General features: G+C 41.7%; 1 protein-coding gene across 1 annotated transcript; it reads left to right on the forward strand.

The window, feature by feature from the left end:
- Positions 1–29,216: 29,216 nt before the first annotated feature.
- Positions 29,217–55,074, forward strand: LOC142101135 (histo-blood group ABO system transferase-like). The gene is made up of 7 exons (XM_075185357.1): positions 29,217–29,314; positions 41,677–41,752; positions 43,214–43,270; positions 45,756–45,821; positions 48,005–48,040; positions 50,662–50,796; positions 51,716–55,074. The coding sequence occupies exons 1-7, from the start codon at positions 29,299–29,301 to the stop codon at positions 52,398–52,400; spliced, it is 1,071 nt and encodes a 356-aa protein (XP_075041458.1). The 5' UTR covers positions 29,217–29,298; the 3' UTR covers positions 52,401–55,074.
- The last annotated feature ends 17,015 nt before the right edge of the window (positions 55,075–72,089 follow it).

Consider the following 72,089-nt stretch of genomic DNA (forward strand, 5'->3'; position numbering starts at 1 on the left):
CATTAAATTCATATTTGAGAGGAAGCCGCTGTCCAAAGAAGCGTTTGTGTATATTTCTGTACCGTGTAGCCAATCTCTGAGGTGTCTGAGTAGGGCGGAATGGTTGTAGTGAGTAATGTTCGGAAGATTAATCCCACCATTGGGCTTCGATTGCTGGAGCCTGACCAAACTAATCCTTGGTCTTTTGTAGTTCCATATAAAATTTCTGAAGAGTGAATTCAGAAGCTTGGTACCCTTTTGGTGAGGAGAAGCAGTAAGCACTGTGTAGGATGCATGAGTTTTGGAAAGGAGATCATTTTGTTCAAACTACCCCTCCCTAAGTAGGAGATCTGGAGATGACGTCACCTCTCTATCACCTTAGTTATAGAGGAGATAATATTGGAAATATTCAATTGGTATAAAGAGGAAGGATTCTTACTAATTTGGATACCTAAGTAGGTGATGCTTTTTATTGGCCAAGTGAAAGGAGTGCGGATGCCACCCTGATGGAAGAAGGAGATGAGCCCTAGCCTCATTTGGATTTGTAAAGAAGAGTGTTCATCTGTTGTCATCTACACAAAGTTTTGCAGGGTACAGGAGGGCGAGTCTTTAATTTTTTTTTTATCTACCAAATGTCGGCAGACCTTTGAGAATTTCTTTCTCTTCTGGGTCACAGAGGCAAAAAAGTCTTGGAAGATTAAAATACATTTATCATCGATTAATAGTACCTTTCTGTAAGCCACCAGTATTTTGTCTTTCGCCCTGAAGTCCAGAAATCTGACAATTGCCGGCCGAAGATGGTTAGCATTCTGCCACTCTGGGCCAAGTCTATGTGCTCTTTTGGTCTGTATCTAAATACACGCCTAGTGCCCTAGGCAAAGTAAGGCTTAGATAGTTCGAAAGATGTTGTCCTCTGACTGACTCCGATATTTCCACAAATCTTAAGGTATTTCTCCTGTTTCTGCTCTCAAGGTCCTCCATCCTTTCAGTCATTGACTGGAGGGACCTAGCTTGAGAGTCAATCATCACTTGAAGTGGATGAGAGGAACCTTCTAAGTCATTTGTGCTTGCTGCAGACTGGAAATTCTGGAGGTATTAGAGTGGATTGTGGCACGTGCGGAGTCTAAAGAGGTTTGAAGGTCCTCAAACATTTTATATATCTGTGGTATAATCAGTTTTGATACTGACTTTGCCATTGAGTTAGGGGCCAAGACCACAACATGTTCTTCCTGGTTCAACGCTTGAGAGTCTTGGTCATCATCTGCAGGTGGCTGTGAGGACAGTAAAGATTTGCTGGTAGTTTGTTTATATCTCCCTATTCTTGATGGAGTGTTATGCACCGAGGACTTGGAGGAAGAGGGCTTGTTGAGAAACTTGTCCAATACACTCTGGAAGTGATGAATTCGGAGATCACAGTCACCCAAGATAATCGTGGAGTTCTCACGATTAAGTTAATTTATTATAGAGATTTGGAAAGGAGTTAAATTATTATAGAGATCTGAGAATGGCTCTCCCTAGAAAAGACAGGCATTTATTTTTATCAAAGTGGTTCGTTATGGGGTATATCCCTAACACTTATCAATATTTAGGACCAAGCTCTGGGTCACCCCCTAGTGGAAGGAAAAATTATGATGTTAGGTACACAGTCACCCTTACCAAGGATGATCACAGTGGCTATTAGAATGTAATGCAATAATAAGCTACAAGTAGAGCTATGATAATTAAACCACAAATAGAACTAACAATTCATGTTGGTTTAATATAATAGAAAAAGTATTCAAGCTTATAAAAAATAGGTACTGTGAATAGAATAAAGTAATTGAAGGGAAACTCTAAAATTATGATTTTAGATACACAGTTAACCTTACCAAAAATGATTACAATGGATGCTGGGAAATGGTGCAGTAATGTCATGAAAACAGAACTATGATAATTAAGCCACAAATCAAACTAACAATACCTGTTGATTTAGTATTAAAGAAGAACAATACAAGCTTGTAACAATTAGGGTCTGTGAATTATATGCTCTCTCTAGAAGTACTCAGTAAGACTACAGGAAGTGTAATAATCATAAGTGGGCTGTAATAAACTGGGCAAAAATAGTATCCACAGGGCATCCAGACAGGGGATTAATCCCGGTGAGGAATACAGTCTAGTCCAGTTAAAGATTATATGAGACACTTACACAAGTGAAACACTTATATAGTATATGAGTAGAGACCTAAGCAGGCTGTTAGGTCAGAAGCACATCTTAAATGCCAAGGTCTCACAAAATTGAGATAAACTGCAGCAGTTATTTTGATAGGATACAGTAAGCATACAATATTATGTTACCAGTAGTTACTACTGGGTGGCAGCAAAATAAAATGTACGTCAAAATGCTGGATTGCAGATTGATCCGTTCGCCAATTAATAACAAAGTGCAAGCTGTTTCAAGCACTCAAGGAGAAACTTTACTTCCATAAAACAATGTAAAGAAAGGATATAAATATATATATATTCCCTCAACCAGGATAGAGTGATGGCTGGCAGATAAATGGTGTTCCCAATTGTAAGTGGCTGTTAATCATATGACATAGGTGCTCTAAAGGGAATCGTATGTGCTGGGTGAGTCCTACATCCCTTTCCCATTTGACCTCATAATATTTTGGAGAGGGAAGGACTGTGTGGAGGAAAATGCTATAAATTTGGGGAATCATGACTGTCAGACGCCGTCCCCACTGATCCCCTGTCATACGGGGAACGGACGTCTGACTTTCCTGTCAGCTGCCGCGGGACTCCGCTTCCGGGTACTTGGGCGCATGCGCCCTGTTCTTAGTCCCGTTGCTAGGGAACGGGACGCCGCTTCTCCTACCATTTCCGCCTCCTCCTCTCCGCCAATCACTACAGTCAGCCCTCTATTTAAACCTGTCTCTGGCGCCATTAGGGTGCCAGAGTAACAGGTTCACCACCAGTGTTCCTGGCTTCCTTATTCTCCATACTCCTGAGTATTCTGATTCCTGATTACCTGTTGTGACCCCGGCTTGGTGACCATTCTACTCTTCTGTGTGACCCATTCTGTACTGTGACTTCGGCTTGGCGACTATTCCTTTGGATTACCCTTTGTACCTGATATTCCTGATTGCTGTGACCCGGAACCGTCTGACCTCTCTACGCTACACTGGTAACTGGCTAATAGGACCGCGACCTGCGTGCTCTCTGCTGCGAAGTCCAAACCTCCTTGCGGGGTCCCTGGTGAACACCAGGGGTACGTTAGACTCCGCGCCTGTTTGACCAGTTGCGCCAATACCGGTTAGTGTCTAATTATCTTCAGCCTTCATAGGCCTACAGTGTGACAGTTTACTCTGGCCATGACTGACGGTACCGGAGAACCCTCATCCCGAGACCTCCTCATCCATTTAGAAGTACGGGTAGAACGCCAGGAGGCCAACCAAGCACAACTCTTGCAGTGTTTACAAGGAGTGATTTCCCGCTTGTATACCCTGAGCACTTCTCAGGCAGCAGCCCCAGTTCCTGATCCTGCTCCGGCCGCTGCACCACCAAGCGCAGTACTTGCTACCTCTAGAACACTACGGATTCCAACCCCAGAGAAATACGACGGTAATCCCAAAGGATGCCGTGGATTCCTGAATCAGTGTTCCATCCAGTTTGAACTTTCACCGGAAAACTTCGCATCTGAGAGAGCTAAGGTAGCCTATATTATTTCCCTCCTGACGGGACAAGCCCTAGCTTGGGCCTCGCCACTGTGGGAACGAAGAGATGGATCCCTCCTTCATTCTGATACTTTAATTGAGAACTTCCGGAGGGTATTTGATGAACCTGGTCGTGTGTCTTCGGCTGCATCCAGTTTGTTAGCTCTTCGCCAAGGTTCCTTAACTGCAGGTCAATACGCTGTTCAGTTTCGTACCTTAGCCTCAGAATTAGGCTGGAATGATGAAGCTCTCTCCGCTACCTATTGGCAAGGCCTGTCAGATCCTATCAAGGACGCACTGGCTTCGCAAGAGCTTCCATCCAAGCTTGACGACTTGGTCTCTCTGTGTGTCAAGGTAGACATTCGCCTTCAAGAGCGTTCTCAGGAGAGGGTCCAAGGTCGTCGCACTGTGCGTTTGGCTCCTCGTTTTCAATCCCCAGCTCTCCCGGCGGAAGAGCCGATGCAAATTGGACGCTCTCGCCTGTCACGGGATGAAAGAGAACGCAGAATCAAGAATCGTCTGTGTTTGTACTGTGGAGAATCCGGTCATCTGCTATCTTCCTGTCCTAAGAGGCCGGAAAACTTCACCGCCTAGGCAACACCAGGGAGGTTGTTCTAGGTTCATGTCTCTATTCTCCCTCTCCTTCCAAAGATAACAGTTTTCTGATGCCTGTCACCCTCACATTTTCGGACTCTTCCCTAAATTGTTCTGCTTTTGTGGATTCCGGATCTGCAGGAAACTTCATCTCTGCCACTCTGGTGTCGAAGCTTCACATACCCTGCACTCCATTGCCGCAACCTCTGGTTCTTACTGCAGTTGACGGTAACCGTGTCAGCAACGGTTCCATCACTGACACTACTGCTCCAGTTCAGTTGCAGGTAGGGGTTCTCCATCAAGAGTGGATTCAGTTCCTGGTTATCCCACAGTCCGTTAACTCCATCATTTAAGGGCTACCATGGCTCAGAAAACATTCAACACAATTCGATTGGGCTCACGCTCAAGTTACCTCCTGGGGCTCCTCATGCTTCAATCAATGTCTCTCGAAAATACTTCCTCCTAACCAACTTCCTTGTCTCTCTCTGGACTCCCACCTCAAACTACCAGAGCCGTATTTAGACTTCATTGATGTGTTTAGCAAGACCGCTGCAGAGACTCTCCCTCCACATCGAGCATGGGATTGTCCCATTGAGCTAATTCCCGGCAAAACTATTCCCAAAGGTAAAGTCTATCCTCTGGCTCTCCCTGAGACAAAGGCGATGTCTTTATATATATCAGACAACCTTCAAAGAGGATTCATCAGAAAGTCTACCTCGCCAGCAGGAGCTGGATTCTTTTTTGTAAAAAAAGAAGACGGCTCATTAACACCGTGCATAGACTACCGCCGTCTTAATGATATTACCATCAAGAACCGCTATCCGCTCCCATTGGTCACAGAACTGTTCGACCGGATTAGAGGAGCCAAAATCTTCTCTAAATTAGATCTCAGAGGGGCCTACAACTTAATCCGCATTCGAAAGGGCGATGAGTGGAAAACGGCATTTAACACCCGTGACGGGCACTATGAGTACTTAGTCATGCCGTTTGGACTTTGCAATGCCCCAGCAGTGTTTCAAGATTTTGTCAACGAGATCTTCAGGGATCTTCTGTATCAATTTGTGATTGTCTACCTGGACGATATTTTGATATTTTCATCTGACTTACATGTTCATCGTCTCCATGTCAAGACTGTTCTTTCTCGTCTCCGGAAACATTCCTTATATTGCAAACTGGAGAAATGCCTTTTTGAGCGTTCACAATTTCCATTTCTAGGTTACATAGTTTCAGGCACCAGCCTGCTGATGGATCTGCAGAAAGTGAAGGCCATTGTCAACTGGCCATTACCTATTGGTCTCAAAGCTACCCAACGCTTTATCGCCTTTGCCAATTATTACCGGCAGTTCATTAAAGGCTTTTCATCCATTATTTGTCCTATTACAGCTTTAACTCGAAAAGGTGCCTGCAGCAAACCATGGCCTGTCGAAGCCATATTGGCTTTCAAAACTCTTAAAGAATCATTTCTTTCGGCCCCTATACTCAAACAGCCAGACCAGGGGAGACCATTTTTTATTGAAGTGGACGCTTCTTCAGTCGGGATTGGAGCAATACTTTCCCAGAAATCTGCTTCAGGAACATTAGAGACTTGTGGATTCCTGTCTAAGAAATTCTCTAGCACTGAACTAAATTATGGATCGGTGACAAGGAATTATTAGCCATCAAGATTGCTCTTGAGGAGTGGCGTCATTTACTAGAGGGTGCCTTACATCCCGTCACGGTCATGACAGATCATAAAAATCTTACTTATCTCCAGGAGGCACAATGTCTTAACCCCCGTCAAGCTTGCTGGTCTCTTTTCTTTGCCAGGTTCAAACTCATTCTCACCTTTCGTCCCGGTTCCAAAAACTCCAAGGCCGATGCTCTCTCCAGGTCCTTTGATAATGATGGTATTCTCACTTGTTTAGACAACAAAATGATTCTAAACCCAATACAAACAGTGGCCATTACCAATTCTTCAGTGACCTCTCCCCCTCCAGGGCGTTCATTTGTGGAACCTCATCTCCGCTCTAAACTACTATCTTGGGCTCACGAGTCCAAATTTGCCGGCCATGCCGGTTACAAGAGAACCAAAGAATTCCTCTCCAGATATTATTGGTGGCCTAAACTGGCTTCAGATGTTCAAAAATTCGTATCTGCATGTTCGGTTTGTGCTCGCCACAAGGTGCCAAGACAGAGCCCTCCTGGTCTTCTCCTTCCTCTGACTAGTCCGGATTCTCCCTGGACCAGCATTACTATGGACTTCATCACCGACCTCCCTTTGAGCAATGGCTACAATACCATCTGGGTCGTGGTAGACCGCTTTTCAAAAATGTCACACTTCACTCCTTGTAAAGGTCTTCCTTCAGCCCCTAAGCTCGCAGATTTGTTTCTAAAGAACATCTTCCGTCTTAATGGATGTCCTCGAGAGATCATCTCTGACAGAGGAGTACAATTTGTCGCTAAGTTCTGGAGAGCTTTTTGTAATAAGATTGGAGTCAGTCTCAAATTTTCTTCCGGATATCACCCCCAGACTAACGGACAAACAGAACGAGTGAATCAAGACTTGGAGTGTTTCCTACGGTGTTTTGCTTCTGATCATCAAACAACATGCAATGATCTTCTATATTCGCCCACAACAATCTTCTATATTCCTCCTCTGGGCGTTCTCCATTTTTCATTATCTACGGCAGACATCCCACTCCTCCTCTCTTATCCGAAGCTCCTTCTTCTCTAATACCAGCGGCTGATACTCTCATCCATGACTTCTCTCAAATCTGGTCTCAAACCAAAGAAGCACTGTCTACTTCAGTACAGAGACAGAAGAGAGCGGCTGATCTTCATAGAAGAGTTGCTCCAGTCCTGAGGGTAGGAGACAGTGTATGGTTGTCTACGCGCAACCTTCGACTTCAGGTCCCATCCATGAAATTGGCTCCTAAGTTCATTGGTCCCTTTTCCATAGCACAAGTCATTAATCCTGTTTCCTTCAAACTTGCATTACCTCCGTCTCTTAGAATCCATAACACATTTCATATTTCATTGCTGAAACCACTGATTCTCAACGAATTCTTCAGAGAACCTGCTCCTCCTCCACCTATTAAAACATCTCTAGGGGAGGAATTAGAGATTGAGAGGATCCTGAAGAGACGTTTCTTCCAGCGCAAACCTCAGTATCTAATACACTGGAAAGGTTACGGTCCGGAGGAGAGATCGTGGGTCTTGGAAGCCGACCTTCATGCTCCTCGTCTCCTTGCAAAATTTCTGAGGAAAGTTAATCCTTCTCCGAGAGGGAGGAGGGGAGGGGGTACTGTCAGACGCCGTCCCCGCTAATCCCCTGTCAGACGGGGAACGGACGACTGACTTCCCTGTCAGCTGCCGCGGGACTCCGCTTACGGGTGCTCGGGCGCATGCGCCCTGTTCTCAGTCCCGTTACTAGGCAACGGGACGCCGCTTCTCCTACCAGTTCCGCATCCTCCTCTCCGCCAATCAATACAGTCAGCCCTCTATTTAAACCTGTCTCTGGCGCCATTAGGGTGCCAGAGTAACAGGTTCACCACCAGTGTTCCTGGCTTCCTTATTCTCCATACTCCTGAGTATTCTGATTCCTGATTACCTGTTGTGACCCTGGCTTGGCGACCATTCTACTCTTCTGTGTGACCCATTCTGTACTGTGACTTCGGCTTGGCGACTATTCCTTTGGATTACCCTTTGTACCTGATATTCCTGATTGCTGTGACCCGGAACCGTCTGACCTCTCTACGCTACACTGGTAACTGGCTAATAGGACCACGACCTGCATGCTCTCTGCTGCGAAGTCCAAACCTCCTTGCGGGGGTCCCTGGTGAACACCAGGGGTACGTTAGACTCGGCGCCTGTTTGACCAGTTGCGCCAATACCGGTTAGTGTCTAATTATCTTCAGCCTTCATAGGCCTACAGCGTGACAATGACCTTGTCTAAAGGGTGATATCTACAAATGTTTTTCAATGACGTGAGATCTCGGAACACATATGTTTGGGACAAGGTTCACAAGTAGTGGCGGATCTGGAAGAGCATCTGGGAAGGAGCTGTGCCAAGGTTGCCATTGACCCTTGAATTTGAAGTTAGCATAGATCCAACTTACAGTAGATGCCCCAGGGAGAAACAAGGGGCTGTGCCCGATGGGAGTTAAGAGAGATACTGAGGAGGTGAGTTTCAGTTTAAGAAGTAAAGGCCCCAGAGATTAATGGCAAATTTGACAGTATCGAGTAATTTGGTGGTGAGAGGTCACAGTTTAATAGGGAAGCCCCATAGGGAGGTCAGGTCACTCAAGTTGAGATAGGCAGATTCGATATCAAACCAGGAATCGGAACCAGTGGAAGCGTACGAGGCAACGATCTGAGAGAAATGTGATAAAAGGTAGTAGAGTTTCATGTCAGGGAGACCCCAGCCACCTCCAGAAATTGATCTCTTCGGAATGTTGGCCAAGATTATTCCAGATAAAGTGAGGACTTTCTGAATGTTTTTGAGAAGAAAGGGGGGAGTCATTACAGGTAGAATTTGAAAGAGGTAAAGATATTTGGGGAGGATATTCATTTTAACTGCTATGAGCCTGGCCAGCCAGGAGATGATAAGACGGCTTCAGGAGGTCAAATCAGCCTGTATTTTTGAGAAGAGTTGTGGGAAGTTTTTTTGAAATAGGAGATCATAGCGGGACATGAGGAAGACCCCTAGATATTTGAGCTTATTAGTATGCCACTTAAAGTTAAATTCACTCATGAGGAGCTTGGAATCCTGAGGGGAGACATAAAACAACTTGGCTACTGATTTTGAATAATTGATTTTGTAACCAGAGAGAACACTCTAGGGTGCAGGAATCTGTGGTTGGTATAATGAAAGCAAGACATCGCCCTCAAAAAGAGAGATCTTAGAATTTATGTTGCCCACTTACCAATCCTGAATATCAGGATTGGATCTGATCTGTGACGCAAGCGGCTTGATCACTAAGGCAAATATCAGGGGGGACAAGGGGCAGCCCTGTCTAGTGCCATTACAGATAGACACTGTGTTCGAGGAAGTACCACTATTTAAGATCTTAGCAGATTTAAGATCTTAGCAGAGGTTTCAGAGTACAACGCTAGGATGCTGGTTAGGATGTCATCCGTGATGCCAAAGGCTTGAGGGTAGCTCGCATGAAGCGCCAGGAGATCCTGATGTTCACTTTTTCAGCATCTAAGAAAGGTATGATAGTGGGGCATCTTCTGGATTTTACTAAATGAGTAGAGTCAATGGCACGTCTAGTGTTATCTCTTGCCTGGCATCACGGAATAAAGCCCACCTGGTCATAATGGATCAGGAAAGGGAGTTATAAGTTTAATCTATTGGCCAAGAACTTTGCATAATTTGCTCAATGTTCGTGAAATAGATAGGCCTGTACTAGCGCAGTTAGTGGGTCCTTACCATCCATAGGGATCACGATAATCCTGTTCTAGCATTTATGTAGGGAAAGAATCCCTTTTGAGAACTTTTTCGAATAAAGAGTACAGGTGGGGAACATGCGGCCGTAACCCCGTCAGTACCAGGTGATTTACCATTCTTATGTTCTTTTATTGTTTTCTCGATCACTTCAACCGAGATCTTCTCACTTAGTAATTCGGCAGCACTGCGGGACAGTTTAGGGAGCTGAGATTTAATGAGAAACTCAGAGATTAATTGGGCAAGCCAGTTTTATATTTAAAGGTGGTCACAGGGGTGGGACATAATTATTCTCATAACGGGGGTTCCAATGTGGTGAATTCGTTTTAGAAAATATTGATATGAATGTGCAATTATCCTGACAATGGCACTATCATCAAAACTGTACATACTAATAATTGTACATGCTTATGGTATTGTTCAAGCAAAAATCGGCACAGAAGTTATATTTGTACTGGTTTATTGTTGGAATTAATGTTATGGCATTGTGGAGCTGCAGTTGTAATTCCCGTAGCTTCTTCTCTTTTATGCCACTTTTCGCTAGGTAAGTACCTGTGGAGGTAGGATAGCCCAGGTCCCACATCTCCAGATCAATTCTTATGTTATTTCTAAAATTGATTTTGTCATTTTTTTTTTTTAACAGATATGTAGCAATTTAGTTGACACGATTACAATGTTGCCTAGGCAGTATGGCAGTTTCCAGTGACCATCGTCTTTTTTAAACTGAAATTGTATAGATTTATTAAAACATTCTTGGTGACATGTGGAGTTGGAATCAGATCTACCTACTTTGATATGTGCTTGATGTTAATCGATTGAATATTCTGCATCCTGTTTCCATGTTTTTACAACATGGAAAACCACAACGCTAAGCGTTTCCTCATTCCAGAGTTACATTGGATAACAAATGTCTAGATAACCTTACTGAAATTGCAGGTGTCTGTGTCGTAAAAGTAAAATAAAGATAAGTTATGTCAGATCTTTTTCACCCTTTAATGTGACTTTGCACCCAACAAAGTTCAAGTGAAACACAAATAGATTTTTTTTAGGAAAAAGAAATGAAAATTAAAAAAAAACTATAATACCCTGCATAAGTGTGCACACTCCTAAACTAATACTTTGTGGAAGCAACGTTTGCTTTAACAGAGCAGTGAGTATTTTTTTTAAATCAGTCTCACACACCAGGGGGTTAAATGTATCAAGCTGTGAGTTTCCGGTGGGTTTGAAAGTGGGGATGTTGCCTATAGCAACCAATCAGATTCTAGCTGTCATTTGTAGAATTTACTAAATAAATATATAATTATAATCTGATTGGTTGCTATAGGCAACATCTCCACTTTTCAAACCCGCCGGAATCTCGCAACTTGATACATTTACGCCCTGCAATTTCAATTCACTGTATTTCTGCAAAAGTGGAAATTTAGAATGTAAGTGAATGGAATTTTATAGTTTTACAATGAAGGCAGTGGGAGAAGTGACGGTATAGCTTACCACCGTATACTTCCCTACTTTAACCACTGGTCTGCATAGCATAAGCAAAAATTCTAACTACAGATGGAGCAGAGTTTGTTACAGTGAAAAGTGCGCTATATAACAATTAAGGCAACAGACATGGAATTTCCTTAACTGTGTATAGCTTGGGATATTTGAGTTAATTGTGAAACCTCCTTTTGCAACATAGTGCAAAGCTCACTACAATAACCTAGACTTTAGCTGCATGTGTCACCCACAGAGATCCTAAACATACACATTTGGGATTGCTCACCAACACGGATGCACAAGTACATGGCAACAGGCTCTAGGTGACAAATAAGCAACATTTTCAAAACTTTGCCACCAAATATTTATTTCACGTGTTTTACTATTCAGAATTTGTCCTTAAGGGCTCCCGTGATATCCCAAGCAAACTATGCAGCAATATGACTTGACCATTGTCCCAGCTCTTAACATTTCGCATAATTATTATCGTTTCTATAGCACCCCGTATGCAAATTTACAATCAGAATTACTAATCGCAATTAGGTGAAACCATTTATACATTCCAAAAGAACGACACAACTTTTCAGTTGGATGAAGCTCTAGCAGAGCTGGATTAAGGTGGGGTAGATGGGAGCCCCAGTGACATGTGACCTGGGACCTCCCCCCTCTGCTTGGGTGCCCCCCAGAAAAGGTACTGTCCTTTTGGAGTGGCATTTATGTATGCACGGGGCACGCTTGCGGTCAATTACACAGGTGCACAGCAAAATAGGGGCCTGCTCCAAGTAAGTTAGCACTCACACCTGCATTCCATCCCTGCCTGTCTCCATTTTTCCTTGCCTAAGTGTGCCTCTGCCAAGCTACCCATGTATGTCTGCCAACATGCCCATATGTGTGTCTCTGCCACCCCCTTCCCCTTTATGTGTGTGACTCTCTATTAACCCATGGGTGATTCTCTCTGCACCACAAACTGTTTGTGTGTATCTATTTTGAGTTATGGGTGCCTGTCCTTTTCTCCCCTCCTTTGTGCGCATGTTTCCCTCTGTCCCCCCTTATCCGTTCTGCACCACATCCTTTTACACCCATCTGCCCCCCATAACCCACTGTTGTCTTGCTCCACAACTTCTCCCCCCTTGTCTTTCACTTCTCTTTCACACCTTTCATTCCCCCTCTCCTGCATGAGGTAGGATGGCTGCCGATAAAAAGTGACTTGGACGAACAGGGGCACAACCATAGAAAAAACAATATGATACAGGGGTATACAGCGCAAAGGAGTACAGCAGCCTCCTATATACACTATTCCAATCCACTAGAATAGACTAAATAAATACCATGAAACAATAAATATATAAAGGAACGGCGCTAAACACTAGAGGTTAAAAGATACAGATGATAGTAAAAATAATTCTTCGTAATCATCATCAACATTTATTTATATAGCGCCAGCAAATTCCGTAGCGCTTTACAATTGGGAACAAACATTGATAAGACAATACTGGGTAATACATACAGACAGAGAGGTAAGAGAACCCTGCTCGAAAGCTTACAATCTATAGGACAATGGGAGTTTGAAACACAAGGGCATGTGCTACATCATATTGCACAATGGACCAGCCAGACTGCAAAGGTAAAAGTACTGAGTGGACTTTGTGTGTTGCAGTGTTGGTCAGAAGGTTGTTGTCTTGTGTTAGCAGTGTAGAGGATGGTAATAGGGTAATCTAGGGAAATTAAGATGATGGTTGAGGAATATCATAACCTTGTCTGAAGAGGTGGGTTTTCAGTGAACGCTTGAAGGTTTGAAGACTAGAGGAAAGTCTTACTGTGACTAATCAGGAACACAGTCAAATAAATCAAAATATCCTCTTTCTGTAATTTTCCCCGTGCAAAAAGTCATAAGATAAAAATAAGTTCCTCTTAGAAAAAGTTCCGATATTAGCCTGTACCGTCACAATAGTGACATATTCCTTGCATGGCAGCATATGATATGGATCCGGAGTTCATAAAAGAAAAGAGATAAGACATCATAACGCACACAGTGTATCTATATTATATGATAGACTGGCACCGTGATAAAGATTACGAGACCGTCTAATCTGGCACACCTGGATTTGACTAATCTTTTATGAACTCCGGATCCATATGATATACTGCCATCCAAGGAATAAGTCACTATTGTGACGGTACAGGCTAATATCGGAACTTTTTCTAAGAGGAACTTATTTTTATCTTATGACTTTTTGCACGGGGAAAATTACAGAACGAGGATATATTGATTTATTTGACTGTGTTCCTGATTAAGAAGAATTATTTTTACTATCATCTGTATCTATTTACCTCTAGTGTTTAGCGCCATTCCTTTATATATTTATTGTTTTAGGGGCACAACCATGACCAACGCCACATTATTGAACCTGAAGATAACATATAAGCATAATTTTCCTTTAATAAATCATATGGACTTTTTGTTCAGAAGGTTACGCCGGGGATAACACTGCTATTGTCAATGGTAAGCAGTACGAATGATTTTGCATGGGGAAACCCATTTAACATGAAATACCTATTCTTTTATCATCTCTTAATGGCTATAGCAAATGGAAATATTTTTTTTTAAAAATGCTTTACTCTTAGAAAAATCTTACATACACCCTACCGGTCAAAGGTTTTAGAACACCCCCATTTTTACAGTTTTTGTTCTTTAATGTATACAATTCAATGTCTCAATGTCCTCTGAAATTAAACAAAGCACAGTACAAATAAACAATTGAAGGCGAACATGTAATAATAGGATCATTGTATAGGGGAATTTTAAATGATGAAATATTCTGCATCCCTTTTCCTTGTTTTTATAACACTGTAAATCACATTGTTTCCTCATTTCAGAGTTTTTATAGAATGCATAATGTTGATGCTTTGTTCTACTGCACAATAAACCTCTTATATCACTTTAAACTTATCACTCTAATAATGAAATAAACACACGGACACAGGTATGAATTTGGCAATAAGGTCACAGTTTTAATTATTATTCGAAATGTGACTTCAGTTTAACAGACTAAAACTAAACCCAATGAGTGGATGGCCAACTGGCCCGGAATCCACTAAAACCAAGGATATCTCTTACTGAGCGGCCGGCGCTTAACCTGGCGTCAGAGAAACAGCGACCGTTCTGGACTCAAGATGACGTGTCCACACAAATAGGTCAAGGACTCTTCCATACAAAGGGCGAAGAGGCAAAGTACATCGAAGGGGGACGTACACTGCGGCACCTTGTTTAAACTGATGTTTGCAATGCTTTCCTGCCAACGCTGTGTTCCTTTACCGGACACACTACACACATGATAATTAAAAGCTTCAATGATGATTAGCAATGAATTACCAGTATCTAAAAGAGAAAACAAATACAACTTGCAAATCTTAATGGTTAAAGCCGTGATAATATTGTCTTTACCAGTCAAAGGGAAAAAAAACGTATGGTCCTATTAATGCAGCGATAGTGGGAATAATATTAACTTTTAAACACAGGTAGCAATGATCAGTTGGTGAGAATCCTAATCTGCACTGGTGCTTGGGACATTAACGGCAGATAGTAGTACAACTCGATGATTTCACCGCAAATACCTAATGCTTCAATGAGCACTGCCGAGAAATAGGTGAAGTGTGTTTAGATATCCCGCATGTTGGCCACCATAATACTGAAGTATAATGACAAAATACTCATTCAATTAACTTTTTTGTCACATTTGTAATTCCAGTAATATACAGCTCCATCCAGCCTGACGCGTTTCGTTCGACTCAAACTTTATTAAAGACCTCCAAGATGTACTACAAGTATGTACGGAGGGCCTCGAGTGTCAACCTCAAAGACCTATGTGTAAGATCTGGGCAGCACAAACCCCTCTTACCCCGGTGGTACTCGTTTTTCCGACAACGACTATATAGACCAGGGTTTCCCAAACCCAGTCCTCAGGGCTCCCCAACAGTGCAGGTTTTCCGGATCACATGTGACATAATTAGGACCACCTGTGAATCTGTTACATTGTGTCACTCAGTAATGATTACACCTGTGCTCCAGCAAGGAGATATTAAAAAAAAACCTGCACTGTTAGGGAGTTCTGAGGACTGGGTTTGGTAAACCCTGATATAGACAAAGAAATTCCAATTAGTAGAAGAGCGACAATGATTAAATGCAGACTTACATTAAAACACACAAAGGACATTCCGACGAGTCTCTATCCAGACTGCTAGAAATTGTAAAAACAGCATTCCGGCACTTGAGTTGTACGTCATAAAACAGAGCAACATGGATATTTCTAAATTTAAAGCGGCAATGGCAGGACCCGGCGTCTAACACGAACCCTTAGATTAAATGGTACAGTTGGGTCCTGCCATTGTCGCTTTAAATTTAGAAATGTCCATGTCACTCTGTTTTAAGACGTACAACTCAAGTGCCGGCATGCTGTATCTTTGCAATTCATTGTCCTTGTCGGCAACACTGTTGTCGGAACAACGTTCCCAACCCTCTTCCCCAACCAATGAATCTCAATAAGGTGGGGAAAGGATGACTACTTATGGGCCATATGGTGCCTGGATACACAAATGAATGACCAACCACCCATATCTTCACCGTGTGCACACCTTATGTCAAATGATGTCTTGACAGAGGAAAAAATAGGAAAAATCCCTTCATGCCCTCGCTAAAAGTGACAAGTAGCAAAGCCCTGGGTTACTGAGGATAGCATCAGGCATATCTCTTTCTAGTAAGTCTGATATATCTCTTGTAGACATCAGACTTCCATCTCCCTAAATGCATTATCGCTTCAATATGTGAGAGGAAGGTGAGGGTGCAGTATAGGGCCAGTGGGGAGGAGAGAGAAAGAGAGGAGCAAGTAGGTGAGGAGGGTCATGAGCTTCAGGAACAGGCAGGGTCTTCTGCTGCTGGTGGGAAGACTAAATCTGGGTGCAATGTGCTCTTCAACTTTTGAGGAACATTGTGTTCATGTGACAAATATAGTGCTGGTATATGACAAGCTTTTGGGAGGTCAAGCTGCGAAAACCCAATTTTCAAGAAAAAGAGCAGCTTTGGCCTTCAGTATGTGCTGCTGTGAATGCGGTTGGCCCTATTAAACAAGGAGTCATTGACTATACCTCCTATGAGGCAAAATCCAAGCAGTTGGTAACACGACAAATCCTAGAAGGGATAAATGTCCGGGACACAGACAAGCCTCTATCCCAACCTAAGATTGGTGAGCAATGTCTACATTTTTGGCCCGATTCATCAAGGCACATATTTGCCAATTTTGAGTGTACCCTCTGTGCATGCCCAGAATCAGCAGAAGCGTCCGTGAACGCAGTCCTGATCTGTGCGCCTGCGAGCGCAAAGGACACTTACTACAGCCTACAATTTCAGGGAATGAACGGGACAGGGAAGGGACGTTTTTCCCTAGTGATTTTACAGTAGGGGCGTGCCCCATGTGTGGCCAATTAGTGAAAGCGCCGGTGTCACATGGGACTACGCAGTTTCATGTTTCACTGCACTCTCAAATTAAAGCATAGTACAATTAAACAATTGAAGAGAAAAAATTAAATCAAAGAATCAAGTTGGTTAACAAAATTGTATCTGGATTTTTGACTCTTCAAAGTAGCCACCTTATGTAGATTTAACCACCGAACACATTTGTGGCATTCTTTCTACAATGGACATCAAATAAAGTTCAGGAAATTCTTTCCAACACTGTTGCAGAAGTTCGTACAAATGTAATGTTCTTGTTGGTTGCTTTGGTTTCACCCTTCCGCCCAGTTTGTCCCAAACCACCTTGAGGTTTAAGTCTGGAGACTGTGCTGGCCATTCCATGATTTGAAGCCTACCGTCTTGTTCTTTTCCTTGAAGGCAGTTCTGACATAGTCTGGAGGCATGCTTTGGGTCATTATCTTGCTGTAGGATGGACTACCGACCAACTAGGCGTAGATCAGAAGGTATTGCATGGTACTACAAAATGCTGTGGAAGTCACCGACTGTGGATTCAGCAAAAGAGCCCCATACCATCACGCCTCCTCTTCCATGTATGACAGTTGGTGCTATACACTGAGGAACGATACTTTCGCCTACTCCATCGCATTCAAAAACCCTGCCTGATGAAAAAAGATTTAACATTTTTATTCATCAGTCTATAAGACCTTCTTCCGGTCTTCAGTTATTCACTGGTCTTTCTTTCTTATTTTGACATCCTGGCAATGACTTTCTTACTGCCCCTTAGCCACTTTGAGCACTGTTAAGCTGTGCTTGAAAATGTTCTGTGAGTTGCCTATCAAGCAAACTGTTGATTCTCAGAAACTTGTCTTCCGATTCTGTTGAGGCTTTGGGTCTGCCAGACCTCTTCCTTTCAGATTTCCTCAAGATTCCAAGTGCCTTTTCATTCTGTAGGAAACTGTACTCACTGGCACCTTGACTTACGTTGCAAGAAACTTTTAAGGGTCTTGTAATGGTCTGTCTGTCTTCCTTTGTTAATTGCTATTCTGATAGCAATATACTACTTGCTGCAGTACAATATTGTTTTTCACAGGGTGTCATAATAGTCTGTTCCCACACTGCTTTTATACAGACAGGGATTTTGTAACCAAGTAATCAATAAAAGTTCTGTACCCGTCATGGGACGCTATTATGAAGCATTCTGTGATGCCACACCGCCGGTATTGCCTTCTCTATATAAAGCAGAATCTGGCACCATTAGGGTGCCAGAGTATTAAGTCACCTATGCTCCAGAGAACTTCATTGTTGCTCTCAAGCTACCTGTCTGACTTCTGTGTATGATCTCATCTTCTTTGTGACCTGACTTTTGGATTCTCCTTTAGGCTTGTTTCTCCTCTCCAGTGTTTGACCTTTGGCTGCCTGACTACTCCTTAGGATCATCCATATGTACTCCACCTGCCTGACCGCACAATGTCCTCTTGACTTGCCTGACCACTCTCTACCATTCAGTTGCTTCCCTGCTGACTCTTTTGGAGGACCGCAACATGCAGCGAAATCTAAATTCCCTTGAGGGGGTCCCTGGAAAAGACCAGAGATGTGTTAGACTCCGTACCTCCTTTTAGAGTTGTGTCAATACCAGCAAGTGTCTACAGTTGGTACAGGGGAACCCTCCACCCACGACCTCCTACTGCACCTTGCCCGCCAGGTAGAGCAACAAGAGTCAGGTCAAGCTCAGCTCCTGTAATGTGTTTAGGGAGTAGTCTCCTGCCTTGACTCACTGCAGAATTCCCTGGCTACCACCCAGTCTGTAGCCACTACCACCTTCGTGACTACCCGAGACTCCACTGCCTCTACCACTGCTACTTTCCCTGTGTTACACATTCCTCTGCCTGAAAAGTATGATCGAGATCTGAAAAAATGCAGGGGCTTCTTGAACTAATGCACCATTCAATTCAAATGTAATCCAGGCGCCTTTCCTTTGGAGTGAACCAAGGTGGCATTCATCATTTTTCTGCCCAGTGGTCAAGCTCTTGCTTGGGTCTCTCTGCTTTGGGAGTGTATTGACACGCTTCTCAAAAGCTCCTTTTATAGAAACTTTTCAGAAAACTTTTAATGAGCCTGGGCGAGTCTCCTCTGCAGCCACTAGTCTCCTTTATCTCTGCCATGGTATTCTTCCCATCGGCCAGTATTTTGGCAAGACGCTTTGCTCCCCATCTAGCTGCTCATTTCCAGAAACCTGTCTCTCCCTCAGAGGAGCCAAAGCTCACTTGTTCCCTGAGGAACAGGAGAGGTGTTTTAAACAAAAGCTCTACTTCTATTGCAGTGATCTTGGGCACCTCTTAAATTTGTGCCCCAAGAGACCGGGAAACGCTCCCTCCTAGTCGGTAAGAGAGGTGGCTATTCTAAGAGTTCTTATGTCCAATCCCTGCTCATCCCCTAATTCTGGGTTTTTGATGTCATTAATGCTGGTCTCTTCTAATGGACCTTATACAACTTCAGCCTTTGTGGATTCGGGCTCTGCTGGAAACTTTATCTCGGCTGCTCTTGCTTCGCAACTCCATCTGCACATCCAGACCTTGCCACAACCGCATTCCCTTACCACTGTGGATGGCAACCGTGTTAGCAATGGTTCCATTTCCAGTATCAACTATCCCATTCGGCTGTTGGTAGCAGGTAATAGGTTGATTCAATCTAAGGAATCCAAAGGTGGGGGTCGTCTCTCCAGGGGGGTCTGCTCCTTTCATAGCCAGCATCATACAAAGGTTTATTCTCTAATATCAATAACTAAAGTATGCAATGTGCGATCTCTTTGCCGACTGCACCGGACAGCTGCTGATGATTAGGGCTTCAATATGATATCAGGCATGACACCTTTCCTGTAACCTAAACCTTTAATAACACTAAAATGTACATATAATCATATTATATAAACTAATAATAAACCAAATGCTATCTGCACATAAGTTACAGTGTAACGGAACCAATATGAATATGAATTATATAAATAACTAAATGTTGTAATGCGAGTGTGTGCGTGCGTATTTTACCGTGCGAACGCACCATGCCACGTGTTACGTAGCGTACGGATCGCATTCGCATGGCTAAACAATATTAAACCAATATACTTTCGTTCATCCAATTATACGACTTCAACAGTCCACCCTTTGATAGTATAATAAACTATCACCTTAAAGATGTTAAATGCAGGATCTCAGTACCACGTTTCATTGTTATGTAATACAAATTCCCCTTGGTGTATGACCACGCTGTTTGTAGATCTAAACAAGTTATCATAAGAGAGAGTCCTAATCCTCTAAACGATTTCTTCTTTTACTATAGACCGTACATTTCTGGAGCTTGGAGATAACCTTTTGTGTGCCCTTCAAGGGTGCAATAAAACACTTAATACATTATTTGGAAAGGTAAAAGGTACAGTAGAACATGTATTGGCTATACAGAATTCTCCACTACAGTTCTTCAAGTTTAACAGGTTCTTCTGTCCAACGCATGTCTTTAAGGTCAGAATACATTTAAACACTTCATGTTCATCAATAGCATCATCCTATGTCTATCAATAATGTCATATACAATCTCCTTCAGCTTGCGTTAATATACACACTTCTAATAATGTCATCAGTTCTTTTCATCAACACTTGTGGGCGGGCTATTGTCTGTTCGTTCTTCTCAGTCTCCCACTACTCAGATTTAACAGTGATCGGCTTGCAAAGCATTGGGAGACTTCAGACTAAGGGACCTAAGTGTCGTACTTTTTCCCCTAGTGACCTCCCACCTATAGTTCGGGGACCTCAAGAATATTTAGTGGAAAGAGAACTAATCCTACTTGATATAATCACTGAGGCACGTGAGAGCACGCCCAGCACTTTGTTTGGTCTAAAACCTTACCCTCCCAAGAATGATAATCATTTTCAAGGTTGCCTGCTCAAGTCCGAATATTACTGGACTGGCATCGCTGGGTGTACCTCTTTTTTAACTATGGGGTCACCGTACTTACGGATGTAATGCTACTCAGACAATAGCCCCTCGCACTTTCTCCAAGCTCCAAGGTTTCCAAATTTTCCTTTACCCCTGAATTGAATAGAGTAATTAGCTGGACCGATTATGCTACTAACTTCTCCTTCCTCCCCAATACCTCCTTATCATTACCTGAACCAGTCTCTGTCATCTGCTAATAATCAAAAGAATTAACCGTCCTGAGAAGAGAATGAAATGAGAGAACACAAAACAGGAAAAACTACAACTTCATGCTGGACAACAGTCTTAGCCTTTGGCTCAGGTGCTACTAACTGCATTCGAGGCCTTCCAGAACAGACTCATGAGTGCCCTTGGACCCTTCTCTGAGTGTTGGCCCCTCTGCAGTAGGTGGAATGGGCACCAGTGTGTCTCTGCTACCCTTGAAGCCGTGATGCTGGTAACCTACACCTGGTACCTGTCTGTCAAATAACCTGAGCCTAAGAAATTACTGCTCCACAACTTACTCTTCTGATCCAACATCCTGACAGTTAGTGTGACTTTTCAGGAAACAGTGTTTTGGACGTTCTCGGTTTCTGTCTCACTATTTACCTTCTCTCAAGGTCTAACCTAGCCTCCCAGTTACAATCTCATCCCACGAGCGGTCAAGAACATTTCAAAAACTGACAGGTTAGGAGTCTGCCCAGGAGTGATCTTTTGGTAGCGGGAAAGGACTAGTGGCCAAAGCTATCAGTCACTTCAATCAAGTTCCAACTCTTAATCTATTCAATTCGTTCTACCGAGTACCGTTACTTTATGTTCACACTGGTTTATGGCTAATTGAAAGTATGTGATTTGTTACCACTACTCATACATTATACATCTATTATTAATAACATGAAAACCCCTATCATCTATTATAACTCTAGGACTATCACATTAAATAACAAAAGTTTTGAGTATGACACAGTAATACATTAGACACATTTCAATACACCTCTACCCAGACATATTTCATTGGTACACCAGTGTATACTTGAGGATCCTGCATGGTGGTAATTGGATGACGTGTATTTGTTTTACCTGGAGGAAAACCCATCAGCAGGAGGGATATGGGATGGCTCTATTAGTCTACCTTGTCCATCTCTCCAGAGTCCACCAGACTCCTCACCACATCTCTTCACCTTCCAGACAGTTTATTTCCGGTAACACAAATCTTCATATATTAACCAATATGTGTATGTGTGCATGTTTGTGTGTGTGTGTTCACATTTTAAAACTAAAACAATACAACGAAAAACAAAACAAAACATAGATTTGTTAGCTGTCACATAAAACCCTGCTGTCTATTTGACAGCTATGTTCGCCCTGGTGTGACAGCCATATATGGTTGTGTGTGTAAGTGTGGACTTTACTAGCAGCTACTTCAGTTGGTAACTGTGTCACTGTATAAAGTCCTCTATGTAGTGTCCTAATCATGTGCTGGTATTGCTATAAAACGATTTCTCAGTCACCTCAACATCGCCCCCTAGACTAGAAAAATGCTGAAGACCAATGTATATCAATCGATTTTTCCTCTGCCAACTCACATGTCATTCTCAGTACCTCACATTCAGCTACTTGACTAAGTGGGAAAGGCAAAGGGGTCTATTTCTATAACACTTTCTTCAAATATAACAGTATCCAGTACATGCCTGTCTAACAGTGCAAAAAATATAAAACATGAAAATTCTACATTTTCTAGGGTTTCACATTATGTCGTATCTTGTGGTAAAAATCCTACTACAATGTTCTATACAGAGATGCATCTCTGTATGCCTAACCTCCAGCAATCTCCTATCCACCCTTTGTGCCTCCATATAAATGCACATTTTTGTACAGGAGGCACGAATCATAAAACAAAAAAATAAAACAGATATGCAATCTATAAAACATGAATCGTATTTCCACAAAAGAACCTTTCTGCTTAAAATCAGCAGTTTTTATACACATGAAAACAAAACCCCTGACTGTTTCTGTAACTCATGTCAATCTAGTGTGTGTATCTCTGAATTTGTCTTATGTAAAAAATATAAAAAAAAAATATGTCTCAGCCCCATTGTTGACACTGTGTCTGATTTTATCTCTACCAGAGCAGAGTAGAGCGAGAGAGAGAGAGAGAGAGAGACTAGCGTTTGTGTAAAGAATGAGAAATAAGAAAGCAATGAATAATGGGAAAACAAAGATTTGAATACAAACATACTTGTAGAAAGGGAGATTTTTACAACAAAATGACAGCTGGATTGGACTCTGACTCTATGGGGAAATGGCTGTATTCATTCCCCTGCTCCCCTTAGCTATTTGCTAACTATGATCCCTCCCCATACTTGACTAGGGGGTCTTAACAGTGCAATCCAGTGTCGTCCGTCATTTGTTCATTAAGAACTTGGTATCTCATTGACTTCATACCTTTTCAACGGACTTTCCTAACTTATGATAGAGAAATGTAAAAATTAACTGTTGATGACTCATATGAGATACATAAAACGATATTTTGGAGCAAAGTGTGTACATACTTCATTGTTGGATAATGATTCTCAGCCAAACAAATTATCATGAGACACTGCAGCCTAAAACAAAGAGTGTTTCATTTGTCTATTGTTAATTTGTCTTTCAAGAGTGATTTTTTTCTATTTCTCTATCCCACCCCTCTGATCACTAAGTCTATACTCCTTTTGTGTCCCCTTTATCTGTGAGAAGAAAAACAAGTTAGTTATCTTAAAACAGCAAACAAAACAAACATTTCCATTCTTTACCATCAGCCAGCGATTTAGGAAAACAAACATGTGACAACATAAAGCAAACAAACAAAATCAACAAAGATTTTTTTTAAATAAGTTTCTTTCTGCACTTTGCACATTAATACTCACCACAGTTTTAACCTTTACCTTGTCTAGTTGTAGGATTGCAGGTCTGACCTGTACTCTAGAGTTGGCTCTAACTCTCCCCCAAAGTATTAGTTGTTACAGACCTCTTTGCCGACTGCACCGGACAGCTGCTGATGATTAGGGCTTCAATATGATATCAGGCATGACACCTTTCCTGTAACCTAAACCTTTAATAACACTAAAATGTACATATAATCATATTATGTAAACTAATAATAAACCAAATGCTATCTGCACATAAGTTACAGTGTAACGAAACCAATATGAATATGAATTATATAAATAACTAAATGTTGTAATGCGAGTGTGTGCGTGCGTATTTTACCCTGCGAAAGCACCACGCCACGTGTTACTTAGCGTACGGATAGCATTCGCATGGCTAAACAATATTAAACCAATATACTTTCGTTCATCCAATTATACGACTTCAACACAGACAATACACTGGAGGATACATCCAATACATATGTGAAATATAAAGTCACGTACGGAAAAAAATAAATAATTAATGTAACTTGTTATTGTTATTAATGACAAAACATTAAAATTATATAGATATTATTTTCTCTCCATAAAATACAGGACGCTATTAATGCCTACTGTACATAAAATGCATTTTTACAGTTGTTCCTGATTGCTCACACGTGCTTTCAGGGTTGGTGTAATTCTGCAGTCAAATTCTTCTGTGTTATATAAGTAACACACAAAGAGGAGAGCTTAATTGCTCCATTGCTAACACCGTACAATTTGACTGTAAATTCAGAAGACAAGCCTGCTTGCCCTCCTATTTGTAATTTAGCAATAATTCTTAGCAATGGAGCACTCCTCTTTGTGTGTAACCTGTATAACACCGTACAATTTGACTGCAAATTCAGAAGAAAAGCCTGCAAGGCCTAGTATTTGTATTTCAACAATGACAGTTAGCAATGGAGCAATTAAGCTCTTCTCTTTGTGTGTTACCTATATAACACAGTAGAATTTGACTGTAGAATTACACCAACCCTGACAGCACTAGTATTTGTATTTTTCTGCAATGAGAATTAGCAATGGAGCTCTCCTAAATGTCACTGTAGACTTTGTTGAACACTGCTACACCCTCCTCTTTCAATTCTTCCTATTTGGCTGACCAACTGCTCTGCACAGTGTGCTACCCCTTCTGTGTCTCTCTTTCAAATGGCGCTAGATCGCCGTGGAGGGCGGTATTTACAGATTTCAAAACTCCCGAGATCCGATGACGTAATGATGATGTTTTGCCTTTTCGATTACGAAAAAGCGCGAAGGTACCGAACCGATCCCCTATGTTCGGGTGTGTTTGGATCTCAAGGAACCGAGCCTAAGCATCTCTAATTATATCTGATGTATGTAATGATGCTAATGTCACTGTGTTAGAATCTACTGAGAATACCCAATACTTTTTTCCAGGTGCCAGGATGTGACAGGGAAAGAGAATGTCGTATTGTACCTAATGTGTATGATGAGGATAATGCCAAAAATAGTAATGTGTTAAAATCTAAACCTGTTTTTATACTGACATCTTATCATGAAGTAGGGGACAGAGGTCACTGTCACTGTTACTGCAGATATTGGCATTGATACTGGTCCAGATAATATGCTTGCTAGAAATGGGACAGATAGCAATGTGATTAATTATGTTGTGTTAAAGAAAGGCAATATTTCTTCCCAGGTAATATGCTTAGAGAATAAGGTACAAGGTAAATGGGAGGGAGGGCAGAGTGAAGATTTGTGTTCTGTGTCTGAACCAGCTGTACGCAGGATTGTTGAGAATGTGGGAGAGACACATAGTCCTTTACCAACCGGAAATAGTGAGTGACAGCAATTCCTACATTGTTGCTGGGACCTGTAGTTCGAATGTTCACCACTCAGATCTCCATCTGAGTTCTGACCATTCACCTGAATTTTCTATAAAGACAGGGGGGTCAGTGGCTAGCCCACACTTACTTAGTCGGCCATCAAACGGCTTAGAGGAGGTAGATGAGGGGCCCAAACTCCCTGTTACCCTATATCCCCAGATAGATGAGTCCAAGAGGGAGGGGAGTGTCCTGTTCCGTAGCCCCCCAGATAAGAATCGCATAGTGTATCCCACTGACAGGGAATTTTGTAACTGGGAAGCAGGGCAGAGTAGAAGTAGGTATTCAGCTGTGCCCGAATTAAGGGGTTCCTACTTACAGGAGTTTTTAGGGGAGGGAGGCGTTCTCTCAGGCAGCACCCACAAAGAGATACAGTCTGTGAGAGGTACAGAGAGCATAGGTAAGAATGCGGAGGTTAACCCACAGCTATTGAAGGACCAGAATGATACAGTTAACCCTTTCTTAACTCTTCTCACCAGAGAACCTATTGCGACTCAGCTAACAGCTATTTTAGTTGAACCGGGGGGAATCTGTGGGAGTTGGCCTGGGCAATGACCTGTCAGTCAATTCCTATGCCATCTCTTAAAAAGGGGAGGTGTCGTGAACATAGAGAACTTACAGTTATTTACAAGGGATAAATCATAACTGCAGTGTAAATAGGTTATATCAAATGAATCCATGGATAAATTGAGCTGTTTAAGTGTAAAATGTAAAGACAGAAAGTCTAATGTAAATGTGTTTGATGGCTTTGCACATGCCAGTGAGATGATAAGAGTGTCACCTGTGGCAGCTTCAAAGGGCTCCTGCTGTGACATAGCCTGGCCTGGGATGGAGTTCTAGACACTTGAATAGACTTTGTGGGGCTTATCACAGCTGAAGATCCTTGTAGGCAGCATGTGAAACCCTATACAGGTATATAGAAATATGAGCTGCAAGGGAAAATGCCTTCATAGTTTATATTTTGGGAAATGTGGGTGGCACTCTATACTAAGGAACCGAAATCGCCCCAGGGTTGTGAATTACAGGTACTGGTGGTATCCGGAAACAGCTATACTCACATATCTTTTCCAAAGATATGTCACATTGTCATAATCCCATCATGTTTGGTATTTAAATGTGCAGGAGGTTATGACCGGTTTATTGAAGGGGGAGTTATGTCTCTGGGATATATCTGTGAAGAATTACCCATAGGTCAAAACTTTGGGAATATTTGTGAGCAAACTATAGTGACACCCAGGGGACATCCCTGCCCCCTATTAGCATTAAACACTGCCCATGTGAAGACCATCCCATTTCCTTTGGCTTAAAAAAACCTGTGTTGGGAAGGGTCAAGGGTAAGACTTTTTTGGGGGAAATCAATTCACATTGATAAGCGGTCCATCTTCCTAGCCAATTCCCCATGGCACAGATTATGCAACTCAAGTAAGTGCTTTTCTGAATGTAACCACTTTTATTTTAAACTGTTTTGCTTGTGTCAAAGTCAAAAAATTGGATGAAAGTATATTGATTAATATTGTTTTACTGTGCGATTGCATTAAGTACACCACGTGTCATGACGCAATCGCACGATAAATAACGCGCGCATAACACTTAGACATTCACTTATATATAGTTCATATTTATTAAGGTTCCAATCCACAATTATTAGTAAAATGTATTAGATTTATGCATAGATATTAGATAATACTGTAGTAATGGTATTTATGGTTCAGGTATTTCAAAAAGTAAAGAGTTTGGTCTCATAGTAAAGCTTATTTTACTAGCGTTAACCCGGTGTGGACAGAGTAGTGATCGCAAGATACAAGCAATATGAGATTAATACTCAAAAGTACTTTTGTTTGGGTCAGTTTGAACTGGTCATTCAGAGTGAAAACATGTGGACATTGGTTGGGGGAGGTTGCCCCTCACCCCTTTGAAAGGATCAAATAAACTGACCTATAACCTGCAAGGAATTGGAATATCATTAACCCTGGACCAATGAAGACCTCACTATGTGTTATCTGTAGACTATATACAAGCATGCTGGCTTTTGTTCTAGGTCTCTTTGATCCTGGCAACGTGAGAGCATGGCTGTATTCACTGAAACTGGATGAACACTATAAGGAAGATGTAATGTATTTGGTGCTTTTATACTTTCCTGCTTTATTGTAACATCTTAAATGTGTAATAATGGCTTGCTGTAAAATCCTACTATATTTTGCAATTAAATATTTTTGTGCTTTGAAACCACAACAATCGCATTGAACAATGTTTTATTGGTAAGCGATAAAATGACTTTAATACTTCTTATGTCAATCTATTAATTGTTATTCATTATTTTTTATATCTGTATGCCCTGTGCTTTTGTATATTAAATCTATAATTTAATATGTTGCGTCCTTAATACTCTAAGGAATCCATTAGCCTGATAAGAAATAGATCAACCAAGTTAACCTTTGGAATGCCCGTGTGTGATTTGTTGATACATTTGATTAACAAGATGTGTGTGCTTGCATTTACATTTGTGTAACAGTCTGGAGATGTGAAGAGGTAACGCTTTGCTTGCTAGTGTGGGTCTTGCTAGTCTGTGGATAGCTAGAAGCCTTGTGTGCCAATGTGGGACAATATATTGGTGTCCTATTGCCCGCATTCAATAGGTGGGGGCAAACCTGAAGTATCTGGGGAGGTGAGAGGGCTGTGTTTGGGGGGCGATTCAGTAGGTCTATAACCTGTGTGATAGGTAGAGAGAGACTGTGGGCTGGAATCGTGTGCGACCTCATACAGCGAACACCCCAAAGTCACGACAGCTGAGAGCTTGTTCGTGACAATATATATATATATATATATATATATATATATATATATATATCTATAATATAAAAGCCTAGTGGCGTGTGTTAGTCTGTGTGTGTGTGGAAAAAAAAAAACAAGCCGCAGCGCCATCTGCTGGGCGGAGTTATACACGGACCTACTAAATTCTTAGAGTGTGTGGAAAAAAACTCAGAAAGGGCTGAAATTTGGTATACTAAGATGTTTTTAATTTGTTAATTTAATTTGTTAATTGTTAAAAGTGTCTATAAAGATTTTAAAAATATATATATATATTTCTTGAAGGAGAAGTGACAGTTGGGAGTGGTTGGTGGTTGCCGGGGGTGACAGTGGGGAGTGGTTGGTGGTTGCCGGGTGTGACAGTTGGGAGTGGTTGGTGGTTGCCAGGGGTGACAGTGGGGAGTGGTTGGTGGTTGCCGTGGGTGACAGTTGGGAGTGGTTGGTGGTTGCCGGGGGTGACAGTGGGGAGTGGTTGGTGGTTGCCGGGGATGAAAGTTAGGAGTGGTTGGTGGTTGCCGGGGGGGACAGTGGGGAGTGGTTGGTGGTTGCCGGGGGTGACAGAGTGAGAGGAGTGTGATACTCAGGACCGCTGAGAGAGATCCCTGTGTCTGGATAGACATCTGGATAGATGTGGCGATAAAGATGAAGGATGAGGTGATGGAGAAAAATGATGAGGTGGTGACATGTGGACAAAACCAAGTTAAAAAAGGGCGCTTGCGTCGGGAAGTAACGCTCTTCCCCTGAGGAGGCCTGGGCTAGGCCCAAATGCATGACAAGAACCTTTTTAACACCTTAAGTAGCTTGATTTGACTAGAATGCATGAGTATATCATGCACGGGTTAACTTGTATATATATATATATATATATATATATATATATATATATTTATTTATTTATTTTTGTATCCTAATAGCACATATATATCAAGGCAGAAGAGCCTTTCCCTTCAGCAACTGGTGTAGTGTTTCTACTACCTGTAATCAGATATCCAACCACCACCACACCTACTATTCATAACTTAAAGTCTAGCAGCGAGTCAGACTAACAGTCGCAGTCTGCAGGTACTTATTACATCCCAGTTCTGTTAAGATGTTTCAGGACAAATGTAAGTACATCTATTTGCTATAATAGAGAGGGTTCTGTTAGAGGTATAGGAGATATATGTGTATATATATATGTGTATATATATATATATATATATATATATATATATATATATATATATATATAACAAATTGTAAAAGTAGTAGAAATAACTAAAAGCTGCCTAGGAATAATTTGCAATAATGTGATTATTATGTCCTGCACTGTATCCAATATTCCATTCCCAGACCCTCCAACATTTCTCTTTCCACACCCTGTCATGAACCTTCCACTTAATTTACTGTAGCAAATAGCTGGGCTGATCTAACTTACTGATGGTTCAAAATCAATCGTCTCATCAATTAATTCAGCACAGATATTTGCAATATTAAATTCAGTTAGAAGTTTAAGAGCAGATATTTTGTATCAGTTTAGAAGTCTGCAGTAAATGATTTTATTTCAAATCGTTCGGGCTCAGAAACTATTACATAATCCTGAATTTCAAAGCCATGTAGCCGTGTCTGAACTGTCCTCAGTGTCATAGAGTTAGAATAATTTTACTCTAAACGTCGCGATTGCCGGCTAATTTTATAAACAGATTTTTGGAAAAAGCAAAGAGACACCTAAAATGATTATTAATTTGCTTGCATGTAGCGTTGTAAAAAAAAATATATATGTTATGCTAACAGCAACGTTAAAAAACAAATAATTGATTTCTTCATACTACATTTGAAAAAAAATTTAGGCAAAAATAAGATAGCACATGATCTATATACAATATAAGTATACATCAATAAAATGGGATATACAAAATTGAATCACATGTTACCTAATCGGACAAATCTAGGTTGCAAAACAACATTGAATATATCTAGAGATTAACAAATACAACACACTCTCCATGCTATGGATTGTACGGATTTCGAATTTGTTTACAACAGACATTTGACTTTTGCAAAGAAAATATAATACTGCTGAGTCACCTTAATCTGTAGCGAGTTGGTATTTTTATTCCTGAATAGAACTAACAATCTACATAATGCACACTTGCTTCTGTTTGTGATTTTTACATAATTCCTGGCAAGAAGGATAGTTAAGAAAAGTGGACTATGTGATCTATAGATGAAGAAGATAATTATTCCATATTAAATGGTGTTTATAATGTTCTGCCAAGAAATGGCAGAAAACTTTCAGTCCTGGCCTAGCCGCAATAATCCGCACATTTTCTTGTTCTCACATGTTCCATCATTACACAGACAGAAAAATAATATAGTCATAGATCACAAACACAGTGAAGGGCTCAATTTGTGCCTGTTGCTACTGTTCTGCCTGGACTTGTTGTGATACTTTTGCAGTATGTTTTATAATTTAATTGCGTGTCTCATTGAGAAGAAGCTTTGCTGCCGGTTTGTCATAAACTGCAGACTGTTGACGCTTTCTTTTCACTGCGCCAAACCCACTCGTACGTTAAGACTTGACCTGTACTTGCAATAAATAAAGACAGGGACACTTGAAGTTTATTAAAAGCAAGACTTGGTGGCGTAGAAGGCAAATTGTACAATTAATAGCAGTAACCAAACAGTGTACGGCCATCCGGCACTAACCGCCGGTACCAGGATATAATCCTTTACGATTGGCCGGTGCTAAATCCAGACTACACCTCTTCTGGACTCACAATGACGTACCCACGCAATGCAGGTCAAGGGATCCCCCACACAAAGGGACCCAGAGCCAATCATTGGAAGCACTTTATGAATTAGTCGTTGACCGCGAATACCTTCCCACCGAACTGTGCCTACTCTGTGCGGAGGGAGAAAAAATTGTTAGACATGACAGCGACCTAGCCCGTTGCAAGGACATATAAAGAGAGGGATTTCCTGCAGTGAAAAAGACTCAGTAACCCTTGGGAGGAGCCTTTATAGTCCGGCTGAGAACACGCCCATTTGATTCTATTGGCTGGAAGCTGCAGAGCACTTAACCCCGAATGGGGAAGTACTTGACACTGGCACAAACACCTGCATTTAAGGGCGTTCGGCTTATGGCTTCTCTTGTCATTGTGGTTTTAATTTAGAAAAAATGTTGTCTTAATTGTCCATCGGTTATCGTTATTTTTGCGCTATTAAAATAGGCCCCCAGCTTCTTACTGCTTTATTGTTAGATTTGTGTGTTATTGCTTGTAACACTTGTTTAAAAGTGTTACAAGCCTGCTGATGTGTTATTACAGATAGGTGTCTATTTTGTTGATTAAATGTATTGTTTTAACTGATTACTGAGATTAAGGGTAACGTTCGGCCCTTTTGAAGGTTAGAGGGCCGCACCATGGGACTCCTGAAGTGTATCAGGCTGCCTATCACTGCTATAATTCATATAAATTAGAGATGCTGAGAACTGAGCCCACCTGAACTTAGGGGATCTGAGTAGGCTCACGAGCCGACTCTGTACTTTCCTGGGTCGTCAGATCTGAATCGAGGCAAAAAAATTGAGATCCAAAACCCCCAAAAAAACACACAAGGGAAGTTTTGCCAAAACCAAAACACGAAGTTAATCCAGATCCAAAACCAAAACCAAAACACGGGAGTCAGTGAACATCTGTAATATAAATGTATTATCATGCCGTCCTGGTCATGATGGTGCAGTCCGTGTCACCAGGCCCCAAGGATGCAGCTGCTTTGGAGATCTCCCAGATGGGAGATTTCCAAAGTTGGCTGATATTTATAAAATACTGTTATGTCCGGCTAAGTGGCCTATTAAAAATGTCTTGCAGCCTTACTATTAGTCTAGCATACTTTATTCCATATTACAGTGGTCGGCAACCCCTGGCACTCGCGCCGAGTGATAGTGATGACGGACACGTATGCAAACTAGGACACAGAAGCAACTGTAAAAATAAATTTTATGTACAGTAAACACTCATAACATCCTAATAAATGTATTTTATGGGGGGGAGGAAATCAAAAAAATATTTTTAAATGTTTTCTCATTAATGACTAATTTATTAACAGGTGACAATAATTTTTATTTTTTTTCCCGTGTGTTCTTTTGGGACGTATGTTGAATAAAGACGTGTGTATGACCAATGTACGTGCGTTTTTTTGAAAAATGTACATTATGTTCGTTTTGCGTTTGTTAATGAATCAGGTCCTGTGTGCTCAGTTGATTTTTTGGTCCCATTACTATTAATATTCCCATGGTATTAGCATGATAAAATAACGTACAATATACGAGTACAACCGGCATACTGGGGCTTGATTAGATTTTAGCCGGCACCCTGATTTTTTCAAACCCCTCCCATATAGTGTTGGCAATTTATTTCATACACTTTTTTTATGTTATGCTCAAATAGTTAACCGGAGCTTAGTCATTTCAAATTGGGTCTCATTTGAGTCACTTGGTAAGCACCACTGATATTTACACATCACTGCAGTGTTTGCCATCAGAATCCTGCTATTAGACACAATCAGTCTTTCCTTGACGTCATGAAATCAGATGCAGCACCTGCTAAGTCCCTCACTCTGCACCTGCGATGAATTCGCCGATGCACTTGTACTAGGCTTCCAGGTCGTTTTAAACTTGATGTTTGCTCTTTGTTTTGCATGTTTTGAAAAAGATCCCAGGTGGGATAGACATGTTGATTTTCCACAATATATCAATTATTCCCTTTTAAGTACAATGTGTACCAGCTGTTTGTTCATATTGTTATGTGCACTTGGTCAATAGATGCCTATTATTGGCACTGTCACGCCCAGTGGCTACCTCAATCAGCTTTAAAGTAGAAGGGCGTATAATATAGAAAATTCCATAATGGAAAAGCCAAATTGTTATTTAATATTCCCTGCACTGTCGCACAATGGGTGCGATCTGGCTAAAAATAGAGGGAGGAAACAGGGGGAGGACATACAAACTCCACACAGATAAGGCCATGGTCAGGAATTGAACACATGACCCCAGTCCTATGAGACAGAGATGAGATAACCACTGAGCCACCATGTTGCCCGTCGATCAAATGATGAGCATTTAAAGAGGATGTTCTGCACCACACCAAGTATGGGGTTCCATTGATAACATCTCCAGCTACGTATTTAAAAATATTAGACCTCTTCTAATGGCTTTACACAGATGTGTGAAATAGTGTGGTGGAGAGGTCAATAAGAAGATCACATAACATAATGGGTAATAAAAATAGTTTAAAAAAAAAAGACACAGATGAGAAACAAATTGCAAAAAAACAAACATAGTATGTAAAACAGTGTTTAAAAATAAAATATTCAATTTATATAAAACATACATATATTAAAGCAATAAAAAGGCTTTTCGGACGTCATTTTATGTTTGCACAATGTGAAAGGATTACGCAGTAGTGGAGATGTCATCTAGCTAGCGTGAGACACCCATCTGAGGAGGAGAGAGTAAGATTCAGACCCCATCGCTGTGCCTCCACCTCAATCACTGATACGTGAGAGAATCAACTATCAGAAGATCCTAGATCTCAACAATAAGATCATTCCGCTGAAGTGGGAGTATTTAGAAGTACACAAGGTTCTGTGCAGAGACAGGATGATGGAGAATTACCTCCCCCCCCCCACACACACACACGCACACACACACACACACCTCCCCCAACAACACTGGGATTCATGTGGTCCAGCAAAGTGGTTTCATCTAACCCAGATCAGAGTGTATGATGGGTCTGAGAAGTTTCCCTTATAGATAAACCTTCACAATCATATTTTCAAGTACACAGTATTAATTCTGCATTTTGCTTCGTGCTGATTGATTACACTACACCATACTTGCCAACTTGGCAGAATGATGTCTGGGAGGGGGCTTCGTCATGGGGGCGTGGTCCTGCGGATCGCGTCATTAGGCCCGCCCCCTGTCAAACGTTATCGATATAGGCCTATCACAAGAGTCACAAGAAGGGGAGAGCCAGGATACCGCATTTAGCCCCCCCCCCCCACCCACTACATCAGTGTTGGCTAACCTGTGACACTCCAGGTGTTGTGAAACTACAAGTCCCAGAATACTCTTACAGCAATAAGCTGCTATATATTGTCAAAGCATGCTGGGACTTGTAGTTCCACAACAACTGGAGGGTCACTGCACTACACCAACACAGAGGGCACATTCCGGGATGTCTCCCTGCTCACCCGGGAATCCGGGAGAACTTCCAAAAATTCAGGACGTTGCGGGAGAGTAGGCAACTATGTAATACAATAATTGCACTGTCCTTTGGTGCTTTGTCTCCAATTATTAATATAAAGATATGGCAAAATTAATATATTTGATATATTTTAAAAAAGACAGACATTATGTCTTAACGATTGCTTTTCCTCAGTGACAATTGGCAACGGATTACATGCTTTGAAATCATTTGTGTACATATGTATTACACACATGCACGTTACATCATAAACTTGATATTTCAATAACAAGACCTGTATTATTCATTAGTACATCAACAAGAGCGCTTTAAACTGTAAATATTTCTCTGGAACATGAGCTTGTCTCAAGGTCCTCCAATTAATATTACAGCAAGTAGGTTAAGAGACATTTCATATATATTATAGTAATAGTTTACAATAATGAATACAGGTGTAAATATGTATGTAAATAACCATTTCCTTACCTCCTTTTGTGCAAAAATGGACAGTATAATAATTACATAGCTACTTTGTACGTTCTTTTAATTTAACTCCTCATTCTATGAGGACAGGTAAATCATGGCTATCTGTCTCCTAGCATAAGGTGTCAAAGACACCTAGGGGGTATATTTGCTAATCTGTGGGTTTGAAAAAGTGGAGATGTTGCCTATAGCAACCAATCAGATTCTAGCTGTCATTTTGTAAAATGTACTTAATAAATGACAGCTAGAATCTGATTGGTTGCTATAGGCAACATCTCCACTTTTTCAAACCCACAGATTAGCAAATATACCCCCAAGTTTTATTTAATTTTTACTTAACCATTACATTCAAGTAACATTTGAAAGCAAATTTAATCCCATAACAGCATATAAATCATAAAACAATATAGCTTTTGAAAATCTAGTGCAGGGGTGTCCAACCTATTAGCTTCCCCGGGCCACATTGGAAGACAACGAGTTGGTTTGGGCCGCACATAAGATACACTAACAATAACGATAGCTGATCATCCAAAAAACCATAGAAAACATAGTTAACATATATATATATATATATATATATATATATATATATATATATATATATATATATATGAGAAAAAAAGTGAGATATATATATATATATATATATATCACTTCTTTTTCAAATCCCCCTATACTTACCTTTCAATCGCCCTGTTCAAAAAATCCTCACTAGTTATTATACTATAATCACTTTTTGTATTGATTCGATGCAATATCAATAAAGTGCATTTAAGCCAGGCATTGTATATCAGGGTGCCCTGACCAGACCTGCGGTACCTGACATATACATCACTGTGACCCCAAATTGTGACCTGTTTTGATAATTATACCACTATGTTAGTTAAGGGAAAACAACTTATAATGGGCCAGGGAGAATAATATATAATGCCCCATTAGTATTACAAGTAGAAGTATGTAGCAGGGAGATAAGGTCCATGATGCTCCAGGACCAGGTGACTTTTATTCACTTGTCAGCGTCCTTTGAAATAATAAAAAAAATCCCCCTTAATTTACCTTTTAATCGGCTTGTTTTCCTGTCCTCTTCTCTTCTTTTCTCCAATTCTGTGCTGCTGATTGTTCTTCTCGCGCGGGTGACTCCTCTGTGCTGCGCTCCGCAATGGATGTTGGGCGTGATGACATCACGCCCGACATTCACTGCGAGCACCGCACGGAGGAGGAGACAAGGGAGGGAGCCGGAGTACCAGCTGACGTGACCGCGTGACCGCAAGGTAAGTATTTTCTTTTCTTTTTTTTGCAGGATTTTTTTTCCATTAACAGGGCTGCCCCCTTGCCACAACCAAAACTCCTTCTGGGCCACATTTACAGGCGTGCTGGGCCGCCTGTGGCCCGCGGGCCGTGGGTTGGACAACCCTGATCTAGTGAATCAAATTATCTAGGAGGTACATTTATCAAACCATCTGTACAGGAAAAGTGGAAGTGTTGCCCATAGCAACCAATCAGATTCTAGCTATCATTTATCTAGGACATTCTAGAAAATGAGAGATTGAACCTGGTTGCCCATAGCAACCAATCACTAGTGTTGCCTAGTGCAGAGAACACTAAGCAACCCTAGTGTTATCTGCAAATAATAAGGTAGCTGCATTCATAATGTGATTAGTATACTCAAAAATAACCTTTGAATTTTCAGGGATTAACATGTAGCCCTAATGGGTAACACTCCTCACCCATGGTGTATAGAAGAAAATCCAAAGTCATTGACATGACTGACTGCGAATAACTCAAGCTGTTATTGGGAAAAGCAAATAGCTATGTAATCATGGTCCATAAAGCTTTTCACAATGTAAGCATGAGTAACATTTGATAAGATTAAAGAAAGTAATCAAATACTGCCAAGAAACACTCCTAAGATCCCAGTGGCTTAACTGGAGGTGAGAAAAGAGGATTTATTATGTCCAACGACACCTTGTGCTATGCAAGGACATTTCTCACGTTTTCTCCCCTGAGCAGAAATCAAACCCCAATTACAAGATACTTTATACCGAACAAACCTTGGGTGGGTATAGAGCTGTGGTCCTTAACCACATGATGCAATGACCAAAGTATTAACGCAGGATTTCTAGAGGGGGAGTTTCCAAATGTTTGATTTTGGAACATAGCCAAAATAAACCAAAAACAAACTTACTGCAATAAATCAGGAACAGACACTTTTTTTGTAGTTAAGTTGTTTGACTGTAAATAATAAGTTTGGTTGAGTCACAGAGTGTGAGACGTAATCTAATCAGAAGAATTTTGTGGTACTGTGCAGTGTATATATGTACAGCATGCATGTGACAAAAAGAGAAGTGGTACTGTGCAGTGTATATATGTACAGCATGAATGTGACATAAAGAGAAGTGGTACTGTGCAGTGTATATATGTACAGTATGAACGTGACATAAAGAGAAGTGGTACTGTGCAGTGACAACAAGCAATGTGACTATATCAGAACCTGGGCCCAAGTCTACATGTTCAGAAGGTCAACACAGTTAAAATGTTGACATGTAAAATGTCTACAGGGTTGTAAAGTTAACAGTTAAAATGTCAACATAAATCACTATATTTAAAATTTTAAAACAAATTTGCACTAAATGTAAAAAAAAAACCACCGTATCCACCTTCCCCCGGGATCTCCCGGAGCACACCAAACAAAAGTTGGTAAATATTCATAGGACGAAGCCATAGCAGTTACCATGCCTACAAGTAATGCTGATTTTAAAAGCAAAATAAATTACATATTTTATCGTTTCGAATAAACCCACCAGATATTTTTGCACATCCACACTGTAATTTGAGGATCTGAGTACCTCGCTTATATTATTAATCCCTTTCTCATGCGATATATTTGTACATAATGGGCCTGAGTCATTAAGGAAAGTAAGGCAAAAAAAGAAGTAAATGTTCTCTGGGACAAACCAAATTACAATGCAAGGGGTGCAGATTAGTTTATTATTTTGCACATCAGTTAAATACTGTCTGTTATTTCATCTAGCACACAAATACTTAATAGCTTTATTTTTACACTGAAATGTAAAGTTGATCTAGGAGGACATCCCCTACCCCAACAATAAATCTGTCCCCACATTTTAAATTTACCTCCCCCTCCAATGAAACATGGGTTTGCCCAATGGTTCCAGCTAATGGTCACCATCCAGTCATTCTATTTTAGGTTCACTATATCCGCACAAATATCTTGTGTACCCAAAATGCAAAGTGGAATTTGTTTAACAAATGGTTGTAAATATCCTTCTACAATCGACTTCAGAGCTTGTAAAGGTTGAGACAGGTCTAAGCATGAGGCAACGAGCCACCCAGAAGAGAAGTACATATTTTATGTATCGTTGGATTTTAAGAACAATAGCAATGAAAGACGGTGATCTTTTAATACTGAATGTGTTTACACATTACAACACTTTGTACTTATATGTAATAAGCACTATGTAAGGCTTCCGGGAATGGCAATGGGAGGCACCTGAAAGTAATTTACCGTTGTGAAATAAAAACACTGTTTATGCACTGGTAATGTTAGCACCTGAGGAAGGGGGCAAAGTCCACTCGAAACTTTAGGGCCAAATGTTGAATTTCTAGGAATGAACTCCTAGAACAAGGCTAACTGTGGTCCTCAGCTTCAGCAGCCCCCTTTTCCTTAGAGCGAGTGGTGCTCACCTGTACTTGGCTGACCCCAGGCATGTAGCAGTATTAGGGTTTAATGCAGAATCGTTCCTGGCTCTAGATATATAGGAGACACCAAAAATTGGTATATTACTTTGGTCAAGAAACACAGGTAATATTATTATTATTATTATTATTATTATTATTAATATTATTATTATTATTATCATTAATCTTTATTTATAAGGTGCCACAAGGTATCCACAGCGCCGTACAGATTGCAGACAGTGACCATACAGGGTAGAACCACATACTTACCAACTTTCTGCTACTTGTTTCCGGAAGCTGTCGTGGGGAAGGTGGGCGTGCGGGGCGGGGCAGGGCTCCAAAATCGCGTCATTTTGGACCCGCGATTCCCGGAGAATTGCGGTATTTTGGCCCTAATTCTCCAGATGCGGGATTTTGCCATACTCTCCCGGGAGTCCGGGAGACTCACTCAAAATACGGGAGTCTCCCGGACATTCCGGGAGAGTTGGCAAGTATGTAGAACCATACAGAACAATAAGCAAAAAATAACAGGACTTTAAAGCTCCCAACATAGCTTACACATTGAGGAGGGAGCAGAAGAATAGGTAGAGAGACAGGAGGGAAGAGGGCCCTGCTCATGAGAGCTTACATCCTAAAGGGAGGGGAAACAGACAGGAGGCATAATGGGGAGTTAGAGGGGATCAATCGCAAGTCAAGTGACTGGCGTGGTATGGAAGAGAGGTGATGGAGTCAGGCATGAAGAGCAGGTTAGGTGGATGGCTGGTAGGCTTTGAAGAAGAGGTGAGTGTTAAGTGCACGTTTGAAGGTGCACAGTCATATAGTGCGTGAGAGGTTGTTCCAGTGGAGGTGGGCAGCCCAGGAGAAAACTTGGATTCTGGAGTGGGATGAAGTGATCTGAGTTGGGGAGAGGTGACAGTCATTGGCCAAATGCAGGGAACATGATGGGGTGTTAGTGGAGAGGAGGATGGAGTTGTAAGGGGCAGTGGAGTGGGAGAGGGCCTTGTAGGTGAGGGTGAGGAGTTTGAAAAGGATTCTGTAGGGGAAAGGAAGCCAGTGTAGGGCAAGGCAGAAGAGCAGTGGCGGGAGAGGAAGATGAGTTTTGCAACAGCGTTAAGTATAGAACTGAGGGGGACAAGGCGGGAGAGGGGGGCGGCCGGTACGGAGAAGGTTGCAGTAATGAAGATGGGAAATGATCAGTGCGTGAATAATAGTTTTGGTGGCATCCTGAGAAAGGAAGAGCCGGATGCTGGTGATATTGCAGAATAATAGTGTGACAGCATGGACCGACTATGCCACCCTGTCTGTTGTTGCTGGTAACTGGCTTGGCTTACTGGGCTTACTATGCCACCGTTCCCTTTCGTTATCCCAAATTCGCCCTCTTGCCGCAGTAGGAAGGGCTTACAATGCTGCCACCACTGAACTCCTTTATGGCGCTCAGAACCACGTTCCTTCTGGGTAACTGTCACTGCTAAAGTACTCCTGTGCTGATACACTTGGGCTGGTAACTCCGGACCTCTTACTACGGGTTGTTGTGGATGGATCCCCCCTGGCCCATCACACTGACCAGAGCTGCAGGTAGCAGACAGAGCGATGGTACTGGAAAAGCTTGGGTCCAAACCTCAGACAGCCGGAGAAAGGATTTAGATTTAGGGTCTAATCTGCAGGTCACAGGATTACAGCAATATTGAAGAAGTTGTCAAGCAGGTCTTTGAAGCAGAGTGATGTTTATTGCTCAAGTGTCCTGACAAGGACAGTTCCACTGATTAGAAGTATTAGTGGTCAGGTCAGATGGAACATCAGAATGATATATTACATGCTCACACAACTCACCTTTTATCAGTTCTGACATAACTCCTAGCAGAGGTAAGCCAGCCCCTGGCTCCAACCCGTCTAGAATATGCCCTCAGGTCTCAGGATGTAATCTAATTTTGCATCTAATAAGTGAACTTCCATATCAACTTGATTTCCATCAGATCTCAGGATGTAATATAGTTTTGCATCTAACACAATTTCATTTCCACATCCCCCTTCAGATGTTCTGTCTCCATTGTTTAGAGTTCCTCTCTGTCTAATAGGACCTGCACTCAGGTACCAGGCCCCCTTGTTGTACATTCAAGTGTTGGTCACTCACATTGAATAGACTTAATTAGCCTTAATGAGGACACATCCTCCAGACTACACAACAGACTTACAAATGCTTATCAGAAATCAAACATATACCTTAGACATGAATGCATTTCCAAAGACAGATACAACAAAGCATTTCCCTGCACCAAGATATTCAAAAGGCTTTCAAAACAAAGACTTATTGCATCAGATATACATCAGAAATAACCACAGGAAAACCAAATTTTCTACCCTGGTCTCAGAAATAATGATTTCCTATCTCACAATATACATAATATAAAAAATAAGTGCACGTGCAATTACATAAATAAGTGCCCTGCGCTGTTTGCTTTAAATAAATTTTTACCAGAAGTTATTTAATAGTTATTCAGTCACAAATAAGTACTCACACAGATCCAGTGTAATATCTGCATAAGCAGCCTTCAAACCAGGAGTCAGGGCAGGCAGCAATTCAGTGAGTACCTAAGTGCAAAGTAAAGGTCAGGGTAGGCAGCAATTCAGGGAGAACTCCAGAATCTTGACAAGAGACACTGACATTGAGCGCATATAGGGACAGTGTGACTACACCTATTTTCGGCACAACAGTCAAGAGTTTCCTGCACTGTAATGTGACAGACGTCAATCAGAATGTGATTTGCTGAAGCACGATCACACGATCACTTGGTTGCTTGGAGGCATCCATAGGAATCTTGCAGCCTAGGAAAGAAAGAGGAGGATTATGAACACTTAAAATAAAATTGGGGCACTAGGCCATGTCAGTTTAAAATATGCTTGTAATATTCTGTGACTTGTTGTTATTCCTTCTGCCCACTGTACTAAAAAACGATTTGTCCTTTTACTTAGCATAGTTACAGATTTCCTCTGTGACTTCTAAGAACTGTATAATTCACCCTGCCCAGAGCGTTATCTCACCCGGTTTTTTTCTTTTCTTCCAGGTAAAAAAGGGCGTGAAAGGAAATGGATTTATTTTTTGATCTATCTCGCAACTCTTCTGCTGCTCTCATTCTGCTGGTCAGTTGACGTTTATCAAACTGAGTGTTGGAAACCATTTACAAGACAATGTATTCTGGCACCTAAGGCATAGATGCCAAACTTTGCCAAATCCTCTATGTCAGCGCACGTAAATGTGGCATAATCTGGTGGCTGCAGTGCAATACATTTTATCCCTCTGTGCGTTATGATTGGCTAACACTAAATCTAACCAGCCACTGGAAAGCAAGAACTTTATGTCGCTGATAGCGGTCAGGTGCAGACAACGTTTCGCCTCCCCTAAAAACAATCAGCTGCCTCTTCTGAGTACTTCTTCACCCAGCCATGGTGAAACACCGCAATCAGATTGATGTTCTGCTTGTTCATTTATTATTTTGTTGGTTACTCCTTTTATACCGTTTATTAATAATAAATAATAATAATAATTTTATTTCTATAGTACCTTTCTCCTATTTTGGGCACACTCAGCTACCTTTATATGGAATCATTCACATCAGTATGAACAGAAAGGTGGCCTAGTGGTTAGCACTTCTGCCTCACAACACTGGGGTCATGAGTTTGATTCCCGACCATCTATGTGGAGTTTGTATGTTCTCCCCGTGTCTGCGTGGGTTTCCTCTGGGTGCTCCGGTTTCCTACCACATTTCAAGAACATACTGGTAGGTTAATTGGCTGCTATCAAATTGACCCTAGTCTGTGTGTGTGTGTGTGTGTGTGTGTGTGTGTGTATGTTAAGGAATTTAGACCATACTTGCCAACTCTCCCGGAAAGTCCGGGAGACTCCCAAAATTCGTGTCAGTCTCCCGGGCTCCCGGATCCAAGATTTCACTGAGAATCACGTAATTTGACGCGATTCTCGGTGAATCACGCCAATTTGGAGGGCGGGGCGAGGCCAATATAGTACGTTTTCGCGGGGGGGGGGGGGCAAAATGACGCGATTGGCCTTGCCCCGCCCCCTCCCGCCCTCCAGTCACACCCCCAACTCCCGGAAGCAAGTTTCCGGGAGTTGGCAAGTATCATTTAGACTGTAAGCTCCAATGGGGCAGGGACTGATGTGAATGAGTTCTCTGTACAGCGCTGCGGAATTAGTGGCGCTATATAAATAAATAGATGATGATGATGATGATCAGTCCCTACCCAACTGGAGCTTACTGCCCAAATGCACACACGGATCCATTTTCGTTAACAACCAATCAACCTACACAGGGAGAACATACAAAGGATCATGGTAGGAATTGAACCCATGACCCCAGCGCTGTGAGGCAGCGATGCTAACAGCAGTGCCCCCACGCTGCCCTTTCGCAGAATTTTTCAGTCAAATTGTATAATACATTGTAGTGTAAAAAGAAGTAGCAGCAAGTACCTCTGGAATCATAACAGTAAGAGTACTACTAGAAAGTGACACCTATTTAAATAGCTGTTGAAAAGGAGTAAACATTACACCAGTTTTGAGTAGATGATTTATGTGGTCTGTTGTTTCAGGTACGCCACGAGAAACCACAGATGGCATTCTTGGATTGTACTCAGCTGCAATCCACAGTAAGGATCTTGTTCATGTCTTCTTATATGTATATTACGTATATATAAAGAATAAGATATTTGGTACCATTTAACTTTGAGGCCTCAATCGAACCACATGTGAACTCTAAAGATGTGATGTAATAATTCAATTCTGGTGGCGCCTTCTGCCAGCTGACACCAAGGTGCCGACAGGGCACCAGGACCCAGGAAGAGGAGGACTGCCGGGCACCATAACGGCCACGTCACGCAGAGGAGGGCTGGCAAATTTTAGCCCGGAGGCAAAACTCAACTCCACACCTATCAGGAACTAGAGATAGCCCAGTGACCCAGCCCAAGGTAGCCCACTATGGGACCGTCCCGGGCCCCCCCTCCCCCAGCCCATCCTGCCCTTGACGTCACATGTGCTGGGCGCATTACTGGTTACATGATTGCTGCTGGGTTTCTTACCACCTACATTACAGGCCACTTGCAGGGACTCCTTTGCAAACCCCCAACTCTGTGCAAATCCCAATTATTATTATTATTATTATTAATATTTATTTATAAGGCGCCACAAGGCGTCCGCAGCGCTGCACAGAGACAAACAAATTACAATACAATGGGAGACAGCACAGTACAGTAAACAGTAAGCACAGCAACTCAGTAAGCTCAATGCACAGCTAGAGAGGGCGGGGAAGGGGGAGGGAGGATCCGCAAACGACGGGGCCCAAGAAGGAGGGCGGTGAAGACAGGGAGACCCCCAGGGGGGAGAAGGGAGCGAGAGTGGACGTGGCGTGGAGGACCCTCGAGGAGGAGGGCTAAGTAGCTGGAGAGCAGAGTTAGAAGTGGTGGAAACAGGAGGAGAGATGGCCCTGCTCAGAGGAGCGTACAATCTAAGGGGATCAATGTTAGGGACATTGCAGAAATCACACAGCGCACACCATGCCACATAATCAGACCACATGGCACAGATCCCAATGCCAGTCCTATGCTAGGGGCAGGATGTAATACGTGCCAGGGTTCTTTCTTGAAGAACCACAGTGTGTAAGAAAGAGTAACAGGGTAGAGAGAAAAAGTCCAAAGGTGGAGTTGTTGTACAACAGGGAGACTTAAGAGCCAAAAGTACATTTAACTGTTTGTTAATGCAGTGTTTCTATCTGTGTATTAGAACAGTGTGTATATATCTGTGTATTAAATTAGTGTGTATATATCTGTGTGTTAGGGCAGTGTTTATGTCACAGAGAGGGAGAACGTATTCACTGTAGTACATGTTGCTCCTTTGCACCTATATAAATTCTATCATTATTTTGCATTGTGGCTAGCAAAGGGATCTCCTCACAATGTTGCTCGCAATGAGGATCTCTGAGTAATGTAGTGAGCAATAATGGTCTCTGCACAATGTGGTTAGCAACGGAGGGCAACACACAACATGCTTTGCACAATTGGGTCTGTGAACTGTGATTGGTCATAAGGTCAGGGACTGATGTGAATGAGTTCTCTGTACAGCGCTGCGGAATCAGTGGCGCTATATAAATAAATGGTGATGATGGTGATGATGAAGGTCAACTAATAATCATAAAGGCATGGGTAGTGTATACTTTTGTCAAAGGGCTCTGTTAGTATATTCTTGTGCAAGAGCACTAAGAGGACCAGTGGAGTGTACTCAGAACAGACTTCCCTGCCAAGGGTCCCATATGGTTCTTGATCTCAGCAATGACAGAACTATACTGGGTGCAGTAGTGGCTGCTACGGGACCTAGAGGGAAGATGGGGCTTTTAATGCTAATGATCTCCCCCTCCGAGGCCCCCTCGGGGCCCCTCTTGCACCCTTGGGGCAACAAGCACCCCCCCCACACACACACACACACACACACTACTCTTTTCATAGCAGGGCAGGAGGCCCAGGAGTTGCATTGTTGGACCCTCCCAATATTTGGTGATGTAGAGGAGTTCCGTCCCTGCTCTAGAACATGGTAGCCAACATTGGGTGGGTAGAAATCTGATCAGAACACATACGACCCCTTTTACCTTCCTACAATGGCTCCTATGCCCACATGGATGCAATATCGGACATCGGGGCACACAGCCCGAAAATGTCTTTGGGGTTAAAAAGGACAATCATGAGTAAATAATATTATGGACACTGATACACTGTAGACCTTGAGCAGATTAATATAATAAATCACAAATCATAAATGTCCTGCAATAAAATAAGTCAACACATTGCGGCAATCTCCATAACCTGGAAAGACAGTAGACACTAAGTAGATACGGAACACTGCACGCAACGAAGGCAGCCAATTGTTGAACCAGTGCCTTGTGAAGAGCTTCAGTAATGTCGACGGGTCCTAAGAGTGTAGACCAAGGTGCTCTTTAAGGAAATAGAGAATTAAGGTGGACAGACTCATGGCATTTCGGGCTGAAATGCCGGAATTAAAATGAAAAATAATTAGTAACAATAATTAGAAAATGCTATGTTGAGAGATATTTTATCACATGAATAAATCTGCTCTTTTTCCACACAGAGCCTCCATCGATAATGTCAATCAAAGCTCAAAACTGGATCTATTAAAAGAAGTCTCTCTTCAAAGGTAAAAAAAATGTTAAATGACTGACACAAAATAAAATCCTATTACAGGATGGTAAAACTCATTCTGAGAAAGAACTTTGGAGTCTCGAGTGTTCCTTTAGAAAAATATATTATTATTATATTTTCTTTATAAAGCACCACAAAAGGACTGGATTACCATACTTGACATACACAGTAGTACACAATAAACAAAAGCAATGACCCCTAACACATTACATAATACATGAAGTGGAAATAATACAAAGACCAGGCATACTGATTAGACCAAACAATACACAGAACATGGTAATGCAGATCAAGTCATTACTGTACAATGATATCTGAAGTCAAGAAAACAGGGCTGGGGAAGCAGCCTAGAGGTACAGAGGGTGATGGAATAGTAGAAGGAGAACATGAGGATTTACTAAACTGCAGGTTTGAGAAAGTGGAGATGTTGCCTATAGCAACCAATCAGATTTGTGTTATCATTTATTTAGAACATTCTACAAAATGACAGCATGAATCTGATTGGTTGCTATAGGCAACATGCCTAATTCATCAATGAAAGGAAAGCAAAATAAAGTGAGTAACTTCCCACCTTGGCAAAACCATGTTGCATTGGAGGGGGGAGGTAAATTTAAAATGTGAGGACAGATTTATATTTGGGATAGAGCATGTCCTAGATCAACGTTTAATGTCAGTGTAAAAATAAAGCTATTTGCGTCCTACATAAAAAAAAACAGCCAGTATTTTCCTTTTGTGCAACATAATAAACTCATTTGCACCCCTTACATTGTAACATGGTTTTACCAAGGTTCAAAGTTACTAATTTTTTTGCTTTACTTTCCTTAATGAGCCCAAGAACTCGAACTCTTTAAATCCACAGTTTAGTAAATATACCCCCAGCAATCTAATGTTCAGTCTTAAGGTACAGAGGGTGCTATATCCAGAAGTATAATTTCCATATATATATATATACACACTGTAGTTGTCCTAAGTATTGTCTAGTAATTCTAGAAGTGAATGTATCCTCCCAAGATGCGACTCCAATATACTTTGCTCTTAATCATTAGCTATATAAAATGTTGGATGTTCGATTCCTGTATGTTCAGTAGGGCAATCAAGCGGTGGTAATTGTTTTACCGATTACGAGAATTCCGACAAGGTTGACATCTGCAAAAAAAGATCTGACTGGCTAAAAAAACAAATAGAATACAAACAGACTTACTTGAAAACCGAAGCTCCAGATGTCCAATGGCAGCGGCATGCTGACCGTCAGCGATTCCAAAGACCCACTCCAGTGTGACGTCAGCGCGACTTAAATCAATGCTAATTTAAAGCGCCAATGTCACCCCGCAGGTTAAGTGTTTAAACACTTAACCTGCGGGGTCCACACATTGCCGCTTTAAAGTAACCTACATCTAAGTCGTGCTAATGTCACACTGGAGTGCCAGACAGCTGGGTCTTCAGATTTTTTTTGTAGGTGTCAACCTTGTCGGAGTTCTCGTAATCGATAAACGGTACCCAACCCCAATCCAGCTGTCAGTCAATTATGCAATAAGTGTAAATATTTTAAATGTAGACAATACCAAGGCGCTTACAGTTGCCTCCGTCTTCCTTTTTGGTGCCTCCAGGGGGGATGTGGGTGATAGCAAATTCTTGACGCATAAAACTTTATTAACATAAAAAAAATACTTTATTCAAATAATAAATTATTTTTCAATTATTTTCATCCTGAGATCCCTTTTAAAGTGGAAGTATAGTGTTTTCCTGAAATCAACAGAAACTGTGCGGTAAAGCTGTGTTATTATCCAAAGAAGGGGCAACACAGTGGCTTAGTGGTTAGCACTTCTGCCTCACAGCACTGGGCTCATGAGTTCAATTCCTGACCATGGCCTTATCTGTGTGGAGTTTGTATGTTCTCCCCGTGTTTGCGTGTGGGTTTGCTCCGGTTTCCTCCCACACTCCACAAACATACTGGTAGGTTAATTGGCTGCTATCAAATTGACCTTAGTCTGTGTGTGTGTGTTAGGGAATTTAGACTATAAGCTCCAATTGGGCAGGGACTGATGTAAGCGAGTTCTCTGTACAGCGCTGCTGAATTAGTGGTGCTATATAAATAGCTGATGATGATGAAAGAAGATCTAAGTGAATATATCCAAAACAATAGTTTGATCATACTAATTTTTTTACCCTTCTCTTTAGAATGCTGTATAAAAAACCGGATACCATGAAGCCCCCGTAAGTGTGTCTCACTGTTGAATGACCAATAAATGTAAAATGTAATTATTTTTATTTAAATATCTTATTTAAACCCCTTTCCTAAAGTGTCCCTCAATGCCCCTTACCTCCCTGACTGTACAGGGCTTCAGAGAGAACATAATGGGTATCATTTATAGTCGTGCACATGAGCAGTAAATCAACGGGATAATTTGAGTTCCACGCACGTTGCACTGTACGCAGCCTAATCATGCAGGGATTTTGAGTAGTCCAATGACACCGATTAATAGCATACTTGCCCAGTCTCCCAGGAGACTCCCGAATTCCGGGTAGGTCTCCCAGACTCTCCCACATCTGCCCAGAATATAAGCCTACATGATGCGATTCGCAGGGAATGCGTCATTTTGGCCCCATCCTGCAGCAAAATGTCAATTTTGATGATGAGGCGGGGCTGATTGCATCATTTTGGCCCCGCCCCATTGACAAAAGTGACATTTTTGTCACAGGGCTGGGCCAAAATAATGTGCCCGGGCCATGCCACTTCCCCCCTCTGGGATCTCCCAGAATGCCGAAACTAAAAGTCGCCAAGTATGTTTAATTCCTGTTTTCAATTATTTTAATTTGTTATCACCATCCTTCCCTTTTAAAGTGGAATTATAGCAGTTTTCTTAAATCGACAGAAACTGTGCCGCATGACTGTATTATTATCCAAAGAATTTAATCAGGTACTATTACCCTACTTGCAGAGATACGTTTGCAAATATTTCTAATGTGGGAGCAAACGAGACTTTGCCTGAGATTGTGGGCAGTCTTCTCTTTCGTTCCTGTGCTGAGCAATTTTGGGCTCGTCAGATGATTCCGAGATTGTAAGCTTGTGAGCAGGGCCCTCTTACCTCTCTGTCTGTCTGTACTACCCAGTATTGTTTTATTACTGTGTTTGCTCCCAATTGTAAAGTGCTACGGAATCTGCTGGCGCTATATAAATAAATATCGTTGATGATGGTGATGTTTGTTTAATTCCTGCTGATCAAAAAAATAAACATGGGTGCCATCATTTGAAAGAGGGGACACCTTTCAAACTAGGGTGCCCCAGCTTTCTAAGTGCCAGAGATCGGGAGATAGAGCCTCTAAAAGCCCCTCCTCCCTATACCTGGCATTTCCCATAACTTTAATAGACTGTGTCCATGCACATTTCTAACGCTAACTTGGTGCCAGCAAAAGATGCAGCCCTCAGTCCCCCTCACACCCCTATGTAATAAATGTAAAAAAAATACTAATTTATTATGTGACACTACAAGTCCCAGTACACCATGGAAGCCATTAACTGGTTGGGTATGCTGGTGCCTGTAGAACTACAAATGCCAGCATCGCCATGGCTAACAGAGCAACCACTGATATGAGCTAGCCATGAGTCTTCATTGCCTGTTGTGGTGAAATGAGGTATTAATATCACCCTAACCAGCCTGTCCCTCGTTTCTCACATAATGGGAATAATACCATGCACTTTTTATAGCCCTTGCTTTTGTTCCCCAAGCTTAACAGAGTACAACTGCAGTGTCTAATTACATGTGGATAAGGGGACATTGTAGCTCATTGTAAATATGTATATTGTTTATTGCATTTTGTTGATGTGGCAGTTAAGTTATTATTCAGTTTCGATAAAGTCAAAATAGGTGGATTATGGGTAGGGATCAGGTTGAAAGATGCTGGTGAGGGGGAAGGCTAATTAGTATCCATTGTTCTCACAAGACTAATCCAGATGTTTGGTCTACAATTTGAAAGATAAGTTTCTGGTGTTCATTCTGGGAACTGATGGCTGGAACCTGTAGTGTGGCTGGTGGTTCTACCAGTGAAATACATCAGCAGATATTCATGTAGACTTAATATACCCATGTATTTGTGTGTTTTGTGTAGCCTCTAAAATACCATCACAGCAGATGTCCGCTCAAATTTGCAGCAGCTGGACAGTTAATAATCATCATCATTGTTTATTTATATAGCGCCAGCAAATTCCGTAGCGCTTTATAAATGGGATCAAACACAGTAATAAAACAATGCTGGGTAACATAGAAAGAGAGGTAAGAGGGCCCTGCTCACAAGCTTACACTCTATGGGAATAATGATTTGGAAATTTGCTTAAGTGGGGAGAGGAATCAAATATCACATTTGTGGATTTCCCATTTTTTACATTTGTTGGGAATAATTAAAAACAGGACAATGTTGACAGCATCTAAATACTCTAAGATAATTGTAATAAATGTATCAAAATACATTTACCAAGCTTTAAGGAAGAACATTGACCACACCACATAGACTTACATGTGAATGAATCCTTGACATTCTGGAACTGAAAGACCAAACAGGGTTTCGCTTCATATGAGTTTAGGTCTGTATTGTATACCAGTTGTCATATCGGGGTTTACTTTGTATAATGGTAACTAGATTAGGTTCAGCTTTGTAATCAGCAGACAGATTGGGGTCTGCATTGTATAAGAGACAACACCTTTGGTCCAACTTTGTACATTTACAGCAAATTTTACTGCAGTGAACAACGCCCTGAATATTTTTTGTGCACTGAATTTGAATAGCCTGAACTATCCACATATAAACTAATAATATATCTTTTTTGTTTTTGGTTTAAGGAGATCAGACGTCTTGATGATGACACCTTGGTTTGCCCCAATTGTATGGCATGGCACCTATAATTTTGACATGCTGAATGCCCAATTTCATCAGAAAAATGTCCGCATTGGCATTACCGTGTTTGCTATTAAAAAGTAAGTTATGAAGTGTTCTATGTTTTGTGGTGTCCACACTAATCTCTAAATGGGGTGATCTGCATGTTCACAATGCTAAACCAATTTGTAGCTAATCAGAGCATTTCAAATTTTTCACAGAGATAGACCAATCAATCAGAGCTTTGGGACATTCAAGAGCTAGAGTTAATCAGAGTTTGAGAATATTCGCAGGAATAGAACAAACCGAGTCTAATCAGAGCATGGGAACATGCTCAGGGATATATCAATCTGCAGCCAATCAGAGCATTAGAATGTTCACGTCACAAACGTAGAGAAATACAGATGTAGCAAATGTTAACAAGTTAACATGACACCTGGCGCGTAGTGATGGTAGCAAGTTGCGCCATTCCATAGTTACAGTTTTGCATTGCAATACTATAATGTAACTCTCCAAATCGGCATTGCCTGCTTTGCATGTAGTCTAAGCAGTGGCCACCTGGGGAATCTTACCGCATAGCGAAAGTCATTCATTCAATTAGGGGAGTTTTTATTGATATAAATGTGCTTTATTTAGTATTAGTTTCGGGTTATAAGATCAGGTTCAAGGGGGCCCTGGCTGCCAGGGCATGCTTCTGCTTGTAGTTCTTCAAGCACCCCTGCATGCTCTGGCAGCCAATGACAGCTATGGATTTATTTATTTATTTTCAACAGGGAACTGGCTTTTATGAATGAATGACTTTACAGATGTGAACTGCGTACCATATCAATGGCCAATCAAGCGCTACGACACCTGTGGTGTGGTAGAATATGGAACTTATGTAAACCATTTAATTAGGTATTGAAATCTTGGCAATGTACCTTAATTTGATACTTAGTTCAAACATCCAAATTGGTACAGTTAATACCTCAATAAGGAATGAACTAGTGAATATTAAATAGTATTCGTTTTTTTTCTCAGGTATACAGCCTTCATCAAGACTTTTATCGAAACTGCTGAAATGTTCTTCATGTTGGGACATACAGTCAACTATTACGTATTTACAGACCGCGTTGGCGACATTCCAAATATTACTCTCGGTGAGGGCAGACAATTGGTCATCCTGAAAGTCCCTAGTTACAATCGATGGCAAGAGGTATCCATGAGGCGGATGGAGATGATCAGAGATCAGTCACGTCAACGATTCGTCAACGAGGTGGACTACTTGGTGTGCGTGGATGTAGACATGGTGTTCAGTGACGATGTTGGAGTGGAGATTTTAAGTGATTCGTTTGGCACTTTACATCCCAGTTACTTTAGAGCATCCCGTGCACAATTCACCTACGAGCGCAGACAACAGTCTACGGCATACATTCCTACAGACGAAGGGGACTTTTACTATGCAGGGGGATATTTTGGTGGTACAGTAGAAGAGGTCTACAAATTGTCCAATTTCTGCCATAATGCCATGATGACTGATAAGGGAAACAACATTGAAGCCATTTGGCATGACGAGAGCTATTTGAACAAGTATTTTCTTTATCACAAGCCAACTAAAATTCTATCTCCTGAATATCTGTGGGACAATAATTTCGGGGTTCCAGAAGTCCTTAAGAGAAGAAGATTTGTTGCAGTTCCAAAAAATCATAATGCAGTCCGGAACTAGAAGGCATTGAAGGATGAGAGTCAAGCAAAGATTTTATAGCTGGATATGTTTTGGCAGTTCTAACATTTCCATAAATTAGAGCTATTAAATCAAAGCAGAGTGCTCATCTGTATTGAAACTTGAACATGATCTTCATGAAGCTGTATTTACACAGCAACAGCAAAGTTTAACAGACAATTAAGTCAGCATAAAGTCATTATACAAATTGGTTGATGGGATGAACTGAACTTAGGACAGCATTCTACTAACTTTGTATACAAAAACTAAGTGTTTGTGCAATACTACAAAAACATTAGGGTGTTACATGATTGGTAAAGATACTCGATGTCATGCCGAATGGAACACAAGTCACACGCAAAATGTGCGACTAAGCAAAAAATTAGGCAGACAGAGTAATGTGTTGACATACGTACATGTAAACAAAAGAAAATACTTTCACATACTTCTAACCCAGTGTGAAGGATCTCCCCGCTTCCACGCACAATCAAACTGTCAATCAGTTTATATTGGTTGGCTAATTGAAAAAAGTACACAGTCAGAACAAGTATTGCAAAACTGGTTAGAGAAGGATATGCAATATATTACATGGCTAGGACAAGAACAACCTGCAGCCAACCAATACGTTAGAACGCCTGTAAATGTGGCCCAGCAAGAGTTTTGGTTGTGGCAAGGGGGCAGCGCTGTTAATGAAAAAAAAAATCCTGCAAAAAAAGAAAAAGATAAGAAAATACTTACCTTGTGGTCACGCGGTCCCTCCCTGGTCTCCTCCTCCGTGCGGCGCTCGCAGTGAATGTCGGGCGTGACGTCATCACGTCTGACATACATTGCGGAGCACAGCACATAGGAGTCACCCGCGCGAACTATCAGCAGCAGTGAAACTGAAAAAACAAGAGAAGAGGATCAGAGAACAAGCCGATTAAAAGTTAGGGGTTTTTTTTTTTTTTTATTATTTCAAGGGACGCTGACTAGTGCATAAACTCACCTGGTCCTGGAGCATCACGGACCTTATCTTCCTGTCTTAATGACTGCTGTATTGAAGCCCTTCATAAAATGTTGTAACAATATCCCTTGATGTTTGACAGCAGCCATTAGCATGTCATTGAAGCACTGAGCAGCAACAAGGAGCATTAGCAATGTTTTCTATGGTTTTTTTGGATGATCAGCTATCATTAGTGCTAGTGTATTTTATGTGTGGCCCAAAACAACTTGTCGCCTTCCAATGTGGCCCAGGGAAGCTAAAAGGTTGGACACCCCTGCGTTAGAATGTTAAAAGTAGCACAGAGTATTTCAGCTACACATCACGTCAATGATCAATGGGTAGGTATATTTGAAAAGGAGAGGCTAGGCTAATATATAACCAGTCTGATCAACTTACATATTAATTACTTATGTACAGAGCAGAGTAGTGATATCAGGCTCTTTAAAATGCACAGTGTTGATTCATCATCAACATCAACATTTATTTATATAGCGCCAGCAAATTCCATAGCGCTTTACAGTTGATTACTCTTCCCATGTAGCCTACCCTTCCCGTTAAAGTCTTAACTTAAATTAAACCAATAAATGATGACACGGACACCAACTTAAGTTTGGAAGAAAGGTCACAGTTTTATTTATAATTAAAATGAAACCATCAGTAGGTGGCGAAGAGCAGGGCAGCCAGCTAAACTTGCACAAACCAATAAGGTGGAAGATGTTCACATTTCCACCGACCCAGCTTCAACCTTATGTATTGGCCGGTACTATTACAGGCAGTAAGTGACTATACGCCCTCTGGACTCAACCAAGTTATGCCCTTACTAGGCATCCCTCATCCTCCTTACTAGAGCATCAAAGAGTCTGATGACTTTGAGGGGAACAGTGACCAAACGTGTAAGTACCGTGTGCTACCAAAAAGCTGACTGCAATGCTCTCCTACCCAACTGTGCCTCGTCTGTATGGAAGAAAAAATGTTAAATATTAAACATGCCTAATGCAGGGTGTGTGGGTAGGTATCTGGATCCAGGAAACAGGAAGCTCTCTCTGTCTCCCCCCTTAGATATAAAAAAATTTAACGGACACTCCCACCACATCCCATTGGCTGCTTCTCCTAAGTGGTAAGTACATGTCAGCTCAACAACATGTGATTTTAACCTCGTTCGGCTTAATGGCCTCTCTCCTCCTTCTCACTGATTTGAGGCAAAGATATATATCACTTAAGATTTCCTTCTGCTTATACCAGGCACAGTCTGTCTACATTATGGAGGGATCAAAGTTCTACACTGCACAAAGATGCTGATGACAATAAGCAGCACTGCTTAGTTCAATAGCAACTCGACTATAATATATGAAGTGCATTGCATTACTTAATTGATATTTTCATTTGGACTCATGTAGCAAACAGGGGAGGGCTGGCAAATTTTAGCCTGAGGGGCAAGACTCGACTATTTGGAGCATATCAAAGGGAAAAAAAAATGCAGGTGGTCCAGTGACCCAGTTCAAGGTAGCCAACTAAAGGACCGGCCCAGCCTGCCTCTGATAGGAAAGAAGATTAATCTTTGGTTTGTAAAGGATAAAACAACAGATGTTTTTTTATTTAATTTGATTTGTATTTTGTATTTATATTTGTATATCGTTACATTTTATATTGAAAATGAGACTTTCATATTTTATAATAAAACATGACACTATTTTCTTTTGTGTATATATTTAATTACATTATTATAGTGTGTACAAATAAGGTACACATCAATATTAACATCTCTACACACTCTCTCCGCTAGCATAGCTATAGACACGTGTATGTCTAGCGTAAGCCTTGTGTGTGAGCTGCAGTACAGCACAGTGTCACCATACAGCATCCAGTGTCTGCAGTGTTAGTACAGCTCTTATTATCACTGCAGTACAGCACAGTGTCACCATACAGCATCCAGTGTCTGCAGTGTTAGTACAGCTCTTATTATCACTGCAGTACAGCACAGTGTCACAATACAGCACCCAGTGTCTGCAGTGTCAGTACAGCCCTTATTATCACTGCAGTACAGCACAGTGTCACCATACAGCACTTATTATCACTGCAGTACAGCTCTTATTATCACTGCAGTACAGCACAGTGTCACCATACAGCACCCAGTGTCTGCAGTGTCAGTACAGCCCTTATTATCACTGCAGTACAGCACAGTGTCACCATACAGCACCCAGTGTCAGTACAGCCCTTATTATAACTGCAGTACAGCACAGTGTCACCATACAGCACCCAGTGTCTGCAGTGTCAGTACAGCCCTTATTATCACTGCAGTACAGCACAGTGTCACCATACAGCACCCAGTGTCTGCAGTGTCAGTACAGCTCTTATTATCACTGCAGTACAGCACAGTGTCACCATACAGCACCCAGTGTCTGCAGTGTCAGTACAGCCCTTATTATCACTGCAGTACAGCACAGTGTCACCATACAGCACCCAGTGTCTGCAGTGTCAGTACAGCTCTTATTATCACTGCAGTACAGCACACTGTCACCATACAGCACCCAGTGTCTGCAGTGTCAGTACAGCTCTTATTATCACTGCAGTACAGCACAGTGTCCTCAAACAGCACCCAGTGTCTGCAGTGTCAGTACAGCTCTTATTATCACTGCAGTACAGCACAGTGTCACCATACAGCACCCAGTGTCTGCAGTGTCAGTACAGCCCTTATTATCACTGCAGTACAGCACAGTGTCACCATACAGCACCCAGTGTCTGCAGTGTCAGTACAGCTCTTATTATCACTGCAGTACAGCACAGTGTCACCATACAGCACCCAGTGTCTGCAGTGTCAGTACAGCTCTTATTATCACTGCAGTACAGCACACTGTCACCATACAGCACCCAGTGTCTGCAGTGTCAGTACAGCTCTTATTATCACTGCAGTACAGCACAGTGTCCTCAAACAGCACCCAGTGTCTGCAGTGTCAGTACAGCTCTTATTATCACTGCAGTACAGCACAGTGTCACCATACAGCACCCAGTGTCTGCAGTGTCAGTACAGCTCTTATTATCACTGCAGTACAGCAGTGTCACCATACAGCACCCAGTGTCTGCAGTGTCAGTATAGCCCTTATTATCACTGCAGTACAGCACAGTGTCCTCAAACAGCACCCAGTGTCTGCAGTGTCAGTACAGCCCTTATTATCACTGCAGTACAGCACAGTGTCCTCAAACAGCACCCAGTGCCTCTGCAGTGTCAGTACAGCTCTTATTATCACTGCAGTACAGCACAGTGTCCTCAAACAGCACCCAGTGTCTGCAGTGTCAGTACAGCCCTTATTATCACTGCAGTACAGCACAGTGTCACCATACAGCACCCAGTGTCTGCAGTGTCAGTACAGTCCTTATTATCACTGCAGTACAAGCACAGTGTCACCATACAGCACCCAGTGTCTGCAGTGTCAGTACAGCCCTTATTATCACTGCAGTACAGCACAGTGTCACCATACAGCACACAGTGTCTGCAGTGTCAGTACAGCCCTTATTATCACTGCAGTACAGCACAGTGTCACCATACAGCACCCAGTGTCTGCAGTGTCAGTACAGCTCTTATTATCACTGCAGTACAGCACAGTGTCACCATACAGCACCCAGTGTCTGCAGTGTCAGTACAGCTCTTATTATCACTGCAGTACAGCACAGTGTCACCACACAGCACCCAGTGTCTGCAGTGTCAGTACAGCTCTTATTATCACTGCAGTACAGCAGTGTCACCATACAGCACCCAGTGTCTGCAGTGTCAGTACAGCCCTTATTATCACTGCAGTACAGCACAGTGTCACCATACAGCACCCAGTGTCTGTAGTGTCAGTACAGCTCTTATTATCACTGCAGTACAGCACAGTGTCACCATACAGCACCCAGTGTCTGCAGTGTCAGTACAGCCCTTATTATCACTGCAGTACAGCACAGTGTCACCATACAGCACCCAGTGTCTGCAGTGTCAGTACAGCCCTTATTATCACTGCAGTACAGCACAGTGTCACCATACAGCACCCAGTGTCTGCAGTGTCATGTCTCTAGAGATGTGTACGGCTAAACATATGTACATAAATATATTTTTTCTTGCATGCATCTTTCCTATGTAGGTTTGGGGTCCAGCTGCATCTAATGCCAAATGAGCCCCAAAATGCATTCAATTGAAATGCAAGTTTCTGCTGAATAAGTGGCAAATTGTTAGGTGTCTTATATCCTTAATACTCTCCTTAGTTAGAGCATCATTCAGTTAAGTTAAGAAAAGAAGAAAAGACGTTTATGTTCTTAAGGATGAGAGTCGCTTTTTAAAATACATCATAAAAATCATAGGTTAGCATAGAGGACTATGGGCCAGATTTACTAAGCTGCGGGATTGAAAAAGTGGGGATGTTGCCTATAGCAACCAATCAGATTCTAGCTGTCATTTTGTATAATGTACTAAATAAATGAAAGCTAGAATCTGATTGGTTGCTATAGTCAACATCCCCACTTTTTCAAACCTGCAGCTTAGTAAATCTAGCCCTAAGAGTCAAAGGTTAACGTATTTTATGGCAGTCACAAATTCCACATATATTTCTTAAGATAACAAGATGCCATTAATCTCCTTCTCCTAATTTTTATGATTTATACGAAGACTTCCTGATAATTCTAACTGTATCATTGTGAAACTTATGTAAACTTTTACAATATATAACTGTTTCGAAAATGACATATACAATATTTTTTTTCAATGCCTGATAGCATGCATACAGTATTTACTACAAGAACTGTGTAATATTAAATATAGGTGAACCATGGACAGTATTTCATTCAAAAAAATGTTTTTATTTTATACTTGGTTTTTATGGTGTGCCTCTGTTTTTTTATTTTTTTATTTGCCAGTATCCTTGCTTACATAAACCCTAGCTGGTGTCTGCCTTAGGTTCTTACCGGCTGCCACACTGCTTCCAAGGGGGGTATTCAATTGCTGGCGAAATTTAATTTTTCCCCGCCGTGTTAAAAAAAAAAATCTCCCGCGGGTTTTTGCTGGCAATAGCGACCGTTTTGAGTTAGCGCAGCGGGAAAACTCGTGCAATTCAATTGAAAAAGAGAGAACGCTTCCCCCTGCGCGTTAAAAATTGTGTTTGCGAGATTTTAGGGGAGTGGAGGGGAGTTTAAACGCGGTCATGTAGAACACAAAAAAAAGGTCCTCCCTGACCTTGTGCAGAAGAGGTCATGTGACGCAGACATCACATGACGTATGCGTCAAATGACAGAGCGTCAGACCACATAGCAGCTCTGTATCTGCAATCCTTTGCCATAGAAAATTGGATTCTTCCCGGTGAATTCATTCTTCTTCTTAGAGAAGAGGGGTTGATTACCCAGCAATTCTGGAAAAAACAAAAAACTTTCCATTTAAGTGGCTCAAGTTATTATTTAAAAAAAATCATTATATGTACAGAGCCTTGTTTTACAAAAATATTATTAATTTATTTATTATCAGTTATTTATGTAGCACTTCACAAAGAATATATATTCATTCACATCGGTCGTTGATGCCCATGGAGCCCAATGGAGCTTACAATCTATATTCCCTACTACCTGGAAACACATACACTAGTGTTAATGTTATCAGAATATAAAGAACACACCAGTATGTCTTTGGAGTGTGGGAGGAAACTGGAGAACCTGAGGGAAACCCATCAAACACGAGAAGAACGGGAAGAACGGAAAGTTCCACAAATTGTTTTCTGAGTAGACTTAAGGATTAATCTTTGTTGTGTTCTTACAAAATAGCTGTTGTGTTGCTTTTTTGATCTCCTGGTTTCTCATGCTATAAAGGATCGGGTTAATTAACGGCGTCAGTGTTGTATACAAAAGAGATTTAACCTTATTTTGATACGGTGTGTTTCCCCCAACCGGAATCATGTATACGGCAAATAACGGCCCGTAAAAAGTGCATACGGCCGCGAGGTGGGAACTGCAAGTAGAGAAAGCTTTTCTTCTGCCATCGTTAGACGTGATTTTAATAATGGCTACAAATATACAGATGTAGGATATAACGACGAGCGCAAAAGGCAAACATGATAGGAGGATGGTAAGGAAAAAGTCTTCAAACGCCACTTCATGAGAATCTGTAGAGGCTATTTCTATAATTGGAGAAAAATCACAAAAGAAATGGTCAATTATATTGGAACCACAAAAGCCCAGTTGACCCATTAAAATCAGTTCACTTGACATTACAATGATTCCAATGGCCCAGGGCCAGAAAGCCAACTGAAAGCAGAGATTGTGGCTCATTATAGATGAATAATGCAGCGGATAACAGATAGCCAGATACCGGTCCAACGCCATGGCTGGGAGGATCAATGACTGCGCATATGTGGCAATGCAGTGGAAGTAGAACTGGATGAAGCAGTTTGTTTTGGATATCATAGCGCCATCCGACCATGTCACATGTAGCATTTTTGGTATAATGTTCGAAGTCAACATAAGATCTGCCAGTGACAAATTCCTGAGCAATATGTACATGGGAACGTTAAGGTGGCGGCATGTTGACACCAATGTGATGATCAGACAATTCTCAGTTACAATCAGGAGATAGACTACAAGGAACAGGCAGAACAGTATGATCTTGATGTTATAGAACTCGTGGAACCCAAGAAGGAAGAACTCAAAAAACGAGGTTTCGTTGATCCCGCACATTGTTTGTTATAATCTATGGAAAAGAAGTGAAGACAATTAAAATCGATGTTAGTCACACTACCTTAAATGTATCAAAGTTTTTACCATAACATTCCAGAGAGGAATTGATTTTAATCCTCGGAACCACTACCCGCAGCTTGTTCACATGGGTATTTCTGCCATATATGGCCCATTCCACATAGAATGCACACATGTTAAGCACAAAAAGACATTCAGCCTGCACATCCCATGCAATGTGATCTTGTGTGTGAGACAGACACCTCTAACTCACAATAAGGGAGATATGAGCTATATTGTCAGCTTTAGAGACAAAATGGGTAATCAAACCGTCCCTTTAGAGAATCCTCAACATTAAAAGCAGTGTGTGACATTACACTTCTGCCTCACAGCACTGGGGTCATGAGTTCAGTTCCCGACCATGGCCTTATCTGTGTGGAGTTTGTATGTTCTCCCCGTGTTTGCGTGGGTTTCTTCCGGGTGCTCTGGTTTCCTCCCACACTTCAAAAATGTCACGGGCACTAGGAGTCTTTACCCAGGGATCACCAGATGGTAGGCTTACCAGAGCAATGTAGATGGTAATAGGGTACTCTGGTAGCTGGGTGATCACGGAACATGAAATGATGGCCGATGAGATGCTCAGGAAAGTCTATGACTAGCAACACTGGTAATAATGAGGTAATGATACACAAGGAACTGTATGGACAAGGACACGTGAAGGTAGTCAGTGGTCTGCGATAGCAAGTTGTACCACTGCTATAGTGAGGAGGAATGTCCAACAGAAACAAGGAGGTGATGAGAGTCAGCGGTCTGCGGGTAGCAAGTTGTACCGCTGTCTGAGTGAAGGAATGGAATCCAAGTGGAGGTATCCAGGTAGTCAGTGGTCTGCGGTAGCGAGTTGTACCACTGCTATGTGAGAGGATAATGGAACAGGTGATACCGGAAACAGGGATCAGTGGTCTGACATCAGCAAGTTGTACCACTGAATCTATATGTGAGGAGGTGCACGGGGGAAGACTGCAACACAGGATATACACAGGCACCTTATACACGATCCACAGTAATATGCACAATATAGATATATATATATGTAAATGACTGATCAGGTCTGCAATCTAGAAAGTCTCTTGAAGTAGTCCAGCACAATGCTAACACAGTCAATGATGGCAATAGACTCAGCGGATAGCAGACTCCAGAGAGAACCAAACACAGTCCAGCAAGATATGCAATACACAGCACAGTCAATGAGAAGTATGCATACCGTGGTTCAGCAGTAGCAGTCAGATGGAATTGCAGCGGTACCTGAGCGGCTGGAGGCCGACTGGATAGGAAGTCCCTGGATAGGTGAAGCAGCGGTCTAGCAGGTGCAGCGCACAGGTGAGTAGACCAACAGGGACACGAATCCACAGGAGTCAGCAACACGTGGAACTGGACTCATAGGGGACCCAGGAGAATGGAGATGATCCAGCAGAGGGTAGTAGATGAGATACAAATCCAATGCTGACAGAAGGGTAGAGACCAGTGGAACACGTGAAGGCGTGGAGAGTGGATCAGCAGGAGATGGACGATAGCGTTGACCACCGCAGCAGGACTCAGCGGCACACGGAGGTAACCAGTAGCAACCACAGGAACCAACAGCGATGGGAAACAGGAGTGCAGCGCAGGGCCGGAGCTGTTGATCACGAAGTGTAACAGATGGCAATGAAAGCGGCAGTCTCGAGGAAGTCACAGCAAAGATGAGATGAGACTATAGTGCACGGAGGCAGCGGATAGTAATCAGCTGGCAGTCACGATGTTGAACACAGGCGAGTTGCAAGCAGGAGACTGTAGTGCACCGAGGCAGCGGATAGTAGTCAGCTGGCAGTCACGATGTTGAACACAGGCGAGTTGCAAGCAGGAGACCGTAGTGCACAGAGGCAGCGGATAGTAGTCAGCTGGCAGTCACGATGTTGAACACAGGCGAGTTGCAAGCAGGAGACTGTAGTGCACGGAGGCAGCGGATAGGAATCAGCAAACAGACTTGATGAGAAGCAGGTGAGTGAGGTAAAAGCTGGAGTGCACGGAGGCAGCGGATAGCAATGAGCAAACAGTCACATTGATATAAAATAACGTTGAAGTGGTTTAAAAGACTGTAGTGCACGGAGGCAGCGGATAGGAATCAGCAACAGTCCCAAAGATATACAATAGCGATGAAGTGGTATAGAAGACTGTAGTGCACGGAGGCAGCGGATAGGAATCAGCAAACAGTCATGATGATACAGTTGATGGTAGAAGTGGTATGGAACCACAGTAGTAGAAGTGGTTTGGAAACCACAGGAATCAGCAGCGCTGAATACACGAGTAATACAGGAACACCTTCAGAGACTCATGAGGAATGAGACTCCAAGATCAGGCAACGTGGTGTTGACCACAGGTGCTTAATATAGGGAGGTTGCCTGATCTGCCAATTGAGTTAAAGGGGTATACACTGAAGTATAGAAAAGGGCTGCGCATGCGCAGACCCTCAGGATGGTGGACGACCACGGTTCCTAAATGTCCGGGAAGAGGCACTCACGGTCCGGTGAGTGACAGTACCCCCCCTTTTAAAGGTGGGCACAGAACGCCTGGAACCGGCCTTGTCCGGATTTTTGGAGTAAAACTTCTTCAAAAGGGCAGGAGCATTAAGATCTTCAGCTTTGATCCAAGAGCGCTCCTCAGGACCAAAGCCCTTCCAATGAACGAGGAAGTGGAGGACTCCTCGCGAAATTTTTGCATCTAGTACCTCGGTAATCTCAAAATCCTCCTCCTGATGAACTTGAACTGGCTGCGGAGCTGAGGGAGGAGTTGAAAAACGGTTGATAATAAGAGGTTTGAGCAAAGATACATGGAAGGCATTAGAAATCCGAAGATTCTTAGGAAGAAGGAGTTTCACACATACTGGATTGATTACTTGAATGATCCTATATGGACCAATAAAACGAGGGGCGAATTTCATGGATGGAACCTTCAAACGAATATTTTTAGTGGATAACCAGACACGATCTCCAATTTTTAGTGGTGGAATAGCCCGCCTCTTCCTATCTGCGAAAGATTTATATTTGATAGATGTCTTCTTTAAACAGGTTTTGACCTGAGACCAGATATTTTTAAAGGTCTGACAAACAGTTTCCACCGCAGGAACTTGGGTGGGCGGGAGGGCAGGAAATTCCGGAAAAGACGGATGGTGACCGTGAACCACCAGCACTTGACTTTTTGAAGATGACTCCTGAGATCCATCTTCAACGTCCGATGACGTCATGAACGCCCGATGAGGAGGAAGGCGTTCAGACTGAACTTTATCACACAGATCCGTAGATGAAGGATCTTGTGGAGGAGAACCTGGTGGAATAGACGAATGCTGTCTTTTGAATGAGACCACTTGGGAGAGACAACGATGATGACATTCGGTTCCCCAAGATGTAACTCGAGGAGTGCGCCAGTCAATCTGGGGAGAGTGACACTGAAGCCATGGAAGGCCTAAGACAATCGGACTTGTCGTAACAGGAAGGATCAAAAACGATATTTCTTCATGATGCAGGGCACCAATCTGAAGGGTTACTGGAGACGTACTCTGGGTGATGAGACCGTTGATGAGACGTGATCCATCTATAGCCGTCACAGTAATGGGTGTTTTTAAAGTAATCACTGGTAGAGACCATTGATTTACTAATGATTTGGAAATAAAATTTCCTGCTGCACCGGAATCAATCAATGCCTGTGACTCAAAGGTTTTGGTAGCAAAGGAAATAGTCACATCAAAAGCGCAGACTTTAGATTTCATAGACGATGGAGAGGACTCCAGGGACCCTAACTTCACCTCTCCAGAACTAGTTAGGGCCTGGCATTTCCCGATCTCTTAGGGCAGGAGCTGAGGACATGAGTGGAATCAGCACAATAGATACAGAGTCTATTCTTGACTCTTCGTTTCCTCTCCTCAGAAGATAACTTGGAACGTCCTATCTCCATGGGAATCACAGCGGGTGACACTGGACGAAATTGAGGGTTAGAGCGAAGAGGTGCTTTAGCAGAAGTCGTTTTCTCAGCCTCTCTTTCACGAAATCTCATATCAACACGATGGCATAGAGAGATCAAATCTTCAAGGGACGAAGGAAGCTCTTGAGTAGTCAGTGCATCTTTAATTTTATCGGAAAGCCCCTGCCAGAAGGCGGCAACTAGGGCTTCAGTGTTCCACTGAAGTTCAGAGGCTAAGATCCTAAATTGAATGACGTACTGGCCTACAGTATGAGATCCTTGTCGCAGACGGAGGATGCTGGAAGCAGCGGAGGTCACACGACCTGGTTCATCGAACACACTTCGGAATGTAGAAATGAATTTGGCACTATCTTGTAATATTGGATCATTTCTCTCCCACAGAGGGGAGGCCCAAGCCAGGGCTTGTCCTGAAAACAAAGAGATAAGATAGGCCACTCTGGAACGATGGGTAGAAAAATTTTGAGGTTGGAGCTCAAAATGGACTGAACATTGGTTAAGGAAACCCCTACAAGTTTTGGGGTCTCCATCGTACTTTGACGGAGTAGGCAGGTGAAGCGTGGAAGCTGTAGACACCTGGGATGGCAATGGGGAAACGGAGGAAAGCACAGGAGCTTCAGTAGTAGCTGTCACAGTCTGTCCAGATGTTCCTTGGGAGGTTAATGACTGATAACACTGAAGTAACAGCTGTTGGCGGGCATCCTGTTGTTCCACACGGCTAACCAGATGTTGCAGCATCTCTTTGGCGGTAGGTTCCGCATCTGGGTCTGTCATGGCCTGATCTTACTGTCACGGGCACTAGGAGTCTTTACCCAGGGATCACCAGATGGTAGGCTTACCAGAGCAATGTAGATGGTAATAGGGTACTCTGGTAGCTGGGTGATCACGGAACATGAAATGATGGCCGATGAGATGCTCAGGAAAGTCTATGACTAGCAACACTGGTAATAATGAGGTAATGATACACAAGGAACTGTATGGACAAGGACACGTGAAGGTAGTCAGTGGTCTGCGATAGCAAGTTGTACCACTGCTATAGTGAGGAGGAATGTCCAACAGAAACAAGGAGGTGATGAGAGTCAGCGGTCTGCGGGTAGCAAGTTGTACCGCTGTCTGAGTGAAGGAATGGAATCCAAGTGGAGGTATCCAGGTAGTCAGTGGTCTGCGGTAGCGAGTTGTACCACTGCTATGTGAGAGGATAATGGAACAGGTGATACCGGAAACAGGGATCAGTGGTCTGACATCAGCAAGTTGTACCACTGAATCTATATGTGAGGAGGTGCACGGGGGAAGACTGCAACACAGGATATACACAGGCACCTTATACACGATCCACAGTAATATGCACAATATAGATATATATATATGTAAATGACTGATCAGGTCTGCAATCTAGAAAGTCTCTTGAAGTAGTCCAGCACAATGCTAACACAGTCAATGATGGCAATAGACTCAGCGGATAGCAGACTCCAGAGAGAACCAAACACAGTCCAGCAAGATATGCAATACACAGCACAGTCAATGAGAAGTATGCATACCGTGGTTCAGCAGTAGCAGTCAGATGGAATTGCAGCGGTACCTGAGCGGCTGGAGGCCGACTGGATAGGAAGTCCCTGGATAGGTGAAGCAGCGGTCTAGCAGGTGCAGCGCACAGGTGAGTAGACCAACAGGGACACGAATCCACAGGAGTCAGCAACACGTGGAACTGGACTCATAGGGGACCCAGGAGAATGGAGATGATCCAGCAGAGGGTAGTAGATGAGATACAAATCCAATGCTGACAGAAGGGTAGAGACCAGTGGAACACGTGAAGGCGTGGAGAGTGGATCAGCAGGAGATGGACGATAGCGTTGACCACCGCAGCAGGACTCAGCGGCACACGGAGGTAACCAGTAGCAACCACAGGAACCAACAGCGATGGGAAACAGGAGTGCAGCGCAGGGCCGGAGCTGTTGATCACGAAGTGTAACAGATGGCAATGAAAGCGGCAGTCTCGAGGAAGTCACAGCAAAGATGAGATGAGACTATAGTGCACGGAGGCAGCGGATAGTAATCAGCTGGCAGTCACGATGTTGAACACAGGCGAGTTGCAAGCAGGAGACTGTAGTGCACCGAGGCAGCGGATAGTAGTCAGCTGGCAGTCACGATGTTGAACACAGGCGAGTTGCAAGCAGGAGACCGTAGTGCACAGAGGCAGCGGATAGTAGTCAGCTGGCAGTCACGATGTTGAACACAGGCGAGTTGCAAGCAGGAGACTGTAGTGCACGGAGGCAGCGGATAGGAATCAGCAAACAGACTTGATGAGAAGCAGGTGAGTGAGGTAAAAGCTGGAGTGCACGGAGGCAGCGGATAGCAATGAGCAAACAGTCACATTGATATAAAATAACGTTGAAGTGGTTTAAAAGACTGTAGTGCACGGAGGCAGCGGATAGGAATCAGCAACAGTCCCAAAGATATACAATAGCGATGAAGTGGTATAGAAGACTGTAGTGCACGGAGGCAGCGGATAGGAATCAGCAAACAGTCATGATGATACAGTTGATGGTAGAAGTGGTATGGAACCACAGTAGTAGAAGTGGTTTGGAAACCACAGGAATCAGCAGCGCTGAATACACGAGTAATACAGGAACACCTTCAGAGACTCATGAGGAATGAGACTCCAAGATCAGGCAACGTGGTGTTGACCACAGGTGCTTAATATAGGGAGGTTGCCTGATCTGCCAATTGAGTTAAAGGGGTATACACTGAAGTATAGAAAAGGGCTGCGCATGCGCAGACCCTCAGGATGGTGGACGACCACGGTTCCTAAATGTCCGGGAAGAGGCACTCACGGTCCGGTGAGTGACAAAAAACATGCAAGTAGGTCAATTAGTTGCTGTCAAATTGACTTTAATCTATATCGGTCTGTGTATGTTAGGGAGTTTAGACAGTAAGCTCCAACGGGGAGGGGACTGACGAAAATCGCTGCGGAATTAGTGGCGTTATATATATAGCTGATGATAATAGATCAAAGCTGCAAGTATCCACTAACAAGTAACTGTGACATTGGCTCCTCTAAAATGACACTCATAAAGTATTTCTGGTATATGAGACTTCTGGTTTATTGTCAGACGTCAGGATGGCAAATAATATTCAAATAATCATTTAATTTCCCTTTGGCGATCCCTACCACTAATCTAAAAACAGACTGTCTATAATAGATGGGTCGGCTTCTCCAGCATTGATCACACCGCCCACAGGAGACACAAGCCATTTAAACCTTAAGGTCCTACCCAGCTATATTCTGAATGACAGGTGTCAACCCCATGTCTTTCCACCCTGAGTTTGGCACCACCCACCTCCCCTAGATAAAGGTGTATCGGACAGGCGCTCTGTTTTACCTCCAAGTAAAGCCTCGTCACAGCCATAGTACAGGAGAACTCTCTGTTAAACAGTTATCGCAAGTTACTCACTTTGCTAAAGTAAGAAAATGCACAAAGAACCACAAGCCACAAAAATAAATAAAATAAAAATACAGAATATAACTACCAAAGAAGCAATACAATTGAAAATAAATATAATTAAATATTCGAGTCTGCAATACCGATTGTTCTAATTCAGGGGTCAGGAAACTTTTTTTACCATTTACCGCAAAATATATTTAGATACGCCGACGTTACCTCCTTGATTTGAAAGGAAGGAAATCATATATTATTAACTATTGGAAAGCAAACTTGTATTGAATCTATTCAAAATTTCTTTGAAAGCTTCAACTCCAAAACTTCAGGTTTTGGAGAAATGATGTTGCTTCATTTTTGATACGAGAGCATCAATATTGGGGCATTTTGATGTCAGAGCAATTTGGATACAGTCTTCAGCGTCCTATTGATTTCTCTGCTTTGTTTTTATGTTTTTTAGAGTGGAAAATCCTTGTTCACAAAGGTAGGTTGTTGCAAAAGGCAGCAGCTTTTTGACTTCCTCCTCATGTGCAATTTTGATGCCTTTGCAGCTGTTGACATCCAAAAATATGACAGATCTGCTTTGTTTTCAAATGCAATACGTGCTTCATTATTACATCGCAGCTCAAGAAGTGCCTCTGCCAACCCTTCAGGCTCTTCTGTTACAACAGCAATTTCCCATCTAAAGGGGTCTACAATCCAACTGACAGCATGTGAATCAGCAGCATTACACTAGGAATTTCATTTTTACCCCATTTAGGGTAATTTACCCCTATTCCCTGACCACTGTTCTAATTGATTAAGTATCATTCTAATCTCGCATTAAGGGGTTACATATAAGACAATATTTTTAATGCTCATAATTTTTAAACACAAATGTTTTACCAAAACAATTTAGCCACAATGCTGCAATGTACAATTTTTACACTCACATTACAGATTCACATTTAATAAAATATGGTGCTGCTTTTGGATAAGTATGTGTGAGATATATACGACTTATTTTACCAATTTAAAATGTGAAGGTTATTTGATTTGATCTTTTTCGGGGGTGGCTGTTTGTTTTTCATGAATTAACACTTTTATTGTTTTTACACTCACCTAGTGAATATTTATATAAATGGAAATGTTATTTATATATTTTCTAACAATTGTATCTCTACAATTTACCTTTTACAAATTCCTGGTGAATCAATCCACATTAATCTTAATAGTTTTGATTTTATTTGAAGATTATGGGGAATCTATTACTAATACATGACACTAAAGAATTTTCCTACCTGCCAAATTTATCATCACCATCATCATATATTTTATATTCCCATTGAAAATAAAAGTCACCGCTTCTGGGGATGTCAAATTGCTAAAAATGTATTTATTATGATATTTATTGTGGTTTTAAATGCCAATGTTTAGTCATTTGCAGATGGGGCCCAATGTAAGGCAATACATCTAGGCTATAGAAACAATTAGGTTTACACTGTGGGACACCGTTTAGATCAGAGTGAAAAGGATTTAGGAATACAAATAAACAGTAAGCTTAGTAAGAGTACTCAATGCCAGGCTGCTGCTGCAAAAGCTAATAAAACCCATGGATACATAAAAAGAGGCATATATGTAGGGAAATAAATATAGCTTTATCATTAGACTGGTTAGACTCAATCTGGACAAGGGTGTACACTTTTGGTTACCTTGTCTATAATAAAGTTTCAATAAATAAATAACCTTATCATTTAGGGTTCAAATATATATTTGGAAGTAAGAAAAGACAAGAGAGTACAAAATAGTATAGTATGTCAAATCTCAACACTCTGAGACCAATATAATATGGCAAAGATAAGCATCTTATGTGATATTTCTCAACCAGTGGCATCTTCTAGACTTGGCTGAATGGAGGTTTGAAACCCAGTATTAGTTAATACTCCTTAATAATCAATATAGATATAAAATAGAGCCACAATGACACCCATGTACAATAATAACACATCATACAATAAAATAATTCACATCTGTGGGACATAAGTGATACAATATGATCAAATGTAGATGATTAAACTGATCAATAATCTGATTATTTTTGGTGAAATTGAATCTGATTGAAATGTGAATACTGTAATCATGTGATTAAATATATCAATCCTATGAATGTCCTAAATTTGCTGCAAGCATCTATCTGCTCTAGCAGATCAACAACAATGGCATTGTAAAGTTGGTGGCTTAATTGGATATTGATGTGATTGTACAGAAATGCAATAATTTAGTAAAGAAAGACACAATGATGTGTATCTAGCCAGCTTAAGTGCCCCTTGCCTTAATTATATTCCTGATTCCTTAAGATACTTTGGCTTAACTCATAAAATCTCCGGGATATCGATCGGGCAGCTCTCCGCAAACAGAGAGGCAACCAGATGTCAGTGAGTTCTTGTCGTACATGCACATACACCAGTGCCGTGAGCGTCTGTTTATTTCAAATGTATTAGTTTCTAAAACGTACAATTCTGAAATGTTAAATCGGGTTGGGTGCGGTTTTTTCGATTGCGAAAAACCTGATACCCACGTGACCTACAAATAAGAAACGAAAGTGTTAAAAACCGATGTAAATATTAATAGACTTACCTTTAAATCAACTGTGCAGATCAGTGTCATCATGACTTCTATTAATGTGAATTTAAAGCGGCAATGTCGGGTTAAGTGTTTTAAGACTTAACCTGTGGGGGCTCGACATTGCCGCTTTAAATTCAACTTAATAGAAGTCGCGATGACATTAAACTGTAGTGCCGGACAGCTCTTCATGCGAAATCCCTTTCGGTCAGCAAACTGCTCCATCGGTGATCTGCACAATCATTTTAAAGATAAGCCTATTAATATTTACATCGGTTTTTACCACTTTTGTTTTTTATTCGTAAATCAAGTGGGTGTCGCAATTGTGGTAATCGTATTAACGATTATCACCGGCTAAATCAGTGTTTAAACAAGTTCATATTCAAAGCACTGGATTAATGAAAACCCTTACTATAGTAATAATGCACATTAAATTGTCAAAAAAATGACGATATACCTTACTGTGTTCTGGGACCAGGTCTTGTGCAAAAAAGAGTGGATTAACCGATCATTAATACTGTGCCTTTTATACATGTCTCACATTTAAAAAATACAATAACTCTTACGTATTTTATTGCCCGTCACATTCCCTATAATCCCTGGAGCACTAATTAGAAGATCACAACAGACAACAGAAAAGAGAACGTATCATATCATCATTTTTAAATGAATTCCTTTGATAAATAAGTAATTGTGCCACCCTGTAGATTGTTACAGATGTTCCAAATCCTGTCCTGCTATCTCACGCTATGTAATAATTAATCAGAAAATATTGCAATTAATTGCATGCATGTAATTGTTGCCCTATATTTTAACACTACAACAGCTTTGTAATAATAAAGTACAATTTGGGCGCAAATATAATAACTAATTAATGGGCAGGGGGCATTTTAGTAGTTCATCTTCATTAAATAAATTGTATTATTTTAAACAAACAGAAATCTATTAAATTGGCAATCCTGACTGCAGATAGGTTATGTTTGATGATAATGAAAAAAAAATGTATTTAATAAAAATGTGTTAACAAGTTGGGTTAGTTGATTCAAATACTGTATTTTTGCTGTTGTATAATTGGGATAATTATTGATGAATAAGCTATGATGGAACTAGACTTGACAAGGTCTTAGTTTACCTACATTTTAGTCCTCACACTAATGCTGACCAGAGAGACAATTTTGGTCTGAAATCTGACCTAATTTGATCAAGTATGGTGAAAAAATCTTGTGGAACGATGGCCCACGTTTTTTCGTATGCTGGTCAACAATTGTTCTTGGTGTGAAGGAACTCACATACAACCCAGTTGTCCCGCGTGGCACCTGATTAACCAGTTTACAGCACTTTGGCCATCTGGCAATCCACATATTTACGTGGCTTGCCAGATTGCTTACTGATCTAGGTGCTGTACCAGATAGCCAAGTTCCAATGCAGCATGGGTGCATATGTGGAAAATGAATAGCCACTAGTGTTCAGAAAGCATGGCCAGATAAATTATGCAACATTAACTGAATGAACAGTTTGCCTTCGTTCATCACCTGCCATGGAGCCATATATTAAATGGCAAAATGGCTAGTCGAATGTGGCAAATTGACTTTATAGGTCCTCGACCTAAAGATCAAAACAAGCAAATGTACTGTGTTACAATTGAGGACGCATTAAGCGCATTGATGGTGGTCCATCTATCATCATCATAATCAACAGCATTTATTTATATAGCGCCAGCAGATTCTGTAGCGCTTTACAATTGGGAACAAACAGTACTAAAATAATACTGGGTAATACATACATACGGAGAGGTAAGAGGCTCTGCTCGCAAGCTTATAATCTATGGGACAATGGTTTGATACACAAGGGTAAGTGCTACATCATATTGAATATTTGTCTAGCTAATATGAAAAGGTTACAAAGTTTTTAGTGGGCTGTATGTTGGTCAGAGGGTTATTGTCTTGTGTTAGCTGTGTAGAGGTTGGTAACGGGGTAATG

The sequence above is a fragment of the Mixophyes fleayi genome, chromosome 9, assembly GCF_038048845.1.
Source record: "Mixophyes fleayi isolate aMixFle1 chromosome 9, aMixFle1.hap1, whole genome shotgun sequence".
NCBI lineage: Eukaryota > Metazoa > Chordata > Amphibia > Anura > Limnodynastidae > Mixophyes > Mixophyes fleayi.

Coding starts and splice junctions, on each gene's coding strand:
- LOC142101135 (XM_075185357.1), top strand. Junction 41,753..43,213: donor CTGCTGCTCTCATTCTGCTG/GTCAGTTGACGT, acceptor CTGTTGTTTCAG/GTACGCCACGAGAAACCACA. Junction 45,822..48,004: donor AAAGAAGTCTCTCTTCAAAG/GTAAAAAAAATG, acceptor CCTTCTCTTTAG/AATGCTGTATAAAAAACCGG.